General features: G+C 33.3%; 6 protein-coding genes and 1 pseudogene across 8 annotated transcripts; 5 read left to right on the plus strand and 2 right to left on the minus strand.

Moving 5' to 3' along the window:
- The first annotated feature begins 14,857 nt into the window (after positions 1 to 14,857).
- LOC132046759 (phytosulfokines 3) lies at positions 14,858 to 15,875 on the plus strand. The gene is made up of 2 exons (XM_059437499.1): positions 14,858 to 15,317; positions 15,476 to 15,875. The coding sequence occupies exons 1-2, from the start codon at positions 15,195 to 15,197 to the stop codon at positions 15,602 to 15,604; spliced, it is 252 nt and encodes an 83-aa protein (XP_059293482.1). The 5' UTR covers positions 14,858 to 15,194; the 3' UTR covers positions 15,605 to 15,875.
- Positions 15,876 to 16,757: 882 nt separating this feature from the next.
- Positions 16,758 to 16,983, plus strand: LOC132048429 (U2 spliceosomal RNA; annotated as a pseudogene).
- Positions 16,984 to 21,742: 4,759 nt separating this feature from the next.
- LOC132046760 (protein PHLOEM PROTEIN 2-LIKE A10-like) lies at positions 21,743 to 23,647 on the minus strand. Its single transcript, XM_059437500.1, has one exon. It carries the CDS (start codon positions 23,189 to 23,191, stop codon positions 21,920 to 21,922), a length of 1,272 nt encoding a protein of 423 aa, XP_059293483.1. The 5' UTR covers positions 23,192 to 23,647; the 3' UTR covers positions 21,743 to 21,919.
- A 6,474-nt stretch (positions 23,648 to 30,121) lies between these two features.
- LOC132046761 (ACT domain-containing protein ACR1) lies at positions 30,122 to 34,348 on the plus strand. Of its 2 annotated transcripts, XM_059437501.1 has the most exons (8): positions 30,122 to 30,265; positions 30,764 to 30,898; positions 31,249 to 31,294; positions 32,185 to 32,299; positions 32,494 to 32,561; positions 32,777 to 33,424; positions 33,554 to 33,658; positions 33,769 to 34,348. In XM_059437501.1, the coding sequence occupies exons 2-8, from the start codon at positions 30,825 to 30,827 to the stop codon at positions 34,162 to 34,164; spliced, it is 1,452 nt and encodes a 483-aa protein (XP_059293484.1). In that variant the 5' UTR covers positions 30,122 to 30,265; positions 30,764 to 30,824; the 3' UTR covers positions 34,165 to 34,348. The 2 variants fall into 2 exon arrangements, with proteins under 2 accessions (XP_059293484.1, XP_059293485.1); XM_059437502.1 differs by lacking the exon at positions 30,122 to 30,265 and having other exon boundaries at positions 30,283 to 30,898.
- A 413-nt stretch (positions 34,349 to 34,761) lies between these two features.
- On the minus strand, positions 34,762 to 42,532 carry LOC132046762 (uncharacterized). Of its 2 annotated transcripts, none has more exons than XM_059437505.1 (3): positions 41,876 to 42,532; positions 40,236 to 40,423; positions 34,762 to 35,622 (listed from the first exon to the last, which is right to left on the minus strand). In XM_059437505.1, the coding sequence occupies exons 1-3, from the start codon at positions 42,411 to 42,413 to the stop codon at positions 34,948 to 34,950; spliced, it is 1,401 nt and encodes a 466-aa protein (XP_059293488.1). In that variant the 5' UTR covers positions 42,414 to 42,532; the 3' UTR covers positions 34,762 to 34,947. The 2 variants fall into 2 exon arrangements, with proteins under 2 accessions (XP_059293488.1, XP_059293487.1); XM_059437504.1 differs by having other exon boundaries at positions 40,236 to 40,426; positions 41,876 to 42,530.
- Positions 42,533 to 44,191: 1,659 nt separating this feature from the next.
- Positions 44,192 to 45,690, plus strand: LOC132046763 (uncharacterized). The gene has a single exon (XM_059437506.1). It carries the CDS (start codon positions 44,987 to 44,989, stop codon positions 45,449 to 45,451), a length of 465 nt encoding a protein of 154 aa, XP_059293489.1. The 5' UTR covers positions 44,192 to 44,986; the 3' UTR covers positions 45,452 to 45,690.
- An 8,776-nt stretch (positions 45,691 to 54,466) lies between these two features.
- LOC132048314 (uncharacterized) lies at positions 54,467 to 55,325 on the plus strand. Its single transcript, XM_059439221.1, has one exon. The coding sequence runs from the start codon at positions 54,701 to 54,703 to the stop codon at positions 55,142 to 55,144; it is 444 nt and encodes a 147-aa protein (XP_059295204.1). The 5' UTR covers positions 54,467 to 54,700; the 3' UTR covers positions 55,145 to 55,325.
- Positions 55,326 to 66,350: the final 11,025 nt, after the last annotated feature.

Raw genomic sequence — 66,350 nt, forward strand, 5'->3', positions numbered from 1 at the left:
TAGTTATGCCTTATGGAGCACACTTTTAATTGTGCCTTAACTAAAAGTCTGCCCCATAAAGCATAACTAGGAAAAGATTTTTAGTTAAGGCTTAACTAAAAGTTTGTCCATTAACGGTTTGACCATAAGTATGCCAGACCGAGCATAAACTTGTTAAGGAATTACCAAAGTTATGCCGGACCCGGCATACTTATGCCAAGTCTGCCCATAAGGCATGAGTATTCGGTCAGCGTATAACTTTGATAATTCCTTAACAAGTATGCCGGTCCGCATACACGCGACCCAAAGCTTGCTTTGCAATTTTTTTTTTAATTTATGCTTGAGCGGGGGTTCGAACCCAGAACCTCATGATTTCTGCGTGAACGCTCAGGGTTGCAATGCGAAGGGCAATAATTAAATACTAGCAATATGAAGGGTATAATTTAAAGACCACAAATATGAGGAGCAAAATTTAAAGACCACCCCAAAAGAAGGGCAATCCGCGCAAAAAAATGTTTTCCAACACTAGTCCCAGTAAGGCCCAGATACCCTTTTCTAGCATTAGTCTAACTAAGGCCCAATTGTTTTTCTTTTAAATTAAGGCCAAAAGGGCCGTTTTATTAAATTAAATAAAGTAAGTACAAACAAGAAGGAAATAGCGACCCATTCTAGAAGGGAAATTTGCACGATTGTCCTCATTCGGGGGTGGTTTTTAATTTTTTCCCCTCAAATTATTGGTCTTTAATCTTTTCCCTTTGCCTAAAATATCCTGAGGTACTGGGTTCGAATCTCGGCTCAGTAAAAAAAAAAAAACTTGCATGGCAGAGTTTCGTACAAAGTAGGCCTATTCGAGCAAAAGCTAAGCCTAAGGCCCAACTTTTGCCTTGCAAAAAAAAAAAAAAAAAAAGAGCCTGCCTTAAAGCAAATTCTGCATTAAGACATACTTTTACCCGAATAGCCCTACTTTGCTACGAAACTCTGCCTTGCGAAATTCAAGACCCTATCTTGCAATTATTTTATAAAATTTTTAACTGAGCGGGAGTTTAAACCCTTGAACCCATGAATATTTAGGCGAAGAGCAAAAATTAAAGACCACCAATTTGAGGAATAAAGTTAAAAACCAGTGTCTTTGAAGGAAAATTCGCACAAAAAAATGATGCCCAAAGAGAAACACCTCCAAATCCAAAGCCACAATTAGGAAAGTAAACGTGCGAGCTGGAGTTCCAAAACTAAGGCCCAACTACCCAAGTGTATAAGTTGCTCATTTTACCTGGTAGGTATCTTGTAAACAAATGTTTATTTTAATATCATAATTTTGGATTATTTTAGCATATTTAAGGCCCAACTACCCAAGTATATAAGTTGCCCATTTTACATGGTAGGTATCTTGTAAACAAATGTTTATTTTAATATCATAATTTTGGATTATTTTAGCATATTTAAACAAAATAGTAAATCTTATTTTTTCTGTCCCAATTTATATGACATTTTTTTATTTTTAATCAGTCTAGAAACGAATGACACTTTTTATATTTAGAAATAATTTGACTCTAAATTTTTCATTTTCCCCTTAATGAAACGAGCCACAATTTTTTTTATGGCTTGTGTTAGACCACAAAATTTAAAGTCTTTTTTTCTTTCTAATTTAATAAGGTCAAACACCCTCATACAAACTGGGATGGAGGGAGTGTCACCTTTATTCATATATTCTCTACCTTTTCCCGAAAATTAGGTGTTACATTTAGATTCTTATTATTTTTTCCTCTTTCTTTCTCATTTCATAAACCATACTCCCTTTGTCTCAATTTATATGATACACTTTTCTTTTTTGTATGTTCCAAAATGAATGATACATTTCTACAATTAGAAAATAATTTGAATTAAAACTTTCCTTTTATCCTTAATTAACTGATTTACAGCCACACAAATATATATAGCTTGTTTTAGACCATAAGTTTCAAAGTCTTCTTTTCCTTTTTAAACTCAGGGCCTAGTCAAACTATGTCACATAAATTGGGACAGAGGGAGTGTTATTTTCCCCATTAAGCCCTTGACGATTTTCAAAGATAATATATGATTGAAGGGATACTAATTTGAAAAAAAAAAAAAAAAAAAAAAGAAGTTCAATACATAGTAGAAAATTGCAAAGTGAAAGAGAGAGAAAAAACCGCAACAAATTTTAAGTGGACTCGATAAGTTGGGCAAAAGTAGGAAGAAATAGAGCATAGGTTAATTTTGCCTTCGTCCCCCTGCCCTGTTTATCATCCTTTAGTTTTCACGTTTAGTTCTTTATATTTCGAATCCTCTACTGAATATTCTACCTCCGCCACTGATGTAATCTAAAAAATTATAAATATTTGTATGGTTATAAATCATATAAAATTAAAACATAAAAAATTAAACCATTTCTACAAAAAAAAAAAAGGTACTATAACATTCGTTACGAGACAGATGTATGATGCATAGATTACGACAGATGGTGTATTACTTTTCTTCGGACTCAACGAACCTTTCAAGTAGTCAGTCAAACTTTAGACAACTAATTAAGAATTTTGTCTGGTACTATAGTATATTTAGTCGTAAAATCCCAGATATAGTCACACCCAGGTCCAAAATATTATAGAATTATTTCTGATCAGTTACAACTGGCTTGAGAGTCCGGAGCCAAAATGAGTTGTTTTTTGAGCTAATAGCCCAAAATATAAAGTATTTTTTTTATACCAAAATGGGTATTTCGTTGGTTATTCAACGAAATACCCATCACTACTGTTCCGGTCCGGTTGCATTTCGCTACACTTGTAGCGAAATGTAACAAATAATATATATTTTTTTTAATTTCGTTGGTAGTTCAACGAAATAGGATAATTTTTTTTTTTGTATTTCGTTTATTAAAAAACGAAATAAATATATTTTCTTTTTTGTATTTCGTTGGACTACCAACGAAATAGGATAATTTTTTTTTTTGTATTTCGTTTATAAAAAAATGAAATAATTTTTTTTTTCGTTTATATAAAAACGAAATAGAAAAATATAATTTTTTTTTTTTTTGTATTTCGTTGGTATATGAACGAAATAGGATAAAACTTTTTTTGTTGTTGTATTTCGTTTATATAAAAACGAAATAGGAAAATATATATATATATATATATATATATATATATATATATTTTTTTTTGTATTTCATTCATATACCAATGAAATAGGATAAATATTTTTTTTTTATATTTCATTTATATAAAAACGAAATAAGAAAATAATTTTTTAGTCAACTTTATATGTCGAGAAAATTAGTCAGCTTTATTTTCAAAAATTGAAACCGCAGAAGTGAAATTGACATTCACATCTACATTACCCCGGGATTTTTACATTGAAATCTATTGCATATCATCATCTTATAAGTAAATAAAACTGAACTTTGCAACCAACACTTAGTGTTTTTTCCATACTTTGACCAACGATTAGTCGTGTGTCAAGACTCCGAAACGTCAATATTTTATATAGAACACGATATTTTTTTTCGCGTACTATAATGTAGGCTCAATACATCAAGGATACGTAAACGTTCGGATCGTTGTTTTAGGGGTTGAAAGGTACCCAAGTAAGTTTTGTTTAAGGTTTAAGTGTTTTATTTTTTAAGATTTTGATTTAAGCGTGTTATTTTTTAATCAAGACATAACTTTATTTTGAATATAAATCTAATTCTAAAAAATATAAGGTGAAAAACTAGTTGTAAAGTGGTCAAACTTTAGATGGTCATAACTTTGCGCTCGGACGTCCGATTTACGCGATTTTTTTTTTTGATTTTGCGTATTTTTCCGAGATCTATGCTGACAAACCGCCATGGCCGAGCCGATTTTTAAAAAAACACCTTTTATCCCATTCAATTTCAATTTCCCCCCAAATTGGCCTGAAATTTTTAGTTTTATTTACTTATAAGATGATGATATGCAGTAGATTTCAATGTAAAAATCCCGGGGTAATGTAGCTGTGAATCTCAATTTCACTTCTGCAGTTTCAATTTTTGAAAATAAAGCTGACTAATTTTCTCGACATATAAAGTTGACTAAAAAATTATTTTCCTATTTCGTTTTTATATAAATGAAATATATAAAAAAAAAATATTTATCCTATTTCATTGGTATATGAATGAAATACAAAAAAATAAAATAAAAATAAATATATATATATATATATATATATATATATATATATATATATATATATATATATATATATTCCTATTTCGTTTTTATATAAACGAAATACAAAAAAAAATAAAAAAATTTATCCTATTTCGTTCATATACCAACGAAATACAAAAAAATAAATAAATTATATTTTCCTATTTTGTTTTTATATAAACGAGAAAAAAATTATTTATTTTGTTTTTTTATAAACGAAATACAAAAAAAAATTATCCTATTTCGTTGGTAGTCCAATGAAATACAAAAAAAAAAAAAATTATTTCGTTTTTTAATAAACGAAATACAAAAAAAAAAAAAAAATTATCCTATTTCGTTGAACTACCAACGAAATACAAAAAAATAATAATATATATATATTATTTGTTACATTTCGCTACAAGTGTAGCGAAATGAACCTTCGACGTTAAGCTTGATAGTGATGGGTATTTAGTTGGATAACCAACAAAATACCCGTTTTGGTATAAAAAAAAATCGTTATTTTAAATATTAGCTCAAAAAGCAACCCATTTTGGCTCCGGACTCACTAGCTTGAAGCTCACCAATCTATAATGTACAATAGCTTGATGTTCCCTGAATTTCTATAATTTTTAAGTACAAATAAAATACAGAACAAGTATTGAAGTGTTCGAATATTCTCAAAATAAAATTAATGGGATCAAACTTGTACATAGATTACTGATGGTGGGATTAGGATAACAATTCAAAGGTCTCCTTTTAAGTCCACAGTAGTAAATCATCACGTTTTGCGAATAATTACCATCACTCGCCATTCAACGTATGATTTCAAGTGTTCATACATCAAGGACCGCGCACTCCCCTAATTTACTTTAGGCTAATATTTAATGGATCAAAGATCTTACAGTGACATTGGCCTAATAATCCATTTTTCATTTTTTCGTTGGGTTTTTGCATCAGTGTCCATATGCATCTGATTATAGCTTATATTTAGCTTAACAGTAAAGGAGTTTTTGCTTACCAGTTCCATTTGAAAAAAATACTGATAAAAGGTTGCTGTATTTGTAATTTGTAAGCATTAGAAGACTAGAGAGTAGTAATGGATAAACAAAAATTTTGTTAGGTGCTTTAGGACTACTTGTGACAAATACTCTGTATTAAGACGCTAGCTTTTGGGGCTAATTAATTTAGAATTGGAACATTAGTTTAGTCATTGCAAGAACAGCTTAAATTTCACAACTGACCAAATGAAATTTATTGCAGGAATTTGAGGATGCATATGTCTCATTTTAATGTGGAGTCCGACAGTTTGAATAATTAGTTCCAGTGTTGCTAATCATTTGAAAAAACAGCCAATCACAATTAGCTTAAGTAGTCAGTCTTTACCTGACTAACCAGACACATTTTTACATGTGAATTGTGAAGTCCAATCCTGGTATGGGGCACAAATTTCTCCCATAGTACAAGCATTATAGTGGCGTTCATGATAACAATTGACAAGAAATTCATCTCTTTTATTTAATTTTGAACCTTTCCATTCGCTGGTCTCACTTTGAATTTTGGCAGTTTGGCACCAAATGTCAATTGCACATTAATAGATGCAAGACCAATATAGCCAAAGCAAGCAAGTTAATCATTTATTATTGAGCCTATCTGCAGAATTTCAGAAAAAAGATAAGGAAGCTGAACAAAAAGAAACACCTTTACGACAAATTGTTCTAGAAGGAGGAATATAGGATATAGTGGCCTGGATTTTCAAACATCAAATGATTATGAGGAAGATACAATTACTTTTGCTATGCCAATATTTGGTTTGACCGTTAGGAGGCAAACGAGTTGTGTTGAATACATGTTTGGAGTTTCTATAGTAATTTTAACTACTAATTAAGGCTTATTTTCTTCAATAAAAGATACTCCAAACTTCTCCTTTGTATACATTCTTATTTGCTTAATATGAATGAGTTGACTAACCACTTGACCAGATTACTCAATTTTAAGCTATTACCTAACTCATCCCACAAAAGATTACTATTTGGTAATTAAGTGATAAATATTCTCATTTTAATTTGCTACAATTATAGGTCATATTGTTTGTATTAACGTAAACACCTAACGCAAATAGCAGGTATTTTTCCTATTGCAACTTATAAGCAGATAAACAGTACCCTTGAATCAATGCGAAAATTAATGAGCATGACTTGTCTAAATTAGCCATTCTTCACTTGGAGTCTTGGATTCATGCATTTGTTCGAATGCTATAAGTCTAACTTACACATAGGTTTTTAAAGTTGTCAAGGAAACGCTGAATCACAATCTTAGAAGATCTTGGTAAAACCCTTTTTTTCTCTCTTAAATTCCTTTCTTTCTTTTTCATGCGGCATAAAACATACTGTTTGCTTAACCAAGAAAATTAAACAAAAGGGGAGGAAGCAGTTTTTCAGAAGGCATTTTTGCTTTAGCAGCCGAAAGCGCTTAACGGGAGATCTTTTGACTGGTGGAAGATTTGACTTTTTAACAACAAACATTCTTTTCACTTTGGTTTAATGATCTCATTCTCTAAAGTATATATGGAAACATGACTTTTAGCTGGCCTTCCGGTCGGCGTTTCGTCAACTTTGGTAAATAGGTTGTTGCTCAATATTCTTTCCTCCAAATCTCTATTAATAAAGTACGATTTTAGTTATCAATTGATCAGTTAACGTATTGTATTTGAATATTCGAAGCTTTCCATCAAGTTAAGTAACTGGTGATGGTCATCTCATGATCATTAGAATAATGATTTATGTTTTAATTAAGTTAGTTCAACCCATTGCTCAGTCCGCGTTAATGCAACCTTTGTGGTTGGAGATCAAAGACAGTGAATTGGATTGAATTAATTAATTAAACTTATTGAATTAATAAAGGGAACGTGATGGACTTGTATATTTTCTTGTATCCATCACCACCTTTATAAATTGGCTAATCCTAAAGCGTAGCTCCTCTTCCATGCACCCTGCACCCTGCACGTAATCTTTTTTGTATGATAGTATGTCTCTTTGTCAAGTTACTAGTAATATAAACGATGAGAGTTACAAAATAATATTTCTTCATTTGGAATTAGTTTTTTTCCAGTATATGTAATTTTTTGTACTGATTTGATCTCTGTTGATTTGCTTGGTCAAAAGACGAACCCCTTAAATTAGATGGTTATAAGCCAGTTGATGATCGTTTTCATTTTGAAATAGAAGTACCATATCATATGGGCCATGATTATCAAGAGACTGATAAAGAAATTGGCCTAAATCACAATAAATATGTAAGAATTGATTGTTCATTCATTAAGTATGTGAAACAAAATTGTCAAAGCGTACTAGATGTTCTTCAACAATTAAAAGGCGATTCTGCAACCTACGTCTTAGCGTTCTCTGAGCCACAACAAGTTCTTGCAGTTAGTTTGATGAAATAAATTCCCGTATCCCCATGTTTCACTATCCTCCAGATATCCCATAAGACTACGTACAACAAACGGCACCATAAATTAAATAATCATAACAAGAAGACTACACAAAATTTAACTTCCCCATACCTAAAAGGAAAGTAATAACAAGAAGACTGATAATGAAGAAAACCGTTAAAAGTGTATTCCTGGTTGTTCTAGAATGTGGAGTACAATATGTTTTCCTGTCATGGAAAATTCTAAACCCACAGGCTAAGGTAAGAAAATTATATAGTGCCACTAGAAGCTTCAAAATCCTACATTATCATTAAAAATAAAATAAAAAAATCATAGGTATGTTGCTTGACAAAAGTGTAAATCCATCGAATACTCAAGCTTGCATCTCACTCTCGGAATTTTGATTACTGCATTAGTAAGTTTGTCTAGGATCTTTGTGGACTGTCTTTACTGTTCCTACAAATTCTAGTAGGGCCAGAAAGGAAAAAAGGTTTTGCCCGATATTCAAACTTCCCAGCCCAGGCCAAATTTACCATTGCTCTAAGATTTCCTTCGTCCTAGGGCAAAAAACAATAAAAGCTAAATATAAAAAAAAATATTGTTGATGGGAATCGAACCTACGATGCCAGAGATAATTTTGAATACCCTGAACCACGTGAGCCAACTTTTTGCATATGCTTAAGATGTTCAAATCTATTTTATATATACATTGTAATTTTTTGCCGAGGGTGTTCACCTTCACTTAAATCCGCCCTGACAGTAACAAATTCCAAAGTCAATCTCCGTGTTAATGTTATGTTCATTTGGATTTTCCTATTCCTTTTACCTACTCGAAAATAAAAACAATAATTTGCATTTAAGGGACCCCAGAAGGCGGTGATAGCCCAAAACTTAAACTCTTCCGCCGAACATAAACAGCCAGCAAGACAATGCCATTTTGAATTATGAGAAATAAATAGTGGTACTTGCAGTCGGAACACGACTATTTAAACAAATAAAGGTATTATCTATTTATCTACCAGTAAATTTCTCTTTCATTAAATTCCCGTGGTCCGCTTAATTTACTGCCCTTTTGAGGATTCTTGTCCTTTGAATATATGTCCTCCTCTGATCATTTGTTTATTTCTGAAAAGGTTGGTGGTATTTACATACATTCTAGTCCACTTAAGATAAAATTTCCTCATTCCCCTGACATCGATATATATTAAAAGTCACCCTTCCACTCATCCAAGTTCACACTCGAACTTTGGGGTTGTCATTCTTTCCATTTCATTATAAATTGAAGTCACCACACAACACATAGTCCACAAAACTAGAGATAACATTCCCCTACATCTTCCTTAGAGTACTTTAATTAATCGTCTAGCTAAATTACCAGCCATGTCTAAAGCATCTGCAAGTTTTTTCTTCATCATCCTTCTCCTCTGTTTTACCCTGTCCTATGCTGCTCGCCCTCAGCCAATTTTTCACGAGGCTAATCTCAACAAGTTTCAACACCAGGTCTACAATAGTTTGATTGTTTGAACTGTGTAACTACCTCATTTAAATATTGAAGTTGTTAAAACGAACACACTTTTGATCGTTTAATTACATTATGTTTCAACAGTGACGACATTATTACAATGGGCAAACTTTTGTTTTGTCTCATGTTTATTAAATTTGTAACATATATTTATTTATTTATTTTTGAATTAATCTCAGGATGTTGTTGAACCAAAACAAGTTGGCAAGGAAGAGAGCTGCGCAGGCGTAAAGGAAGAAGAATGTTTGGAAAGGAGGACTTTGGTGGCTCATCTTGACTATATCTATACCCAAAATCAAAACCCCTGAAAGTATTCCCACGGACGGAAATCAGTTTGTTTTACAATGATTAATTGACTAAGTTTTCCGTTAATTATTGCCTATATGTTTGGCAAAAGTAGTGATAGGACGAGTGAGTTATCACATAATATTGCTGTCGGTGTGTTTCTTGTTGATTTTCCCTGTACGTTAATCCCATATAAAGTTCCTGGTGTATGTAAGCTGATTACTTACTATATTTATGTATTTGACCTGAGGTATTAACTCTAGTACTACCTTGTTCACTGGTCGTTGCAATGTGATAATTTAATACCGGTTTCTTACTTAAACATCGTATTAATTAGTACGTAAATTTTGGATTAGTTGTACATACCGCAATTAACATACTCTCTTAGTTTTATTTTATGTGAACTTAATTGACTAAATATGTAGTTTTAGAATTAAAGAAAGACTTTTATTGTGGTCTTAAACATGGAAGTACAACATTTGTGTGGCTATTAGAAAAGCTTCTCATCAAATATAATGTGGCAAGTTTAAATTAAATAATTTCTAGAATTTGGATTGAGATCATTTTTGCAGACAAACTAAAAGAAAACAGTTTCATATAATTAAATTGAAACAGAGGGAATAGTAGTTTACAGTTTTACACCGATATCTATGAAGAATTGCACAGTATACTCCTCAGTTGTGCAGTTATTTTTTACTACTACTTGCCAAAAAATAATAGCACCTACTGTTTGTACCAACATATATACTCTCCCGTTCACTTTTAATTGTCCAGTATTTCAAAAATAAATTTTTACTTTTACTTGTCACTTTTAGCATATTAAGAGAGGACAATTCCTTTTTTCTTGTTTTACTCATATTATTAAATGCATACTTCAAATCATTTTTCAAATCCAATAAAAATATCCATCAATTAATGTGGATACATTGATAAATTGTGCATTTTATTTATTATTTTTTAATGAGTGTGTATAGTCAAAAATGGACAAGTAAAAGTGAACGGAGGGAGTATGTCTTTTACGTAAAAGTTACTCAAGATGTCTGTATTAATTATTAATCAAACTCATTGCATTACTCCACGTTAGCAATGAGTCTGCGGCCACAGGAGACAAGAGAAGATCGGTAGTTGAATTAATAAAAGGAGAGCGTTGGACTTCTATTATGTTTGTGTCTATATCCTAATATAGTGATTAATATATTATCATGATATCAAGCAACTACCGATAAGAATGACGACTTAAAGTTTAGCATACTTTTCGTTTTATTCAGATAGTTTTCTGGTAATATTCACGATATCAAATATATCCGTGCACCAACACAACTCTTGGACTAATATTTCAATTGGGGGTCCTCCTACGTATTCATGATGTCGTGATTAATAATTGGCATATAAGAAAACTGGACTACATCACAATAAATATGCATGAATTCTTTGTTCATCGATAAGAATAGAAATCGAAAATGTCAACCTGTACTAAATGTTCTTCGTCCAAAACGACTATTCTATTTCTGTCACCTATACGTAATTGTATGCAGAGGCGAATCTATGTATGAAAAATGGATCACGTGAACTTATGGTCACCCGACTAAACTCAATATATTATGTATATAATCCTTAAAATATATTTAATATTAACTGAAGGAACACATTGCCAAACTAGACAGAGTGGAGCCCTAGTTAAGTGCTGGGTTTAATCTCTTAAGGTTGTGGGATCAAACTCTACTAAATGCACTTTTGCATCTTTTTAATAAAAAAAATAATAATAAATAAATAAATCTAAGGCGAACTCATCCTCTTGAAATCCTAGATTCGCCTCTGATTGTACGAGTTATAACAAATTAGAGATGTTGGAATTTTAGATTTACTTTAATTGATTATAGCTTGAAAAGGATAAATGAATAAAACAAAAGTCCTAGGATTAATTTTATGTGTGACAATGAGCAAGGCGCAATAACTATTGGACTGTAATGAGTAAACACTTTCTGTGAATAAAGGCCAACTTGAATAGGTGGTAACGGTTGAGCTGCTGGTATATTTCTTAATACTGAATTGATCAAAATTATGATTAATCTATACTATGAGCCCGTTTGGATTAGCCAAAAAAAAGTAACTTTTAAGCATAAGAGCTTAAAGTACTTTTAAGTGCTAAAAGTTTGATGCAGTCACAAGTTTGATGACACCAAAAGTACTACCAGGGGAATTATATCTCAAGTCAGTCACTTCTTCAAACTCTACTAAATGCACTTTTGCATATTTTTTCTTCTATTTTTTTTATAAAAAAAAATCTAAGGCGAACTCATCCTCTTGACATCCTAAATTCGCCTCTGATTGTACGAGTTATAACAAATTAGAGATACTAGAATTTTAGATTTACTTTAATTGATTATACCTTGAAAAGGATAAATGAATAAAATAAAAGTCCTAGGATTAATTTTATGTGTGACAATGAGCAAGGCGCAATAACGTAATAAGTAAACAACGTGAATAAAGGCCAACGAATGACCGTAACTACTAAATATAAATAAATTAAAAGTAAACTATCAATAATTATCTCTTAAAGGTAGCTATGCCAAATAAATGGGAAAACCGTATATATACTTGAAAATAGGTGGATAGTTAACTTATTTACAAAACATAATGATATATTACAAAACATGACGGATTTTCATATATTTTTTTTCCTAGAAAATATATTATTTTAAAAAAAAACATTTTAAAATTCTAAGGTGAACTCATCCTCTTGAAATCCTAGATTGGTATACTATCAAATTAGAGATACTAATATTGTTTAATTGATCAAAATTAAAATAGGATTAATTTTATGTGTGACAATGAGCAACGCAATAACTTTGGATTAGCGAATAAAAAGAATGTTGAGCTTTCAGATACTTCTTAATACCGAATTGATCAAAATTATGATTAATCTATACTATGAGCACGATTGATTTGAAAAAAGTGACTTTTAAGCTTAAACTACTAAAAAGTTTGATGCAGTCACAAGTTTGATGACACCAAAAGTACTACCAGGGGAATTATTTCTCAAGTCATTCACTTCTTCAAGATGTTGATCATTGCCCAATACCCTACTATCCAGCTTGAACAGGAATGGATTACAATCTATTATCACATTGAGAATCTCAAACCCAAAATCAACATCAAATGCCTCAGATGGAGTTATCCCAATCCTGGAAGATTCAAACTCAACACAGATGGTTGCAGTAAGGGTAATCCTGGTAATGCAGGTGGAGGGGATATTCTTAGGGACTCTTCTGGCTTCATGATTATGGCTTTTACCCACTACTACGGCCACTGCTCCAATAATATTACCGAAGCCAGGGCTATCCTCCATGGAATTCAATGGTGCATCAACAATGGTTACTGTGAAGTAGAAGTGGAATTTGATTCCCAAGTTATCATCAACATGATCAATGCCTCCACTAACGTCACTTGGCAAGTCAAACATATCATCAATGACATCAACTCCCTGAAGACTCATGGAAATTTCAACTTTAAGCACTGTTACAGGGAAATTAACAACATTGCATATGGACTAGCTAATTTGGGTGAAAGCACAAGGCAGAATACAATCTTCACACATGATTTGAACCTTCCTTTGAGAATAAAAAGCTGGTTGAAGAATGATATTTTCAGATATCCAACCTTCAGAATCCGAGTTCAAAAAGAAGCACTTTACTCTTAATTATGATTAACACTCTATGCTGCCTTTGTAGGATTTGGTCTATGCACAATACTGCTTTCTGCATTTTCTCTTTTGCTATTTCTAGCATAGGAAGACTTTTGTGTAACGATGAACTTTTTATCCTTTTGATATCTCAGGGTGACATGGACAAATGTTCTCACCCCTTTTTTGTAACTGGTGTAACCACTTTTGAAAGCAATAAAATGATTAGGACTGAGGCCTAATCCCACCATTATGGTGGTTGAACCAAAAAAAAAAAAAGTATTAAAAGTTATTTTATAAATAAGCAGTTACGTGTTTAGATAAAAGTGCTTGAAGGATTTTTAGAAATAAGGGTAGTATTGGAATTAACAGAAAATATAAGGGATAAAAGGGTAAAGTTGTTGGTCAAATCAAAATGGCTTTCAAGCAAAAAAAAAATAAAATAAGTTGGGGTTGAACAACTTCTTAGTTTTGGCTTATTTTAAGTACTTTTTAACTTAATTTAAGTTGTTTTTTATTTTTGTCAAATACTCAAATAAGTTTAAAATGGCTTATAAGCTGGTTTGACCAGCTTATGCCCAATCCAAACGGGCTCTATGACTGTTAAAATAATTTCTTACAAGAGATGCATGCATCTCAGCACATTTCGCTTTCCTCCAGAATATGCATAAGACTGTGATGATAACACCAAAATAATACTCTAACGAGAAGACTAGGATTAAATTTTAATTTCTATTTATTCTAGAATGTGGGCCGTTACGTGCTTTACTCATGTGGAAAATACTCAAAAATAGGCCATGTAGAAAAACATAACGCCCGTGTATCAAAAAATTTCTTGACCATGTGTAAACCAAATACAATCTTGCATCTTATTCACGGAATTTTAATTACTTATTGCTCGTTTGGCTAAATTTTTAAAAAGCCTTTTCAAAAAATATTTGGGGAAAAACAATTTGTGTTTGATCAATTGATTTAAAAATGCTTTTGAGCAAAAATTATGTTTTGATCAAGCTTTTAAAAGTGCTTCTAAATGCATTTTCTCAAAAATGCTTTTCAAAAAAGTGTTTTTGGGAAAATTTATTTTTTTATTTAACTTTTGAAAACAACTTCTGCTACTCCCGCAAACACTTATTTTCTCACAAAAGCTTGACCAAACATGTCACTTCTTAGAAAAAAAATAAGCACTTTTAACCTCCCAAAAGTTTGGCCAAACATGCTATTAATTTGTTTGAGATATTATGCTCCTAACTGTTCTAGTGTTCTTTCCTGTTCCTTCAAGCTCTAGAAGTCGGGCAAAGGGAAAAAATTAGAAAGGCTTTTTACCCAGTAACAATAACTAGTGGCGGAGCCATCCTTGTCCGCAGGCCGTCAATTAACACCCTTCGCACGAAAATTATACTGTGTACATATAGGTCAATTTTTTATGTATATGCATTATATATTTAATTCCCTAACTTCTTCAACTTTTTATTTATTTATATTTTGAATTCTCTTAGTGAAAATTTTGACTCCGCCAATTTGATAATAATGCTCGAACTTCGCAGCTTAGACAAAGAAAAAGGCAGTACAGGAAGTCTTGATATACAAACACAATCTTGGCTTCTGGGACAACGCTTTATTTTGCCTTTAATTACGCTCATCACAAAAGAAGTCTCAACCAATTTTGCTAAATATTTACTGTCAGCAAAGCATAAATGCCTTCTTATAATTGGAAAAAGGTGAACAATACTACTTGCAATAGGAACGTAACCCATTCAACAATGGCGTTATATACCTGTAAACTTTTCTTTCATTAAATTCCTGTGGTCGCCATTAGTTAATACCCCTTTGAAGATTCTTTGTTCTTATACGCTTTATTGCTGAAAGACTTACTACATACTTATAAATTCTAGTCCACATTGAGATAAACAATTAATTTCCTGATTCTCCCATTACCAAAATATGTTAAAAGTCGCCCATTAACTCATACTAGTTCACACTCAATCTTTGAGATTGGCCCTCCATTTCGCAGTATAAATACACCCCACCACATAGCATGACATATAATATAGAGCTAGAGTTACATAGCATTCACCCGTAACATCTCTTCCTAATAGTACTCGAAGCATCTAGCAAACATTTAACCAATTGACAATGTCTAAAGCTAGTACCAGTTTTTTCTTCATCATCCTTGTCCTCTGTTTTACCCTGTCATATGCTTCTCGACCCGAGCCAGCTTTTCACGGGGCCACCCTCAACAAGATTGATCAACACCAGGTAATTCTTAAAGCTCAAACTCATGTCAGACCATAGTACAGAAGTCTCAATATAATATGTTTGTGGACAGTTTCTTTTTTTGGGTCCCATTTTTGTTAATCTAGTTAATTTGTGATGCCCACAGAAGTTATATTTAATTTGTTATTATTACGTTTCAGGATGTTGTGGAATCAAAACAAGTTGCAACTGAAGAGAGCTGCAAAGGAGGCCAGGATGAAGAATGCTTAGAAAGAAGGAATTTAGCTGCTCACCTTGATTATATCTACACCCAAAATCAGAACCCCTAGAAGTGTTCCAGACCAAGGGACCTAGCTAGTTTGCCATTGATACATGAAAAGTAGTGAATCTAATGATAGGATGAGACAGCTATATATCACGAATTAGCCTTCACTAGCGCTGTACTTCTGGTTGATTTGCCCTGTACGTTAAAATGTAATTGCACACAAAGCTTCCTCTTCGATACCACATGCTTCATTCTTGCAACTTGGGTCACCGATCTTTGAAACAAAAATATGATATTCTCTTCATTTTGCTCTATATGTATCTTCTACTATTTGACTAGGCACAAGGCTCAAGTAAAAAAAAAAAAACACTTTTTAACAGTAGTGTATATTATAATTAAGTTTGTTAGAACTTGTGACTCTTAAACATATTCTCAGAACATGCCATTAATTGAGAGTAAAATGAAAATTAAATATTAAAGAGTTTTCATATATAAAGAGATACAATATCACTTTTTCTTTTTTGCCCGATTAAAAAGGAAGAGTGTCATGGATTATAACTTAGAAGACTGAATTGGTACCCACGTCGGTCAAACCGAGTCTGATGTAGTCCCCTAACGGTTAAAGTTTTATCTCTAACGGGTCAAACACTAAGGTGGCTATGAAGAAACGAAAAGTAAAAGCAGCAACTACACAGAAATAGCTTAAGCTATATGGGACCTACTAGGAGTAGGAAACTGCAGAAATTAGAACGTTATAGAACTAGCTGATCTGATGACGCGGGTCGTTGACGCTTGACCACAAGGAGCCCGTTTGGATTGGCTTATAAGTTGATAAGCCATTTTTAATTTATTTAGATGTTTAATAAAAATAAAAAATAAATTAAATTAAATTAAAAAGTGCTTTAAATAAGCTAAAATCAAGAAGTTGGTCAACCCCAACTTATTTTTTTGCCCATTTTGATTTGACCAACAACTTTATCCTTTTATCTCTTATATTTTTTTGTTAATTTCAATACTACCCTTACTTCTAAAAACTCTTTAAGCACTTTTATCCAAACACGTAACTGCTTATTTATAAAATAACTTTCAGCACTTAAAAAGTACTTTAAGCACTTATGCTTAAAAGCCACTTTTTTTCAGCTAATCCAAATGGGCTCAAAGTCGCCTCTGTAACTGCTGAAACTAGTTGTGCGTTACATTCATACATCTATTAAGACATACATTTCTCGGTCTTTTAGCTAAGATTAAGTGTCAGTATCTGTTCTTATTAATTTAAAATCTGATATGTGGGTCATCGGAGGCCTGACGCACCCCACCTTAAAAAATACTCCATAATTAAGACTTACCATCTTAAATTGTCAGCTAGTTGAATTGGTTGTATCTCAAGGTGGATTTATTTCCTCTTGGTTTCAGGCTTTCAGCAATAAAATCCGCGTAACAACTGCATAACTTTAACGAGAATGATTTATTTTATTTAAGAATTTTTGTACAATAAAACAGAAGTTAAGCTAATTTTTTTACTACGGTAGCCTAATAAATTCATATATAACAATTCATATATTCATTAAATAATCAATTCATATATTATCATTCATTGCGTTCGCTGCATATCAATCCGTATATGGTGTTCAATATCACTAATCTAACTCATGTAGGAACTCTTTAATTTGGGTGGGGGAACAGGAACTCTTTAATTTGGGTGGGGGGAAAAAGAACTCTTTAATTTGGAATATTTGCAATTAAATGTGTTCAAAATAGCATACAACAATTCATAATTTTACAATTAACACTCCACCAACATGTTCCATTGCAGGACCATCGTCTAACAAATTGAATGACAGAGACTAATATTAGTGGCAATGTTTATAATTTCGAGTTTACGTTTTTACGGATTAAACGAAAAAAACTTGTACAAATAAGTTATGTAAAAACTAGTTGCAGGTAAAATGTTACCAATTGGTAACTAAGCAAACATTGTGAATAAACTTATGGAACAAACCAAATTATTAGATTTTATAAAATTATACCATCTATTGTAAATATTTGTTAGTGGATGTCCACAGGGACTTGGCCAACAAGGAACTTGGACAACAAGTAACGTGGCCACCAAGTTTCCTTCTTAAATGGCTTGGCCATCAAGCATATATTCTTCCTTATAAATAGTGGCTATTCGTAGAATTGAAATATACAATCAGTTCCTCTCTATATACTTCTCTCTAGTGTATTTACTTTATAATCTTTATTTTATAAGACGTTATCAGACTCTGCTATCTCAAGCAAATATTTTGAAAGAGTAGAAGGTATTGACTTTTTTTTTTTCTTAATTAATGGCGAATCTTTCTAAACGTGAATTTGTTGCCTTGGATATATCTGGCAAAAGGTACCTGTCTTGGGTTATTGATGCCTGACCCATCGCATCAAGATGAATTTCGACATCAATAACCCAAGACAGGTAATTTACCAAATATATCTAAGGCAATAAATTCACGTTTAGAAAGATTTGCCATTAATTGAGAAAAAGAAAGTCAATACCTTCTAGGCTTTCAAAGTATTTGCTCGAGATAACAGAGTCTCGTGCTGATAACGTGTTATAAAATAAAGACTATAAAGTAAATACACCAGAGAGAAGTATATAGAGAAGAACTGATTGTATATTTCAATTCTACAAATGACCACTATTTATAACGAAAAATATATGCATGATGGGCAAGAACTGATTGTATATTTTTATGAGGTATCTCTCAAAGCGTATTACTCGATATGTGCACTCTTTTTCTTCATTTGGACTTTTTCCCAAGGGAATTTTTCTAATAAAATTTTAATGAGGCACATCATCTTTTAGTGAACATCCAAGGGGGAGTGTTGTAAATATTTGTTAGTGGATGTGCACAAGGACTTGGCCAACAAGGAACTTGAACCCCAAGTTAAGGTAATTTCCAAAAGTATAAGGGGAAGTTGTGGAATTTTCTTAAGTAATAGAGAGTTGAATGTAATTGATCAAAACATTATCGCTGCGATCTGTTGAGGGAAACTAGTGAACCGAGAAAAAGAGATACAAGCCAAGGAAGATGTTCAGGAGAAGATTTTTATCGTTTCCGCTGGTAATTGGCGCAGTTATGTAAGTTCTTTATTGCCCTTCCTCCATACTAGTGTTCCTTAAGATTAACATGTCATATGCATCACTATGGATTCATATGTCCAGTCTCCCAAAAGCGAAGAGGAAAGCAAGCCCATTATACTGCGGGCTGTTTGGTGTTTGAAGAAATGTCTAAATAAAAATTGCCCTCTTCCCCTCTCCTAAGTCCTAACATCCAAAATTTTGAACTTCCCGTAAACTGCAGATACTACCACTTGATTGGCGCTCACGATCTATCTATTAAAGCAACTAAAGTTTAGAATAAAATCTCAGTGAATTTTTGGGGATCAACATTGATTAACTACCAAATTTTTCCTGGGAACAGTAAGGAGTAGGAGACAATCCACTAGATCTAGCTCCTCCTCCTCTACATACAGATGGCCCCTATTAGTGGATCGATGAATTTCCTTTCACCATTGCCTAAAAATTAGTTGGAGAACAACCTATATATCAAGCTCCCCACCAATAAAAATAGAGAGACAAAAAGAAAATAAGTAAAAGAAAAACCTGCTGTCATTTACCCCTTTGTGCTTCTGTTATATGAACCTTTTTGACATGTTTCTGCTGCTATGGTTATTAGACAATGCGCCAATGTGCTCTTTAATATATTTGGTGTATGGTTTTCCAAGTCTGCAATTTCTGCATCTGTGGTGTATTTACTCCTGTGCGTTTGTCATATTGATATATTAGAGACAGGGTAGGGGTTTATTAAAGAAAAAATAGAAGAATCATTAATAGGGCGCTGCCTGTGCCCTTCACAGGTTGGAGCCCCGCATCCTTAGTACAGTATTGCAAATCTTCGTCTTATACTCAGAGATAAGTAAAAGCGTGTTTTGCCATTGTTCCATCTAATTATTAGATAGAAAATAGGTACGAGTTTCAATATATTTTTGGATGGGGTTATCTACGAGTGTGTGTGTGTGTTGTGGCGCATGCATGCAGGGAAAGAGGGGGAATGGGGGGTCGGATTGCTTAGCTTGGAACCGTGGTTTGTTAGGATTAAAAGGCAGATGGATTCCTCTTATCTTCAAGAAGAGAGGGGGAAAATCTGCTTTCACATAGACACCTAAAGTAAGTGTATAATCCCAGTAGTATTTTAGCTTTTTTCTTTTGAACCTTCAATGAACATTAATCTAAGAAAGCCAAGGTACTCGTATACTCAGCCTGAATAGAGATCCTAAAATTTGTCAAACGTCCTGTTTCATTATCCACTTTTTCTTTGCCAACATTTTAATTTTGAGGGACATTGCTGGAGAGAAGGCTGTCTTATGTTTCTTAAGAGCTATTGCTGCCACTTTTAGCCCTTCAAGATACGTACCCGTGCAGTTGTTAGTACTCTCTTATAGCATTAGCAAATAACTGCTGCATATGCTCTTTCTATTCCTCTTCTTCCAGATAAGTAATTGCTGTACTGGTACTATTTATCATTCTAATCTCTTGAAAATACTGCTAGCCTGGCTTTCTTGAATCATTACCTTCTGATGAATTCGGAACCTCTTTTCAGCTTGGTGTTTGGTGTTTTTGTGGGATTTCACTGGGTATGTTCTTGTTGTTGTGTTTGTGAGGCATGATTAACATCTTTAATAGAATATTACTATGCAGATGAACAGAATGTGTATGCGCCAACTTTGTTGGAACCTAAGTAAAATTTATAATAGAAGTAACAATTATTGGAGATTAGATATAGTGTATTCTTCCAGTATACCAGCTTCATGCCTTTCTTGACCAGAGCAGTTGCTGACACGGCTTTGACATCTTCTTGTTTATTCTCCATAGTTCAGAAGTTACGACGTACATCCTCTAGCCCTGAGTCAATAATTTAGCACCTTTTACTTGCATTGTCTTTTTACTTCCATTAGCTTGATCTTTTACTTTTCCAATCTGTAGAATTGGAGTTGTATCTGGGAAAGCTATATTTGCACAACCACTTGATGAATATTGGAAGAAGAAACTTCAGGAGGAACCAGCAGCAAAAGAAAATGATGTAAGCACCTCATAGTGTTTGATGAGATGCACATCTGAGCTTAATATCATAGTATTTTTCTGTTGGCAGTTACTCTTTAGAAATGCTTTGTGCATCCACATCCTCATCCAATTAGTTAATGACACCATGCATGCAAAAGCAGCCACTGTGGCAATACAGTTCAGGAGAAATATTACATGTCAATTGGGATAAATTTGTGCCTGTGTTACTTTACTGTCTTTTGTCCCCCTTTCCTCTGCTTACTGCATCTGACTGATGCAGCCTAAAACTTGAAGGTCGTCCTCTGTAAGTATTTGGATGAAGAATCCATGTGGTCAAAATCAAAATTGATCATTTAGAAATCATGGTTGTTACTGAATGTAATATCATGAAGCATGATTTTGTCATTTTTAATTTGGAAGTATCTCTATCTGGCACAAGTTCGCGTCCCTTTACTTGGTTCTGTTATGCACTGGTTTGGCGGATACAAATGGAATGAAAAATATAGAAGTATATAACCTCAGCGTGAATGCTTGAACTCCCCACTTGTGGGATTACACTGGTTAGGGGTTGTTGTTTGTTGTGAACCCTTGAACTCACAGTTACGAACTTCCGATGATATTTAATGCTGAAAATGCGTGTCAAAATCACAAATCTTTAGGGGGACCACCAATATGAGGAGTTTGCTTCAAACGGATATCTCAGTCATCAATGGTAATGGTTCTTTTCCTTTTCTTCATTCAGTTGAGGCCAACATGGTTCTGCTATATACAGAAAATATATTAATTTAGTTCACTAACGTGCCGCAACCAATGGGCAGAACATATGTTTGCTTTGAGAAAACGAAGAAATTAACTTTAAACAACTTATAAAAGAGAACTCTCAACCCCTGGACTAGCTTTTCCACTCGTGGAGATATCTGTAAGACTACTCTCTTCTAAAACTTCAGTTCAACAATTGAAGTTCTCGAACACTAGTTAGGTGCTTTTATATAAGAGCACTTGTTGTATGAGGCAGTGCTAAAAAATATGAAGGTAAAAAGGAATACAGAATAGCTTGTGATACTGGCACCTCCTCATTGTCAACAAGATAATTGGCAGAAAAGAGAACAACAGAGGGGCAATTACATTCACTTTGACAAACTTGAATTAAAATACAATCAATCAAGAAGTACAGACCAACTATGTACAGTTATACCATCAAGATTCCCTTGGTAAAAGAATGGAATAGGAAGTTTAACAAATAAAAAAGTATCTTCCCAAGATTCTATACCGAAACTTCTAATTTGGAACCAAGATCCAAGGACCATTAAGTATGTGCAAACACAAAGTGAGGCATACACTGACAGCAGTAGAAGATTTCCCGCTCACATACCTGCAAGCTTCAACACTCCTATCGACCACCTCCTCCTGAATAACATCTACACTTCTTCTCAAAGTAGTCTCAACTTCCTCCTGAACAACATCTATGCTTTTTCTCAGACACTCGCGCAACTTCTCCAGTACAAACTCAAGGAAAGATCTAACACTCTCGAAGGTGACCCTCGCAGTCAAATCAAGAATAAACCTCCTATTTCTTTGCATTGCCAAAGTAGAAGATACTTTCTTCGTCCACCCGGTGTACATGTTCTGATCTTCGTCTAAAAATTTCTTGGCTTTGAAACTAAGTGGCAAAGAAGAGTATATTTTCGAAGTTGTATGCGTATTCATACCGACATCCATGTCACTACTTGTCAAAACTTGATGAGAAGTTTTCACAAGAGTTCCAATTGCACCACTACATATGGCAACAAGCATATCTCTCATTTTGGTTTCATGATTGGGGTTAGTCAACCCAGAAAAGATTTCATTGTAAGCATTGATATTCATTGTCTTGTCAAGATAAACAGCAACTGCAGTACTCACAAACAATTGTACACACTTCCCTATTAGTTCTCTGCTCTTGTCCTGGCATAGAACATCAACCCATCCTGGAACAGAGTATTTAATATCCGAATCAGTACCATTGCCTTTTTTAACCGAATAAAAAGCAAGAACCAAATTCCTCGCGAAGCTCCCAACAATTACAGAAGCAAAACCAGACCCTGCATCAGAAAACAACTTATCTAAAACATTGTCAAAAAGACCAGAATTTGCAGCCCCAGACACACAATTTTTTGCATTTTCTTGCTGGTAACCTCGAACAACTCCCACGGTCATCGCGCTTGTGACCTTAACTATAGATTGTGAAAACTCATCTGATTTAGCAATCTTGGAAATCTGTTTCAAACTTCTTGGAATTTGATCAGTGTCGGAGGAAATAAACTCCTTCAGATCTTTAGAGACAATCCCAATTACATCAGCAGAATCAGACACCATCTCAGCTAAAGAAACAAAAGCACCTATGAGCTTCAAAACTTTCTCCCTTTTTCTAACCATCGAAGGTGAGCAATAAGCTCTATAAGCTCCATAAGTGACACCAAGAGCTCCCAAAGCAACAACCCAGTTCCTTTTTCTCCTAGTATAGTCCAAACTTTTACGTACTAATTTTAAATCCGCATAATTCAAAGCCATATAATCACAACTCCTAAAATCTTGGATTTTGCACTTCAATTCTCAAAAAGGGGTTGGAGGAAATGTTCAATAGATCCAAAATTCAGACAATTTGTTTATAGGTATTGTATAGTTTAAGGTTGAAGAGATGTATACCAACCTGAATATGGGAAGAAAAAAGGCTGACGTAGAAGCAGTTTCTGACTATCTAGATTCTGGTGCAGTGAAAATTGGGAAACAAAAAAAGGAAGCTGATCCACTACAGAAATATAATTATGCATTGTAGTTTTGATAAGAACGACTTAAAATACGACAGCTACTACGACTACTCAGTTCACGCTAGGTCGCTGTCTACATTTATTTCATAGATAAATCTCTATAATATGATTGAATAATGATTGTATGGGTCTGAATGGATGTGGATATAGGACTAGTTTGGAAAATTTCCAGTTAGGTATTCTGTTAAATGCAAGAAAACTGGTGTTATTAGGAGGATATAGATGACGGGCATTATGGTCCCACTATTTATCTTCAAGGCTGGTCCAGTCAAAAAGCGGTGTAGATAATTAGCTAGAAACTTCGTGACCTGGCTTTGTTTTCTGTTGCCACGTGTTGGCAACGAACTGGCTCCTCGTGGCGCGAGTTTCATACTTTCATATACGTCTTTCTTTCTCTCTTTTTCCTTTTTCTTTTTGTCCTCTTCAAGTATATTATTGGATTGGGCTCCTCTCCATTTTCCCCAAGTTCTATCTTAGATTAAGGACACATGGCATGTGTTAGAATTAATGGCTAGAATTTAATTGATTAAAACAAGTCTCTAACCATGGTTTACATAATTAATAACTTATCCATAAATATATTAAAATATTCTCTCTCTTCCTATTTTACGTTTCCCAACTAAAAGATTAACTCAAAAAGGAATTGGAAGATAGAGTGTAAGTTATCAATTCAAAAATTAATATTGAAAAAGGGATTTTCAACCCTGCTATGTAGATAACGAAAAACGAAAGAGATATTGCCAGTTGAATAATGGTGATATCCTGTAGATAAAGAAAAACGAAAGAGATATCACCTATTGAGTAATGGTGATATCCGATATAATTAGTAATATATTTTGTGAATTAGTAATGGAATAATGGAATATATTCTGAATAATGAATTTGTAATATCAGAGAGAATATTTTAGTATATCACCAATGTTGAATAATGAGTCTAGTGCAACGTAGTAAAAAAAGAAGTGGGAAACGTAAAATAGGAAGAGAGAGAATATTTTAATATATTTATGAATAAGTTATTAATTATGTACACCATGGTTAGGGACTTGTTTTAGTCAATTAAATCCTAGCTATTAATTCTAACACATGCCATGTGTCCCTAATCTAAGATAGAACTTGGGGAAAATGGAGAGAAGAGAAACGGAGAGGAGCCCAATCCGAATAAGTTATGAATTATGTAAACCATGGTTAGGGACTTGTCTTAGTCAATTAAATCCTAGCCATTAATTCTAACACATGCCATGTGTCCCTAATCTAAGATAGAACTTGGGGAAAATGGAGAGAAGAGAAATGGAGAGGAGTCCAATCCTATATTATTCATGCAATGCAATTATTCTCGAGATATTTGCATATTTTCATATACGTCTTTCCTCTCTTGTTCATTTTTCTTTTGTCCTCCTTGAATTATTGTTCATGGCATTATTCTAGAGATATTTATTTGCATAGAGTTGGTCGTTTGGTTCACGTAATAGTTATGTGCGCATTGAAGTATAAAAAGTAACTTATATAATGGTTAGGCTTTTGAATTGTTAAACAATAATAATTCACATGGATTGTATCTGATCGAGAATTGCTTGTTCAAAGCTCATATGTCTTACTCCATGTGCTATGTATTGTTAATATTAGCAACTAGCAAGGGGTGTTCAAAGCTTATGTCTTACTCCTTCCGTTTCATAATAAGTGTGTTTTTAGCTTGGATAGATTCCTTAAGAAAACTACTCACTTCGAGAAAGTAAAAAGTATTTTTACCAACTTACCCTTAATCAAATGCCATGAAAAAAAAGTAGTTCTTTAATGGTTTGGCGAATATGTAAAACTCTATTTATTTAAGGGTAAAATTGAAAGAAAAAAATCAATGTCTCCTTGATTTTGTAGAACACCGCTTATTTTGAAAACAAAATGAAAAGATAAAAACAACACGTATTATGAAACGGAGAGAGTATTCAATTGTGATAGCATCTCATCGACAACTTTAAAAATAAACGAAGCATATCATTATTTATGCTTCATATGTTAATCATCGTATGTAAGATAGCACATTGAGTTTGATACCCTATATTGAAGTTTATGTGGATCGGAGTCATATGTTTATCTTTTTAATTGTTAAAACTGAGCTAAGCTCGAAACATATGTTAGTATAAGATCGTTGTTAGATTGATAAAAGTGAAAGTTGCCGAGAAAATTTCTCATATGAGGAGAACAAAGAAAATCTCCGAACAAAAGCGAGCCTGGAGTTATTTGCAAGATTCCGATCCCTATACTTGAAAGTCTGAATGGTCTGTATGAAACTTAAAAAGGATTTCAAGTCTCAATATGTAAACAACCAATATTTGACTTGAACTGGCTGGATAATTTGCCTTGCCGATGCAGGCCTGGGTTACCTAACAGAAATGGACAATTTACATAAATAACTACCTTTTAATGCTTGCTTTTAATCCGTAGCTATCTTTTTGCTATTTACAATTCGTAGCTACATTTAGGTATTTTCACTGTATTTGGTGTATTTCAGTGCATTTGAATACATTGTTCAGTTGTATCCAACCTGATCTGATGTCACATATATTTGGATATGCAACCTTCGCTTTTTTGAATACATATGTATTCAAAATGATGTATTTAAGTGCATTTAAATACAGGACCTATGTATTTTATTGTATCCTTTTGTTTTGGATGTATTTGGATGTATATAAATCATTCAAACAACACATACAGTCAAATACACCTAGTTTCCCAAAAATACAATCAGTCAAATATATTAAACTTATATTTACAATAAAAAAAATGACGAAAATACACTCAGATTATGAGCTACAAGGAGGAGAAGAAGTCATAGATTCCGGTCAAATCTTCGATCAAATATAGAAAAATACACTCAAAAAACGACGAACACACCCAGATATGATATATAAGAAGGAGAAGAAGCCATGAATTCCGGTCCAATCTACTAACAATAAACCTGAGCTTCCATCAATTACATCATCCAAACTAGTCAAGCCTTTACCCTATTCAAATCTTTTCCACAAACCCTTTCGTAAACCACCTCGCCGGGAAATCAAGAACTCCGATGTCGGTGCCGGAGTAATGTTAAACAAAGGTATTAGAGGTGCAACAGGTGACAAAAGGAGCAGACCTAATACACCTTTGCTATGTTGGAAGTATAATGAAGATGTAAATGACCGTGTTTGTTCCTTGAAGGATAAGTCCACGGTGGAGGTTGGTTGGAAATCTGGTCGGCAAGTTAGAAGTTTGATTTCTGCTAGGAAGTTAGCTGCCGGAATATGGAGGCTTCAGTTGCCAAAATTTGCAGCTTTAGGGTTTTTCTAATTTTGGAGGGGAAAGAGAGGGAGGTGAGGGAGAAATACAAGCCATAAATTTAATGTATTTGGTATACCTACGAATGGTAATTTACAAAATCACTGTAACTACTAAATATAAATAAATTAAAAGGTAGTTACTATCAATAATTATCTCTTAAAGGTAGCTATGCCAAATAATAATGGGAAAACTACGTATATATACATGTTTAGGAGAAATATTAACGAAACGTGACGATAGTTTTCCTTATTTACAAAACATAATGATATATTACAAAACATGACGGATTTTCATATATTTTTTTCCTAGAAAATATATTATTTTAAAAAAAAACATTTTAATATTTTTTTTAAAATAATTTTTATATATATTTTTTTTAAAAAAATTAATTTATTTTTTTGCTCAAAGGCTTAAAAAATTACCTCAAATATTTGTGTATGAAATTTGTATGAAAAATGTATGAAATGTGTATGTGTGAGCAAAATTTTTAATATAATTTTCATACACAAAATTGTGAGCAAAACTTTAAGCCTTGAATATTGTATGAAAGTTGTTACAACGTTATTGTAGTTGTATTAATTTTCTAGAAACCTAATGTGAACTTTATATATGAAAAATGTTATTGAAATTCTAAGTCTTGAGTGAGATATACACATTTCATACCATTCTCATGCATAAAAATTTTGAGCGTAATGTTTAAGCCTGGATCGAGATATACACATTTCATATGTTTTCATACATAAAGTTTGAGCGAACTTTTTAAGCCTTGAGCAAGATATACACATTTCATACACAAAAATTTGAGCGATTATTTTAAGTCTTGAATGTTGTATCAAAGTTGTATACAATGTTGTTGTAGTTGTATTAATTTTATAGAAATCTAACATGAACTTTATACACGAAAATGTATTTTAAATTTTAAGACTTCGAGCGAGATACAAATTTCATACTGTTTTCATACACACAATTTCGAGCGAATTTTTTAAGCCTTGAACGAGATATACACATTTCATACATTTTTCATACCGTTTTCATACACTAAATCTTGAGCGAGATATACACAATTCATACAACTTTCATACATAAATTTTTGAGCGAAAAAAATATTTAAAAAAATAAAAAATAAAAAAATATTTTTATTTTATTTTTAAAAGCATGTTTTGAATAGGGTTTGTAATGTTATGTTTTGTACATTTAAAACTATCGTCAGGTTTTGTAAATATTTCTCCTTAATATGTATATATACATAATTGTCCCAATAATTATTCCAATGGATATCGATCACTAGGCCCAAAAAGCATGTGAGTAAGCGTTCCTATGAATCCAATTCACAACTAAAAGGAATTGGTTTAGGTTTGTCAATATCCTTCAAAGTCCGGGTAAATAAGCCCAATAATAATCATATGGTAGAAGAAGTGTTGGTACTATTGAATAAATCAAATGAGTTTTCTTAAAGTTGAAAGATTCTGTCATATAATCACTCCTTCACAATGCATGGAATTTATGGATGAAAAACAGTAAGCTAATGCGGGTTCGATACAAAAAATAGATATCAGTCAAGTAATCAGTCTCCATATACGTGATATACATAAGACGTATCGCGTTTTGATTGGAGATTTAGATCACAAGTCTCGAACCGAACTTCTGTAAGCTAGTATTTTCGTTATTACACGTAGCTTCCATCTATTTCAGATTGATGTGAACACCGTAATTAGGGGAAAGAAGTTTTAGAAATAGAACGCGTTGAGTTGGTTTGTAATGCATTAAGATTAATGTGAAAATTGTAATATTTTCCACTTAGAAACATTTGTGCTGCCTGTAAAGTGAATCTACTGACTAAAGCTATATATGTCGAGCAAGTTTATCAAAAATAAATTTGTAAAATTGGTTGTCATAAAACGCTCGGAGTGCAGAATTAATATTTTTCTTTTGTTGATTCATTTCAAACTTAGCTGAACCCTTTTCTTACTATAGCTACAACATAACTACAAGCTTCTAAAACGAGAGCATTGATTAGCAACTCAATTTTGCCACTTACAGCAAGGTTTTATTTATCAGCTGATTTGATATGCAGACTAGACTAATGTGAATGACGGCTTCCACATATTCTTTAATCAACGTAATCATTGCATAGGAATACTAAAAAAGTTTGACAACTTAATTAGTACGTGACGTGATGCAACAAAACTCGTTATGTTCAATTAACTTAACCTATTAATAAGAGCCGAATAAAAAGGGTCACATGGAAATGCAGGCCCATAACTCTAAAGGGTAAAGAGCACGTGCATTTGCGAATTTTTTTCACGGCCACAAGTTATGCTTGGCTACTACGAATTGACACCTACGACCCGAGCCGCCGCAGTGGATGTGTAAGTCTGCCACGTCATATTTGACCCGACACGTGGCACACCTAATGTGAAGGGTTCACCGCCAACCCAACGCCTAATATGTCTCGCCAGCTTCTAAATTGTTTTTCTTTTTCTCATATACTTCTTTCGTTCTAGTGTTTCCAAAAAAAGAAATTATATTCGAGATAATATAATGGTAATAGCTAGCGGTCACAATTATAGTGATTTGTAATGACAGCAAATAATGATAGCGGTTGACAATCATGTCACGATAATAGTCATTTGTAATGACAGAGAACAATGATAATGGCTGGAGATCACGTCAATTGTGATTATATTGTTCGAGTGATTTTCTTCGAGACGGTGGTTGGTTGGTGATGGTAATGATAGTTGACGGTGAAGATAATAATAATGACAGAAGTCATTTGTGACGATAATAACAATGATGGTTGGTTGTATTAGTGGCGATAATTTTACTGTTGTTGTGATTATGTAAATTATATAATGATAAATGATAGCTATATAAAGAATAATGGTGAAGATCGTTTTTATAAAAATATTTGAATAACTTCTTAAAATATTAAAATTCTGTTCAAGATCCGAATAATTCAGATCTATATAAGCTCATCGGGTGAAAAATACACTTAACTAATGCTCCGATATATAAATAATTAATATTTGGACTCCAGTTAAGTGCAAAAAATGAGCTTACTACCTCAAAACACAATGATTAACCATCTTGTGAGTCGTGACTTGCTAGTACACTCCCTTCAAGCTGCACTGCCAAAAAGAATTAAATAAATACTTCCAATAAATAAAACAGAAAAGTTAGAGAAAAAGAAAAAAGGGTAAAGAAAACGAGAAAAAGGAGTAAATTAAAAGGGGTTTCTTGTGGATGGAGAAAAAGAAAAAGAAACAGTAAGTGCGGATCTCCCCTTACATAGTTAGGAGAGCCACATAATAACACAACATACCAATCTCTCTCTCTCTCTATATATATATATACCTCCAGGTTTTGATCTCTATATTGACTCTTTCTCCTACTCTCCTTTATGTATATATATTTCTCTCTGTGTGTTTCTTTTATCAAATCCCCAGGCAATTAGAATACAAACCAAATCTGAAATTTACATTTACAAACTTTCAGCTTTCTTCAGGTAATAATTTTCTGTATCCATCATACCCTGTTTTTTAATGAAAAAAGATTTTGATCAATTTTTGTAGGACCAATTCTGGTCAAAACCTTCGTTTGCATTCAAACCACAGCTGTTCGGTGCTACGTTCTTTAAATTTCCAATCTTTTTTTTCTTATTCTGTATCAAGAAAGTAATGGGAAAAAGATTAATAGTTTCCTCTTTTTGAGTTATGAATATCCTCTTAGAATTTCGTTATGTGATTAAAGGGTGATTACGACTTCTTGTGAACTACTTGTCATTAATTTGGAAGTGTTTTTCTTGGAAACTTAGAAAGCTTATCTCAATTTTCTACTCTTATCTTTCTGTTAACGTGGCAACCAAGAAATTAAAATAATACCATTTGTTCCTTTTTTATTGTTTTTTCTCCAACTTCTTGATTCAAATACCGGCGGCTGCAAGTCGTATATATAAATGTTGGTTTTCTCACATGTTGTACATTTATCTATTTGCATATCACAGAATTGAATAAAAGCTTCTAGCGAAGTTAAACATCAAATAAGCCTTTGAGGATCAGGGAAATATGGAGATTACTGCTTACAAACCCTATGGTGATACTGAGTTCGAATCACTCATTGAAAGAATTCACCCTCCCAGGTACTCTTTCAATTCATTTTCAATACTAACATGTATCAGTATCAATATGATAACAACAGTTACAAAGCTTTAATCAGTGTTTACACCAGCTCAATGAATGCAAACACGTATTACTGAATGCAGAAGACGTGTTACTGAATGCAGAACACGTGTTAATGAATGCAAAACGCGTGTCTTTATATACACGACAATAGTTAATTAATACACATCTCGCCTCAATTTTGTCACTATATATGTTTAGTGGTTGAAACACTGGGTACATACATGTTTTATCATGCTTTAATTATTGTATAGAAGAGATGCTTATTTACTTCATTAATTAATTTGTTTCTCGTGTTTTGGGTTTTCAGGGTGTGCATTGATAATGATACCTGCCGAGACTGCACTATTGTGAAGGTAAGTGACGATTAAAGAAGAGGAATCTGCTGTTTATTCTATCTGTTTCCATTTTAATTGGAATATATTATATATCTTTCATTGGTTATTCAAAAGGACGATGGTGCTAATCGATATATAAGATAATGGTTTGCGTTGTTTTGGCATGAGTGTGAGTACCTACCAGCTAATGGATTCCATCATAGATTCCAGAACACTAAAGAAGATATATACCACCACCGTACAAGAGGATTAGCCTATAAACCTGCATTAGCATCATTTTAATAGTTAATTAATTTAGTTAGGAGCTAATTTTATATGTTCTTCTTTGTGTTAGTGCTTTAAGATTAATCCCATGTGCGGATATTATAGTTGAACAATTTTTCAGATGTATTTTTATACTAAATTCTCATTCACTATTGAGTATTCATTGTCACAGGAATAATAGGAAGTACTGACCACCCTCTAGATTAATCCCATTGGTTCCTTCTCACAAGGAGAACCAGAGGAAGAGCTAATGATTTGCCTCATTGGTAATTTAAATGCTAATTATATAAGAAAACTTTCTTATTGGGTCCACTATCGTTGAGGATTAGGAATATTTTATGATGTTTATGAACTTATAGGAAATGCTACAATAGTTGATAAAAGACTCAAAAACTTTTTTTGGTACGAGATTCCAAGATAGGATGAAAGAATCTCATCTAGTTCTGGTGTAACCAAAAAGCTGAACAGATAAATGACCTCCCTGATTGAGAAACAGTTTGGTTCTGCTCAGATTTACCTCTGCAACTTCTTATGCTTGATATTGGACCAATATGAGTTTAAATTGAGCAACATGGAGCGCGCATTCATATAATTGATCCCAATTTGTCTGTGATTAAGACGTGGTTGTTATTTTTGGACCACAGGTTGATAGTGCAAACAAACACGGTATATTGCTGGAGATGGTCCAAGTTTTGACGGATCTGGACTTGCTGATTTTAAGATCATACATATGTTCTGACGGTGGCTGGTTAATGGATGGTAATACGTTCTCCTTTTCTCTATGCTTTTCTCATCTCACCAATTGCTTAAGCTTCTTTCCCAGAGCAAATCAAGAATGTATCTACAGCTGGTCTGAATATTATAATCCAATATAAAATGCAAGTAACAACTTTCTGATCTATAACTGAGTCATAAACAATTATATGATTTGTTTTTTCTTGCATCTTTACCAGTTTTCCACGTGACTGACCAACTTGGAAACAAAATCACTGACGAAAGCCTCATCCACTACATCGAACAGGTTAGTCTACGCTTTGTTCACTTGAATTATAGTATTCCAAGAAAACCACTTAGTTGGTTTTAGGATAAGGCCTACAAAGCAGCTAATTTCCTCAAATTCATTTTTGAAAATGATAAAAGAAAGTGTGTTGCCTGCTGTTGTCCAGAAATATAGTAGTATATGTTGTTTTTCATTATCCAAATTTAACACTAACTAAAAAGCTTAGTTTCTGACAGGCAATTTGCGCAAGTAGAAGAGGGTCCAGGGAAGTCCAAGCATGTGTTGGTAGAAACGTGAGGCCCAGGCATGTCTCAATGGAGCACACGGCTATGGAGATGACGGGGACAGATAGACCAGGACTAATGTCTGAGATATCTGCTGTGCTGGCTGAGTTGGGATGCCACGTCTCTGGTGCCGTGGCATGGACACATAACAATCGAGCAGCATGTATCGTTTACATGGAAGATGAACTGAAGCATGGGCCAATGCTGGACTCCTATCGAGTGGCCCAAATACAGGCCCAACTGGAGAATGTTGTTGAGGCTCACCATTATGAAGGGGAGCGACGGAGTGTGAGGTTGGCTGCCCCTGCAGCTAGCCAGACCCATACTGAAAGGCGGCTCCATCAGTTGATGGCAGCTGACAGAGACTATGAACAATGTTGTTCCTGTGGTTATGAAGACGATGTAGTACAGAGGCAGAAGAAGGGACGTGATAGCACAGAAGTGAAGATAGAAAATTGCAAGGAGAAGGGCTACTCCATTGTTACTGTAAAGAGTGTAGACAGACCCAAATTGCTATTTGACACTATATGCACCCTGACAGACTTGCAGTATGTCGTATTCCACGCCTCCATCACCTCTTTTGAATCCATTGCCATTCAGGTAATCTGTTACTTTTGTCTCTTTTATGTAACTGCTCCTGCAAATTCTTATTGGTTCAGGTCCAGACAGTACCAAAAACAGTAAAACTTTGTTTTTAACTCTCTACGTACATATGCATGAAAATCACAGGAATACTATGTGAGACACAAGAATGGATGGACTATGGATTCAGAGAGTGAGAGACGTAGGATGACCCAAAATCTGATGGCTGCCACTGAGAGGAGAGTATCCCATGTACGTTTCGAAAACGATTAAATTAGCACACCCTTAACTGTTATTATCATCATTGACTTCCCTATAACAAAATGCACTCACAATCTGAAGTGACCATATGATCTGTACAGGGATTGAGGCTGGATGTTAGTATTCAAAACAGGCTAGGATTGTTATCAGACATCACGAGAGTGTTTCGGGAGAACGGATTATCCATAAGCAGGGCTGAGGTTGGGGTACAGGGCGAGAAAGCAGTTGGCACATTCTATGTAAAAGATGCATCAGGGCAAGCTGTGAATGCAGAAACCTTGGAGACAGTAAGACGAGAAATTGGAGGCACTGTCCAGGTGGCAAATAAATCCTCAGGGAGGCCATCTTCTCAACAAACTACGTTGTCAAATACAAGCCCTAGCATAAGCACTAGCAGCAGCAGTGGCAAGCAAGACAAGCCTGGTTTCTCATTAGGAAGCATGTTTTGGTCTCAGCTTGAGTGGCTTTCCAGCAACTTCAGACCTATAAAATCCTAAGATTCCAAGTGGTGATCTGAGGACCCTAGTGTGTTTAGGCCATCTTGATTGTAAATAAATAGCAGAATCCGTTTGTAAATAATTAGCAGAACTTGTAAATAACAGTAGATGCATGGTATAATGTACATATCTTTGCAGCGTAAAATCATTGGAAGTTCAAATAGTGGTGTATCTATCAACTATATACTTTCTCCCCCTCTTCTAAAATCGTGTCTGCGAACTTTTGCTAACCATCCAAATTTTCAACAGTATCTGTAAAAGAGAAAGCGACATCCTATAAACTTCATTGACTCTCTATCTTAAGCGTTCGGACAACTCTAATAAGTGGACTTGTTAACTGGCTCTAGCTTAGATGATGCTGAAAGGTCAAGTCTCACTAAGCTGGAGGTGACACCTTAACTAAACAAGTGAAGAAGATCAGACTCGTGAAACTATTTTTTAATGATTTTACGGGTCACAATTTACATTGATTAAGCTTTGACGATTATATTTGGAATTACATCTTCTCTGAGTTATGCTCATATTGTGACACAAGTACGAAGACATCATCAGATCATCAGCTTTTAATATCAAGAACGCTACATTGCAAGCCTTGGATACATCTCCTAACAAGGAGGTAATTGAAACTGCATTAGTATAGTAATAGGAGCAAATATTCATTATGGATTCTATGTACAAACATACAGTTTAGGAATTCTTAGAGCAGACTGGAGGATAGGGAATAGCTATTCACACCAATAAATAAGCGGAACGATAACTTCATAGAAATCTTACATCATAAGCTCATGCCACCTCAATGTCATCAATATCCAGCCAATCATTTGATTCTTTGCTATCAGGATTCTGCACATTTTTGTTTACAGAACCAATCTGGTTGACGGAACTGGTATCTCTAGACAAGTCAGCGGAGCTTTTCCTCAACTGGACCCAATCTTGCGAGTCCTTATCAGAACTGTAAACTACTTTCTTTGATTTTACAGGCACATCTGAATCATCCTCTTCAAGATCACTGAAGGACACATCCTCATCATCCTCGAAGGACATGCTGGTTTTATTGGTACCTGTAATTTCTGTGCCTTCTTCCTTTAACCAATCATCACCATCCTCTTCATCACTCTCCTCTAACTTAGTCACTGATCCAGAATGCAATATTTCATCTTTGCTTTGGGTAATAGGTCCTTCTTCAACCACAAGTTTATCAACTGTTTGATTTTCACTAATGACAGGGTGTACGTCGGTACCAGAGCCGGCAACAGTAGGTGAAGTGGCAACTTCCACACTAGACATGTCTTGACCTACATCTGCAGAGAGAGCAGCGGACGGGACAGCAAGCATCTCCTCATGTTGAGAGCCTTCCCTGTCAGTTGATTCAAAAGTCTCCTCCTTTGAGCAATCTTCTTCTACTGGCTTGGTTCGCTTATGTAACTCCTGCGCCAATGAGGCCCTGGCTTTAACTACCTGCACATAGGATTAGCATTTTCAGCACCAAAGATTAACAACAACTATTCTCAATATGAGGAATCAAGGGTTAGTAAGATGTAGACCACTTTTTAATAAGGGCGCACTCTGTTCATATGCTAACTAAAAGCAATCACTCTGTTTCAGTATTAAGTTTCAGCATTGGATTTGAACTCATTATATAGACTGTACACAGATAGATTATATTTTTCCTCCCTATTCATCCACACGCGCAACTACTGAATAATAAGCGGTACACATTGGGGACGCAGGGGATTAACAAGAAGCCCAAAGCAAATCATAGGATGCTGACCAGAAAAATTGTGAACCAAAAGTAATGCAATAAGAAGCACAACCTTGAAGCTTTCAGTTGCCAAAGAGAGGACAGGATAGAGGAGCAGACGAATTTCCACGCAGCAACATAAGCAGCAAAACAAAAGGAAGGAAAGATTTGTGGTGAAAAGACAGGTAGGAAGATGTTTCGACTAACTCTCCTGAAGACCCAAGCATCGAAATGGCATCAATACAATAAACATGCATAGTAGTGAAGGCCCAATAATAGTAACGCATCAGAATTGGGAAAAAGAATAATCTCTAATGGGTTGTCCAAATGAAGATGCAATTGGGACAGTAAAAGAAGGTACATATGACGCGCTCCAGCAATACTGGCATTGGTTCAACGATTAATAAGCTTAAAAGTCCCACTCAGGAAAAAGTTTTTCTGACCCATATTGTATTAAGAGAACTACTTCCACACACCCAAAAAAAAAAAAAAATCAACTCTGTACAAGAGTTGTTCCCCTAGGATCAAAAGAGGCCGGGCCAATTCTCTAGACCCCATAATTAACTATGATATGTAGTTCTCTCAATCACAGATTAATTTTTCTCGGTGGTTTCACATGGTCCCTGGCGCTGGCGGTGCAAGGGTGAGCTCAAGATCGAGACGCTCGGTACTGGTAGTTGGTGGGTGACTCTTGACCCCACACCCACTGCCGCCGGCAATGAAATCCAGTCTCTTTTTGGCTGCTGGCCAGGTCGCGAGATAGTATCACTCCAACTCTTGTCAAAGTATTTTGGAAAGCAAGAAGCGAAAAAAAAGTGACGAGCGTGTGTATATATATGTCTCTGTGTGTGTGTGTTAAATAGCAAGAAGGCCCTTAGCGAAATGCCGATCGCCTTTTTTACCCTTTAAAATAGATTTCACATTGGACAAAATTGTAGTTAAAGTATGTTTCCTAATATTAGAGCTTTAAAAAATCAACTCAAATTTTGATTATTAAATCTTTGCTTATTGAACTAGGTAGAAAGTCCCAATATTTAGAACTTCAAAATCAATTAAAAAAATTACCTTATATAAACTCCTTCCCCTTTCATACTCAATCAACACTCTTTTATCATTTACTTTAATGGGAGATACGAAATAGATCTGAGCCTATATAACTTCTATTTACTATAATCTTCCTTATTTAAACTATTTAAAACAATTAAAAAAATAACCCATTTGGGGTGAGAATTTTGTAGCACGAATTTCTGAAGCAAACTACAAATATAAAGCTTTTTCTTTTTGGACGAAAGTTTCAATATTTTTTAGGACACTGGTATATATATGTAAGATATATAGGTCCCGCGAGATTAAGTAGGGTTTAGTAAATAAAAGGGCTAATTAAAGAATATTGGTCAAAACTTATGAGGTAATTTTTAAGGCAATTAAGTAACTTCTCACTATGATGGAAAATGGAGAATTAAGTGGCTATTTTATGATCGGAGGTGTCCATGTATGATAAAGTGGCTGAGAAACGTAACGCGTGTCAACATGACTGGTCAGCGTGACACACGCCACGCACGTTGGACACTTGGCACACATGCATGATGATGGTTTGTTGCGCATGTATAAAAGGTGTTAGATTACATGTCTTAGATGTGCCACAGATGCATGGGTCGTCGGTTTGCATGTGTGACAGGTGTCACCCCTGCGTCGTGGCCGCATCACGCTTGCGCAACCGTCCTCCATCTATAAATAGTTCATTAACGCTGGTCTGATTATGGATTATGGAATAAATAAGTATTGAAGGTTACATAGTAGAAGTGGTACTAAGATGTGTGAAACTCTTTCTGTAAAGTAGCTCTTGTGTTGCTATTTATAATACTCCTAATGGATTGTTGAGTCAGTCTTAAAGAGCACAAGGAAAAAAAAAAAAAAAAAAACTTACCTCATTAAAAAAAAAAAAAAAAACCGGGCAGAGGGAAAAGCATCCTTGTGAGAGAATGGATGCAGTGTGGACTCACATGCTCCTTTGCGGTGAAAGGGTGAGCTCAAGATTGAGACGCTCGGCACTGGTGGTTGATGGCTGACTCTGTACCTCACACCCACCGCGCCAATGAAATCTACAGTCTCTTTTTGGCTGCTATTCGGGTCCCGAGATATCACTCCAGCTCTCGTCAAAGCCTCCAAATAGTACTTATCACACGCCATCAGGCAAGACTCACAAAATCTCCGTTAACCGCCGGAAAACAGAGAAACTGATGATTCTGATTTGGCAACAGAAACCGCACCTCCGCCCGGTCTGGAAGATGACCCGGTAACGCCGGTCTGATTGGGGAGGATATGATTGGAATTATTATTATCACTAACGTTCTTAGGATTAAGCTTTGCAAGAAAATCTTAGCATTTTTGAGGTTATCCTCGGTTAGCGGCAGAAAATTTGTTACGGCCCAGTGGATAACCTTGAAAATGCTAATGCTTTTCCACCGTAACTAATTTTCCGCCGACAACTAAGGATAACCACAAAAATGCTAAGGATTTTCTCACAAAGCTTAATAATGAGAATGTTAGTGGTACTAATAATTCCAATCATATCCTCCCCAATCAGACCAACGATATCGCGTCGTCTTCCAGACCCGGCAGAGGTGTTGTTTCCGTTGCCAAATCAGAATCATCAGTTTCTCCGCTTTCCGGCGGTTAACGGAGGTTCCGTTGTCGATGGCGCGTGGTAAGTACTATTTGGAGGCTTTGACAAGGGCTGGAGTCATATCTTTAGGACCCGGACAGCAGCAAAAAAGAGACGGTAGATTTCATGGCGGCGGCGTTAACGGCGGCAGTAAATGTGGGGTACAGAGTCAGCCACCAACCATCAGTGCCAAGAGGGGCGGAGCCAGGGTGGAGGAAGAACCCCCTTCGCCGGAAATTTCCATTGTATATGTAAAGTGAAATTTGATCTTTACGTAAATAGATTCCATATTGAACCCCTTGACACAACTAAGATGCTTAGCGCAGTGGTCAAGGGGTTTCAGGTTTCGTCATGGTCACGAAGGTCGCGAGTTCAACTCTGGCTCATAACAATATTTTTCATGCATAAGCCCAGATAGCCTTTTGCAGCATTAGTCCAAGTAAGGCCCAGATACCATATTCCAGCATTAGTCCAAGTAAGGCCCAACTTCCCAAGTATATAGTTGCTTATTTTACATTGTAGGTCTCTTATAAACAAATGTTTATGTTGACATTATAATTTTTTGATTATTTTAATACTAGCAAATTTTATAACAATTGTAGCATATTTAAACAAAAAAAATGGTAAATATTATCATTTTTATTCATATATTCTCCACCTTTTCCCGAAAATTAGGGATTACATTTAGATACTTATTATTTTTTTCCTCTTTCTCTCTCATTTCATAAATCAAACTATTTTTTTCCTACTCAAGAACCTTGACGATTTTCAAAGATAATATATGATCGAAGAGGTACTAATTCGAAAGAAAAAAATCAATTTAAAATAAAGTAGAAAACAGCAAAGTGAGAGAAAAAAAGCGCAATTTTTTTTTAAGAAGACTCGATGGAACAAGGCAAAAGTAGGAAGAAATATTAAAAAGGGCAATTGTTAAAATTTAGAGGGTTAAGGTTAATTTTGCTTTTGTCGTCCCGCCCCCTTTATCATCCTTTAGTTTTCGCATGTTTACTTTCATATTTTGAACCCCCCTGCTGAAAATCCTGCCTCCGCCACTGAGGGCCGAGCATCTCAATCTTGAGATCACCCTTTGACCACCAAGGAACATGTGAGTCCTAACTGTACCCATTTACTCACAAGGATACTTTTCCCTGTGCTCTTTAAGACTGACAATCATAGTAACACAAGAGCTACTTTACAGTAAGAGTTACGCACATCTTAGTCCCACTTCTACTATATAACCTTCAATACTTATTTACTCATAACCAGCCCATACAAAAGATGATCTTAAATGGGATGGAATGAGTGAACTGCCGACCTTATCAAAGAGAAGAAAAAAAGAATGAAAGATTTAACTATTGACCCTCGAAAAAGAAAGATTTAACTAGTGACCTTCCATTCATTAAACCCTAATCAGCCTTTCTCCAGGTCCAACACCAAATCCATTACACTACATTCTACTCATTAGGAACCATAGTAGATAGTGCCAATTGGTGTCATAAAGCAACAAGTCTAAAACAGTAAGTTATGCATGGAATGTCTTTTACTACCATTGCAGATAAAGCATTCATTTTCTTGATAAAAGAAAGAAAAAGGCATCATCTCAAGTGCTAAATAGATCGTAAATGAGAAATGGAACCATTACTAGCATTCCATGCACTGCCTTACCTGGGGTGTGGATAAAAGTTCCGCATCTTGTTTATCCAGTCTAGGGTGCAGAAGAACAAAGTAAATTTCCCAAAAGCGAGCCTCACTCATGTAACCTGGGCAGAGCTCAATCCTCAAAGCGGCCAGTCTTGGAGCAAGACGCTCGACAGCTAATGCATGCTCTTGTTGTGCATCAGACAAATCAAAATCTACTGTAATAGATAGAGCTAAATGCTTAGATATTCTGTTATTAATTTTTGTCACGCAGATCATACATTACACAATAACTACACTAGGAGTAGTGATATAGACAATATTTTACTACTAAACAAGATGGAACTTCAACCTCTCTGACCCCTATATACAAATTTGAAATACCAAATTAACCGTACCACAGCAATTAGCAATCTCTTATGCTATGCTTGATTTTGCAAAACCAACATATATATCAGAAACAGATCAGAGCAGCAGTGGTAGAAACCCAGTAAATGCAATCCTGCGTTAATCAAATTGGAACATAAATAAAGCTTCCATATTTTCTATCTTTGAAGCTGCTACCTAGTAATTAAAGTGTTTCAGTTTAAGGCCAGTTTGAATTGCTGGGTGATCTTTTGCAAGCTACAAATCTCATAAGAGTAGATTTAACCTTTAAATATGCTTGTTATCCGACAGTTTAGTTGTTCCGAAAATAGTTCTTTATGGAGAATAGAATTTAGCTTAATACGTGTGAATGACACTCTCCTTAAGCATATTTCGCCCACACAGTGAATAATATTATTAGGCTTATCCCCAGGATTCAACAAGCTCATCAAGATATAACTAGGAACAGAAACAACAGAAACTCATGAAAGAAAACTCATAGTACAAGAAGAGATCATAGGAAAAAGAAAAAATAATTTTGAAGAATTCCATATTAAAGTCTCCAAAGTAGTACCTTGCATATACAGGTGTTACTCCAACGGCTAGTTTGACTCCGTTAACGTAAGATAAAATAATTTACTAAATAATTATTAGTTTGTAACAAATAATATTAGAAAAAGATTACAAACCAATGATGGACATTCCTTTTTAAGATAACACTAATTTTTCCAACATTAGTTTCATATAATCTTCGGCTAAGAGAGGAAAGTCCTGCCATCGCCGAGAAATGTTGTAATTGCGCCTAAGCAGTCCAAACTATCATATTTAATCTGTGATGTCTCCCTTGAGTAACACTCAAACGATTGTTGTAGAGCATTCTAATAAGATAAACAGTTTTGCACACAGTAGTGAATACTGATATGAATAAGAAAAAAAAAAACGCAATGAAAAGACACAGTGCAGGCTCAAAATTAGATGAAAACAGAAAAGAGATAATGGTCAAAAACACACCTGAAGTATCACTTTTTTGCGAGTTTCCTACCTGAACTATCACCAACTATTGATCAAAATACACCTTAAGTTGACTATACCAAGTGTTTGAATACAATCGCCAAAAGGCGCGTGACAGCTTAATTTGCCCATAAAATTTCATCCACATCGCAGCTTACTCATTAATTTAGAGGGTGTGTTTTGATAAATAATTGGTGATAGTTCAGTAGAAACGAAAACACCTGATTGAGTGATACTTCAGGTGTGTTATTGACCATTATGTCAATAGAAAAAGAAGAAGAAAAACACACCTTCATCGTCGTCTTCATCGAGCAAAGGGAAATCCAACCAAGTCTCAGGATGCATAGCAATGTCCCTCACAAAAGCCACTACTTCCTCCGTAACACCAACTGCACCTTCCTCCGGTCCCAGTTGTAGTAAATTCGAGGCCATTTTGGTAATTTCCGACACTGGAATATTCTTCGAAAAATTAGATATCCCACTTTTGAATCTGCCCCCAATTTCAGCAATATCGCTCCGAAAACCCGCAATCCCATCCGGGTCGGATTCCTCGTCATCCGAATCTCGACCGGGTCCTGAATTGGGATCCATTAAAGGCTTGTCGGGTTCGGGTTGGGGCGGTGGGGCCAGAAATGAGGCAACTCCCCAAAATTGACGGGTTAGGGTTTTTGTCAGCTCTGAGAAGTCTTCCTTGACGCCACGTGACGGATCATCATCTGTTTGTTGATTCTCTGTGGAGTGATTGTGATTGGCGCTTGGAACGATGTCGTTTTCATCGTCATCGTCGAGTTTGAGAGAGTTGGCAATGGATCGAGCAAACCATGACATTGTAAGATCACGATCTCAGTTTGCCGGCGAAGACTAGTTTGGTTAAGACAGTTGTAGACTTTGGAATAGACAAGCACATACAGATAAGCCAGACAACACTACGTCGTTGTTTTGTGGTGGCCGCCTTATATGTGCTTAGTCACTCGCAACTAACCAAAAATAAATGGTAAATACTTATTCATATTGGGTGTTTATATCAAATTAATTGTTGAGTTACTAAATATTAAGTGATATAATATAATAAAGTAAATATATATACTAATTAATCATGATTAAGTGATAATTTTGTATATTCAATCACATATCATGAATTTATTATTTTTGTATGAACATTGTGGGTAAATTTCTACATGCTTCTAAAATTTTGGAAGAAAACGCCATAGTATGTAGATAATTGCACAAGTAAATATTTACTAGTATTTAAGTTTTATCCAATCTTATTTAAGTTATCATGATTAAGTGATTTAATGAAGTGAAAATGTACATCAATTAATAGTGATTAAGTGATAGCAATATATTTTCAAACACATATCATCTATCTATTTAAGTAGATAGCGGATGTTGATAAGTTTATTGTTCACTTTGCTGGGAAGCATCCCATGAACTGATGTACCTAGGGATTGGGAAAGAAAATTCTAATTCAATGAATGGATGGTTTTGGCAAGTCGATAAGGCTGATAGCACCTTCTTTTTTTTTTTTTGGGTCCAGCCCACAAGTAATTGAAAAAATTTAGTATTTTAAGCTTATTATGTGTTGTCTGCTATAATTCAATTGATCTCACTAGTTCATACCCAGTCCCCACATCTCAAATGAATATACTTTGGAGTTTATCAAGCTTGCAGGAAATTAGAAAACCTTATGGGACATCTTTTAGATAACAAGCTTGTGGGATCTATTCATCAAAAGAACCTTTCAACAAAATTGGGCCAAAATAATCAGCAAGGTATTTCCTTTCAGTAAATTGGTTACACTAAGTTTCTGATAATTTTTATAGTCGATCCCAATTTAATTGAAATTGGGGCATGGTTGATTAACCAACTAATTACTAACGTAATTATCGATGACTCTGATCTTTCCCCATACTAGATTAAACCTTGAAGTCTTGCAACCGTGTCTGGGCCTTGATAATTAGTAGTTGTTTGACAGTGCAGGTATTATTAATTAGTTTTTCCCATAATCATGCCATCTGATACCCCTATTATATATTTATCTGTCTGCGCCATATTGATTATCAATAATGCTTGATGAAAATAAATACGGAATGGTCAGGTTTATGCTTTAACCATATGTCAATTTCATAGATCTTCCCTAGCAATGAACCAGACGCAACATTTTTAATTTAATTTTGATTTAAGGACTCAAACAGTAGACGTCACTCTTAATCTTTTTTGGGCTTTCTGTTTGTAGTACTAAACCTATGAATCGCTTTGAAAAGGACCAATATGAGAAAACAAAAATGTCTAAACTATAGTATATAGTCTGAATCTAATGAGACATCTCATTTGTCCGTCCTCAAACTTACAGAAATTTGTCCTATTAGTTTTAATCGCTTTGAGGATGAGCAAGATGAGAGAAATAACAGTATCTGCGGTAAATTTTCAAAGGTGACTGACTCAAGAAATGACAATTAGTATCTGTTTTTCTTTTGGTTAGAGCAAGAGAGAGAGGAGAGAAAAATGACGTGTAATTTTCTCACTTTGACTACTGAAATTTGATGAATGGAAATGTGTTTTGTGCTTATTCTTCATATACAATTGACAAGACTTCCAATTATGTCCATTTCTTCGTGAAAATTAATACTTACTAGTATATTAGTAAAACAAGAATAATTCAACACCGGTATATAATTTTTCAGTATTTAAATCCAATAAAAATATCACTTGAGAATAGTATAGATTATCATTGTCATCTCGATTACGGCATGTTTCTTTTATAATTATATGTTGAACAGTTAGCTGTATGTGTATGGACATTGTCCACGCCTTCAGCCATAGTATAAGTCTCCTTCTTTCTTTCTCAATTTAAATAACTATTCGGTATTTGAAATTAACTTGCTTGACTAATTTAGATTCTTGTTTCATAGGGCCATGAAGAGCAGGGCGTTCCCTATATGAGGTTACTTCTTTTCCAAGGCTCGAACCCGATGACTCTATTCCGAGTCTCCTTTCTTTTTTGACAATATTAGTGATGTCTTTGGTCATCATCTCGTACATGGACATTTTATTTTGAATGGTTTCACAGCATTTGGGACTTGGAGGAGATACCCTGTGTCAGCCCAATCCTTTTGGAGCCCTTTTTTTATGCCCAATAAAAAATTATAAACACTCCACCAACATTAGTCTCTTCAATATTAAAACTTGGTTGCTTTAACTTCCACTCTTCAGCATCCATGTAATGTAATCTTTAATTAGTTGCTCCCCACTAGCCTATTTCCACTTCCTTTTTGCCATTCTTCTTGAAATCTTCTTATCCACCAGAAGTTGACTTTTAGATTTTGTCTATTTTTCCCCTGATTATATATAGCCTTGTTCATTAGCTTGAGCTCAATTACTATTAGTTGTTGAAGGTGAAAATGAGCACAAAGGAAAAGAAAGAAAGCGGATTTAAGAAGTGCATAAAAGCACCAATGAGAGTTCTAATTAAAGCCAGGGACTGCTATGTTAGGAGCCTGACGGATTGTTCTGGCAGAATTGGGTATGGCAGTGCCATTGGCTCATGTCCTGCCGTTACATATATCTCCTCTCTGCCCAGAAGTTTCAGCGTCAATTCGTCTGTTTCTAGTGGTGATGAAGATCTCAGGGAGCTAACGCGAATTGCTTCAACAAGAAATCTTGTAAACAAGGTGGAATTGGAGCCCCTGAGGCAAAAATCCGTTGTGCCTCGGACTCGTTCTGTTGCCATTGGAAGAATTGATGAAGACGAGCCCTGTGATTTTGGTGACGATGTCATGGCAAGCCCTGTGATTTTAGTGAATACAGATGTTTATCCCAGAAGTAGAAGTTATGCTGTTTCATCCAGAAGGGCGAGGATGATTTGAAGAAGAATCCAAAGAAGAAAATCTAAAAATTGGCTGGCTGTTGAGATATCAGCTAGTCCTTAATTAGTAGTGGCTTTGTTTTCACCTTTTTTATCTTCCTCCGGTTTTTATAGACTGCTTCCTGGATTGTAATTATTGTTTTCTTCCTATGTTGTCATCTACTGTTGCATACACTTGTTCACTTACTTGGCTGTCAACTCTCCATGTAATATACTCCCGCCAAGTAGTGACCTTTTAGGCTTATTATTTTGTTTCAAAATAAGTGGCATTTTAAGATTTCAAGAAGAAATTAATTCTATTCTTCCAAATTTACCTTTATTTATAATCAAGAATCATTAAATAACTTTTCTTTTTTTAAGCATTAATTAGGGGTAAGTTAGTAAAAATACTCATAATGTTCTAGGAGTAAGCAATTTCTTAAAGGGTGTGAATGAGCTAAAAGAGTAACTTATTAGGGAATAGAGAGAGTAACAAATAGTGCATTTTTATTTTCACTCTGGTTGCCTTTCCTCTTAATGTTCCTCTCCTACGTGGGGCTAATTTTGTGATTATAATCTTAGAGAAAATATTAATCAAGTTTCAGACAAATTAATAATGGCCTCATCTGCTTACGATTTAATGTGCTAAGAATGAAGGCTTTAATTTGATGCTCAGGGAATAGCTTTCATTGCACAACCACCACTGTCACCGTTAACCATCTCGATTGTTAGCTATTACCATTAACCACTACCTTACAATCCCCACCGTCAGCCTCCTCCACCAAACACGACTACCAAGCCACCTGCACTCAATTATCATCACTAACCACCATCACACGGTTGTCAGTTGTCATTACCGCTAGCTTTTGGAGTGTGTTTTATCAAATAATTTTCTTAACAGCACCATTAAAATTAACATTTTATTAATATAATATTTGATTATTGTTTTATTTGAATTTTTAAGATTAGTTAATTACTAAATAAAGCTAAATTATACACATAACGTTGAAAAATAAATATATACACATAACGTTGAAAAATAAATAATCTTAATTGTCTGGTATTTAAATTATAAAAATAATATCTTAATAATCTAATCCTAATGTCATCTTATCTTAACAAAAAAAACAAACAAGTCTTTAGAGCACTTTAGGTGTTCGTCCGCATTTAAATCTATATATAATATAAAGCTAGGCATAGACAAGGTGATGTGGCACCTCTCTATGGTCATCATTCCTATTTATCTTTTATCTCCTTTTTCTGACCTTTTTTATATTTTTCCTTCATTTTTTTTAATTAAAGAAATAACTATAATCTATCCTATTTAATGAGTTTCATTAATTCTGCCATATTAATTCATTGGGTTAATTAGTTATTGTTGTATACGATTGGTTTTCTTCAACAGATGGTATGATCGTTAACCCACCCCTCTTCCTATAACACTTTCCTTTCTCCATTCAATTTCATTAGTACCTCATTACTTCTATGTATAATGATCCGTTTCAATTGCTCTTTATTTTCAATATAAAAGAGTTGCTTAGCCTGCTTGGGTGCATTGCCATTACCTTTTGCATTACTGATCAATATGGAGTTTCCTTCTCTTTATTTATCCTAACTAGTGAATTTATTTGCACTTCGCACGGTGTTAAAAATCGTAGTAATAGATATTCAAAATAAACCTTCTCTAATATTTGAATATCAAAAAAAAAAAAAAATCCTTTTTAGTTTCAAATTATAATAGATTAAATTTCAAGTTTTAATTATTATTAAGTTTATAAAATGACCTTTTTGTAAATTTATTCGAGATAGAAGAGATAAAAATTATATTTGATTAAATTACAAATATAAATAATTTCATCAAAATTAGAGTTAAAAATGTGAGTTCATACGATCTTAGTAAATACGGTTGAGGAATAATTGTTTAATAGTTATATATAATTATATATCTTTTAATTTTTATTTTTAGTGGTGTTTTTTTACATCAAAATAATCTTAGATCTTCTTTTGGGAGTATAATTGTTGTGATTTTATCTCTTTTATATTCTCTAACAATAACAATGACTATATCACCTACACCTTGACGAAGCTTCCTTCTAAATTTGAGTACTCTCTCTATCACGTATTTGAACTCTTAATTTCTTGATGATTTATACATAACTCAAAGCATTGTAGACCTTTATTATTTTTGTACTTGTAGGCTGTAGATGTAGTACTACAACACAAGCTATTTAGTTAAGTATAATTTATATAATCTCTATTTATATTGTAGTAGTTAGTTTTAACTTTCAAGTCATATTTGAAGCAAGGTAAACTTAATCAATAACAGTTGAAATAACATTGTAGGAGTGAATTTGTTGTTATTGATTACAATCGTAATTTAAAACAACAAAATAATTTCTTAGTTGATTAACAATCGTTAGGGTGAATGAACAGAGTTTTATTGACGTTGCTGAACTTGAAAAGAAAAACAGTAATAACGTACAACACAAGATCAAAAAGAAAGGGCAAATCTTTATATGAGAAACAATTACATGAAACATTTCATCCCAAAAGATGTTAAAACTGTACATGATAGGCATTTAGAAGACATGAAATCATACAAAGTAAGGTATTAGAAAAACAAAAATATTGAAAAAGCACATAACCAATATGATGCAAACATTAAGAGTAAGGATGCAATAAAAAAAAATTGGCATAGAATAATCTAATGAAAGCTAACAGTACTGTTTGAAGAATACACAAGCACGTTGATCACAAATGGACGTGGATGATGGAATTAAGATGGGGAAATTTTGTAAACTTTATCCTCTTTTCTTTCTTATTTTTCCTCTCTTTCCTCAAAATCATTCTTATTTTTCCTCTCTTTCCTCAAAATCACTCATCACCTCTTAATTTATTTTCGCGCAAGATCAATAAAATTTTATTTTACTACAAAATTTATGCAAAATCACTGTAATTCTTTCTCTTTTTTTTTTTTTTAATCATCTAAATACTTCCATAACCATCCACCTCATTCATTACATATAGTATAACATTAAGGAGGAGAATAGGAAAATAAAAAAAGTGTCCCATGAAATTTTAAATACACTCACATCCGCTACTCTATCAAACTCATCTCTAGCATCCATGGCAGACCTTTTATTTCATCCTTATATTCATCAATTAAAGTTGACGCAACAGGGTGCGAATGTAGGCTTCCGGAAAATAATAGTGAATTCTTTACACGTGATTCGTTCCCTATCAATTCTTGCTAATCTTTGAAGGTGCAGACCCAAAAAAAAAAAAAAATGTGAGACAAAAATCTCATATGCATAAAGCTGGAAACAAAGCTGATTTTGAAGTGGGAGAGAATGTACGTGTGATTGAAATCAAAGTTCTACATGAGGAATATTTATAGGTTAAAGTTGGTTGCAATTAAATTTACATTATCAATAGTCTTAGTAATGGAATTCAACGTTACATAAGCGTTTGTATAGAAAAAGAAGTAAATGAGAAACTCATCAGTCATCAAGGTATGGAACGTGGGTATGAAACTTTAACGTTAATATGAAATTTTAATGTTAAACAATAAATGATAGAAATGTGTATTAATTTTCTTTTACCATCAAATAAGAGAAAAATTCAAACAAATGAGAAAAAAGATAAATAGGAATGGAGGCCATATGAGACATTTTCTAAAGCTTTATAATATATATAGATAGGATTATTAGAAAGAAAAGGAAGGAATTGAGGTGTGATTAAGAGGATTAATGAAGCAACTTTTGAGATTTTTAACATCATTTTTTTGCGCGGGTTGCCCTTCAAAGGGACTAGTCTTTAATTTTTGCCCCTCAAATTGCTAGTATATAATTTTTGCCCTTCGCCTAATATCATGGGGTTTGGGATTCGAACCCGGCTCAGTAAAAAAACGAAAATCGCAAGGCAGAGTTTCGTAGCAAAATTAGGCTTATTGGTGCAAAAATTTAGGTTTCATTTTTGCAAAATTTCACCGAAAAAAAAAGAAGTTTTTTTTTTTTTTTTTTGTTATGCTCGAAGGCAAAAACAAATCCAAATTCTACCTTGCGAATTTAAAAAAAAAAAATTTAGCGATGAAAGTGAATTTGGCGAAAGCAAAATTGGTTGAGAGAAAATTAAAGACCACCCTCGAAGAAAGGCAATCGTGCAAATTTCCCTTTTAACATAACACAAAAATAAAATTGAAAAAAATCTCACAATACCAAAAATTGAGAAAGTAGAAAGGGAGGAAAAAAGCCAAAAAAGATAAATCCTTAGTAAAAGAAATATGCTAGATCATCCTTTTTATAGACCACAATTATTATATATATATATATATATATATATATATATATATATATATATATATATATATATATATATATATATATATATATAGATGAAACAAAATTAAGTGAGAAGGCAAAGAAAGGATTTCAACTTTATGGTTTCTGAATTTTCGAACAATGATTTTAAATGTTAATAACTGGGTTCTAAATCTAATACTTATATATCTGAATTTTGAAATGCTAATACATTGTTTGAGCAAAAGCTTCTCGAAGGCTCATATTCGAACTTCTAGCTCCGCCCCTGATAATAAGTGATAACACAACTTTCAACTTCCTCCAGGCATCGCAGTTCCCTAACTAAACTTGAAAAGAAACATCACGATTTTAGTATATTGTTGTGACATCTATGTAACGGATAAATGTAAATATTAAAAATAAGAGCAGTTTGTTAGAACATGAAAATGTATCATGCCACAAATTAAGTCGCTAAAAGGCCGCCTTCGTCAAAAGATCAATTTCAACCTCTTCGAACATCCCAGCATATGAAAGTTCTCAGAATTTGCATACATTTTCTTCTGCAAGTAACAAATAAAATAGCAAATATGACGTGATCTATGAAAAGTGAAAAGTACTATACGTAGAACTAACCTGGTGAACTAAGTTTATGTATATTGTGGTGTACCCATTCAAATTTCCTAAGCTGGAGCTGTGGAGCATAAGTGCAAGGATATATATGGTGGTGTACCCCTTTCAATTCCATTACTCTATTAATTACGTGATGAAGTTAATTTTCAAATTCTTAATTATCTTTCAGTTTTCAGATTAATGGAGAGTTAATACCGCCAACTTTTCCCCAACTGATAGTGGGCAGTTTCTTATCAGTGCAAAACAACACAACTTTTGAGAGTCTAGCATAATTACAGAAAACATAAATGAAGAATGAATAGAGAGGGAAACTGCAAAATAATACTTAGGTAAAAAGATAAATGGCAATGCTCACTTGAATGTGTCCCATCAACGGTTACGAATGTGAGCAGGTAGTGTTTTTTACAATGAACATTCAGCATTTAATTGCAATAACTAATTTATGCTTGCATTGAAATAGGTTTATATTCCATGAATATATCTAATTTCTTATCAGAAAAATGGTGTAAAAAGCCCAAAAAAACCACAAAAAAGATAAATATGAATGTCAGAAAGTGCACACACACCTCGTTTTAGCTTTTTTATTATATATATATAGATATAGATATAGATTTATCCTAATTATAAATATAATTCGCCCTCGATTTCCTTTTTATATTGACTCCTATTTTTAGGTATGATTCTACATCTTTTTAAATTTTCTTAGTTGTGCATCTATAAATTCACTCAATTATTATTTTTCCTCTCCATTTTTCAAAAATATTTATAGAATTAAGCAAAGTTAATCAAGGAAAAGAAATTTCATGATTTTGCAGAAGAATGACAAATTCTGCAAAAGAGATTCGAGGAGGACAACCGGAAGTTTAGTGTGGAGAAGAAAGTAAGTGTTCTATTAATATTTTTTTTCCATATTTTTATTTGGAGTCTCCACACATATTTGTATCTCTTGGTACTTTTTTTTCATTCAATTGATTCGAAATTGCTGTAGATTTCATTCTTTTTTTGAATTTTATTTTCTTGTGCTTGTGGCAAGGACTTTTAGAAGATGAAAGTGGATGAGAAAAATGATTGAATATATTTATTGAATATATTTTCTTGAAGGATGACAGATATAAGAATATCAATGGAATATTTAAGGAGAATGGAGGAGTGATACATATTGAAGGTTGTTATAATATTATCACTTATTTAAAGAAATTTTTTATTCATTGTTATATGTTCATTTCAATTGGATTATCAAGTGCTTATCAAACAAAACTGTAGATCAGTTTTTTTCATTTTTCCTTTTTTGTGCTTATTTTTCTTTTGGTGCTCCTTTTCTGTGTATTTTGTTCCTTTTCAATTATTTATGCATATTATTACTGTAATATGCTTATTTTTACTTATTGAAAAAAAATCCTTTAAGCTTAATGTAGGGATTAAAGTCTATGTTTCTTATATCCTTATTTAACTTATCAACAATAGAAAAATTATGTATTTTTCCTTTTAACTTTTTCCACTAAACCAATTTATTTTGAAACAAATAAAATTTATTTATTTGAAACTACAACAAAAAAAGGAAAAAATGAAACCAAGAGGACGAGGAATTAAAATATTATAGTTATAACAAAAGATGGAGTTTCAAAAATTATGCAAAATATTGACTTCAAAGGAAACAATGTTTTTGTATTTTCTCAAAATAAAATAAAATGTCGATGGTATACATTTATAACTAAGGGTCTCAATTATTTTGTTAAACATTTGAATACTTCAAAACTACATAATGTGAAGAGAACGCGATTGACAAAATTTTAGGTTTATTTATTTATTGAATTTCTCTTTGTATTTAGATATTCAAAAAAAAGATTCATTTCATAATTTAATAAGATTTTAATAACCGCGCGAATTGCGGACCAAATTACTAGTTCTCTATTATATCTAGCTAGGAACGACAATAAATACTCACTGATCATATTCATATTATATGTCTTTTAAGGTTTTTGTATAACTCTTAAGAAAGATAATTACATCCTTAATCAAAAGAATATTTGTTTATAGTACTCTTTATCTCCCCTCAAAAGTCACACTTAATTAATTAGCCCTACACTGAGTGAAATTGTAAATTTGAAAATGAAAACGTAATAAATGTACGTATTTTTGTACTTCTTAAACGTCAAATATTTTAAATTAATTTCAGTTTGTTAAACAAAAAATATGCAATCGAAAGGAGTACTGAAGTTATATACATTTTCTCATGAAAAGACGAAAATAAACTTTTTCTTTTAAACCTCAAGCCTTAGGAGATGACAAAGTGGAGGGCAGTTAAAAATGTAACCTCAATGATGGAGGTAAGAATTTTATTACTGAACTTCTACTCAATCTTCATGGGAAAGAAGATGAAACTCATATTCAATAAATTCTTTAATCTATCTATATCTCATGATTCATGTTCTTCGTAGTTCATACTTAATTGTTCAATGGCCACCAACGATTAATTTGAAAAGAATAAATTATTCAACTTTAATTTCAGAGAGTGCTGAATTTACATTTGCGCTGCTGATCAAGTTGAGATCTAGCAGAGCTGCTTTAAATTACCCTCTAAAATACCGTGGTGGCTCAATTAGCTTTCCTTTGACACTTTATATTACTTTCCTAAATAATTAAACAACGAATAGGAAGTGATCCCGTCAACCTTTTTTATTGGTCCTTTTTCTATAAAATAACTCTCGAGTTGGCCAAGCCAACTTCAATCATTTCGCATATTTTTGTGCAAATTTATTTTTTAGAAATGATACAAATCGATACTCCAATTGACTTAGTAATGCATTCATAGAAAATCATGAAAATATTATAACAACACATATTGAGACGCATACATCATACAAGACCAAAAAAAAAAACACACAACATTACTTTCAACGACAATTGACATACATGGATATTACAAGTTGTCTCCAAACGTCTAACTTTTTTACACATTATATAATTAGTTGCTTTCATATATAATCACACGTAAATAGCACACCAATAGTATTTATCTGGCTGTGCCATCTCGATATATAATCAATTAAGGATGAAAACAAAGGTGATTATACTTTCACCATATGTCAATTGCATGGATCTTCCATCAGCAAAGTACCAAAATCATCCACATTTTATATATGGATTTATTTGTAGTAACTAGTTCGCCATTACATATATCAAGCTGTATTTGCCACATGGAAGTACTCGGCCTAAATAATCTAATACTAGGAAATCTCGTCTGTCCGTCCTAGAGGCAACTTACAAGAATTTCTCCAAAACTGTTACAAATAGCATATGTTGGCATACAATATGATCAACATGAGAAAACAAAAATGACGATACTAAATTTTAAACGACGACTGACTCAGAAATGGTTATTATTATCTTCTTTTTATCTCACATTGACTAGGGAAGTCTGAAATTTGGAAATTTGTTTTGTATTTTCCTTTTCCAAATGCAACTCCAAGTCTTCTAAATTGTGTTCCTTTCTCCCTTGTCATTAACATAATAGTAATGCGATAATTCAACTTTAGCGTACTGTTTAACAAAAAATATACTTAAGTGGGTCATCATTGTCATCTGGATTGCGGCGTGTATCTTTTTTAAATAGTAACTATATTGAACATTAAGCTGTATTTGGACATGGTCCACTCCTTCAGCCATAATTTTTGTCTTCCTTTCTGTTCAGACATTATGAATTCTTCGCTCATGACGTCCCACATAAACCTGTTTAGAGTTAAAACTTTTAAACACTTGACAGTATAATTAAATTTTAAACGATCAGATCACCTCAATGATGATTATAATTAAGAAAATATATATATTATTTTTTTAAATAAGATTAGTAACTTGGAAAATATGGCATGTTATCTGCTACATTTACATTATTAGTGTATAAAGAGATTTAAGTGACACATTTTCATTTATTTTTTATTTATTCAAAAAGGAATGACAATTTTCTATTATTCGAATATAATTTCATTTTATCGTTAATGATAAGTTTTTCTTGATCATGCCACATGCGAACCTTCATCTTTATATCAATTCTGTCTGCCCAATCCTTTTCGAACCCCTTTTTATATTTCTATTATTTCTCCATCAAAGGCCACTCACGATATTCATATTTCATGCCAATCTGTCCCAACGAACAGATTATAAATACTCCACCAATATAGTGTCTTCAATCATTAAAACTTAAGTTGCTTTTTCCACTCTCCAAAGCTGTGCTGTTATCTTGCCTTTTTTTTTTTTTTTTTGCTCCTATCCTTCTTTGTTCTTGCATATTATACATTGTATATATCCACCAATATTATCAACATTTCTTCTTGATCAAAGTGAAAATGAGCACAAAGGGCAGCAAAGAAAGCAGAATCAAGAAGTGCATAAAAGCACCAATCAGAGTTTTAGTTAAAGCAAGGGATTATTATGTCCATAGCCTGATGGAATGTTCTGGAAGAATTGGATATGGTAGCGTTATGGGGGTTCCACAAATCTCAGCTTTGCCTAGAAGTTTCAGTGTTAATTCGACTGTGTCAAGTAGCCGTGATGAAGATTTCAGGGAACTTATGCGAATTGCTTCGAGAAAGAGTCTTTTACACAGGCAAAAATCACTTGCTAAAAATGCAGTGAATATTAATGTGGTGCCTCGTAGTCGATCTGTTGCAATTGGAAGAATCGATGAAGACAAGCCTTGTGATTTTGGTGAGGATGTAATGGTGAATACAGATGTATTTTCAAGAAGTAGAAGCTATGCTGTTTCTTCTAGAAGAACAGGGATGTTCTGAAACAGAGTAAAATATTTGGAAGAAGGAAACAAGGCTAGCTGTTGCAAAATTATCTGCTTAACTGTTTCTTGGTTTGTTTTTGTTATGGTTTCTTTTTCCCTGTTGTCATATACTTTTGCATATACATGTTCACTTTTGCTGTCAATTCTCTATGTAATGAACTCAACATCTTGCTTTCTCAGGTTGCCCCGCTTCTTCCTGTTCTTATGTTCTCTTAACCTAAAAGATAGTATTCAATACGTTTTATAATAAGTGGTGTTTTTAGAGCTTTTGACCGAATATATCCCTATTATTTTATCACAACTTTCATTACATCCTTAAAATATTTCATTTAACCAAGAACATCCTTCAAGTTTAAAAAAATGACCAAAAACATCCTTCCATCAACTTTTCCATCTTCTCTAACGGAATAACCAGCATAGAGACTCAACATGGCCAAACTATTACTGTGGTCCAAGTCTGCCGGCATCATATAATTTTAGCTAACTCCTGATATGAATATATACTCACAACATCAAAGAATTGGATGGAGCTCCTTCAAATATTTGAATATAAAAAGACAAAATATTGTTACTATCTTTTTTTGTAAGACAGGTAACATACATGAAAAAATTTAAACGAGGCAGCAAAAGGATTGCTATAATATTTATATACAAGATGCATGTTGTTACATGGATGATGAAGTTCTTCTGTCTGATATTTGATCTTTCCTTTCTTTACCTTTTCATTATTTCGTTATGTCAGAACATCAATTTTTGATGATGAATTGTCTCTACCAATTCATTTTTATAGGTTCTTGTTGTACCCAGAATTGGATTTGGTATTCGTTTTGAACTACGGCTTGACTTACTCTAAATTGCGATTGATCAAGTTAGAAGCTGAAATTGAAATCTTCATTTAAGAATGACAAATCAACGCAGAACTTAAGAAGAAGAAAAAAACAGACTAAGTCAGTTTTACGGTGTCTTCCTGTGGATACGCTTTTACATTTTTCTCAAAACAGAGGAGAAGAGGGAAGACTATTACATGATCTAATTCATAATAGGCACAGTGACATTTCTACATTTCTTTCTCAAGCTTCAGCAGATTCTGTTTTTGATGAACTTCCTATACCAATTCCATTTTCTAGAATCTTTCTGAATTTAGAATTGGGTTCTTTTTGAGATGTGATGTGCTCTTCTACTAGATTGCAGCTGATAAATCTAAAAATTGAAATTTGAAGTATATGTATTGTCAGCAAGAAAAAAGATCATTCAGTTAGAGAAGATGGAAAAGTTGACGGAAGGATGTTTTTGGTCACTTTTTTTAAACTTCAAGGATGTTCTTGGTTAAGTGGAATATTTTAAGGATGTAATGAAAGTTGTGATAAAATAATCGGGATGTATTTGGTCAAATTCTCGGTGTTATTACCTTTTTATTTTGTTTCAAAATAAAAATTAAGAAGACATTGATTTTTCCTTCCATTTTTACCCTTATTTAGATAAGTGGAGTTTTATTGTTTCCTTTTTCAAGTCATTTGATTAAGGATAAGTTAATAACACTTTTTACTTCTAGGGTGAGTAATTTTCTTTAAGGGATGTGCCCAAGCTAAATGTTATGAAATGGACGGAGAAATTCATTGCCTTTTTTTTTTTTTTTTTTTTTTTTTGGCTGAAAGTATTCCTTTGTCCTTTAAACTACAACTAAACTACTATAATTGCTTGAGAAAAGTAAATACTCCTATATTTAACTAGTAGACTTTTTTTGTTAAGCTATTTCTAATAGTTGAGTGACCACATAATCAATCACGCGTCTTTCAGTAATATTTTAGCTTTAGCCTAATCTAAGTGACACTTTGTGCTATTCTAACATACACTGTTGATTTAATCTATGTTTCAAGTTTTTCTGAGAAACTCAATATTGATTAAACTAACAAAGTTGTTTATAAGGTTGAAATGAAATTACTAAGTGTCACAAAATTTAATATTTGGAATCGAAAGCTTATCATTATCCTACTTTAAGTCACTGTAACTCTTGTCTTGTTTCTGCCATTAGAGTCCATCAATTAGCACTCATGGGTGAACACTCTTCACACTCTCAGTACTCTTTCTTCTCCTTAAACCCTGTTTCCGTTACACTTTTAATCCATGCATAAATTTCCCCATCTCTTACTAACTCTTATCGCCACACCATCCAACCTCCATTTAATTTACTTAACAAATAAATATTTGGGAGGTGGTATGACATAAAGAATGGTAAAGAGATTTGAAATAACAACAAACCCCCTCAAAAATGTTTGTTGGGCTACTTTTCCTCATTTATTACTGTAATATAGTTAAATAAGATATTCAAAGTCGGTCTTAACTGATGTTGACAAAAACCTCGCAGGCAATGAAGTTTTTCATAGATATTAAGATAATATATAAGGATAATAAATGTCGACATTTAAAAGTTTTAACTTAGTTAAGCCACTTGTTACTAGAGGAGGTAAGCATAAATTTTGACAAGTATAAGCGAGACACCTTGCTTTATATTAATTGCAGAGGATAGGTCAGAAACTGATCCTCGAATCCAATTTGTGAAAATAACGTGCCTTAAATTACAGTAATGATTTTCAGTTGTCTACTTCCATTGTCAAGCGTAATCCAACCATTACAATTTTAAATAAAAAATCAACTGATAAGGGTAAAATAATTATCCCACGTATGGCAAGGTTGATGTATTGGGTTAAAAGTTCTTGCCTAACTCTTTTTAGGTGTCATAATTCTATTTTTAATATATTGATCGAAGTTGACGAGATCTTCTAACTTTCATCATAATTTTTTTATAATAGGTAATTTTATGACTATAATCTATGAGAAAACAACAAAGATTCAGACAAGTTCACAGTGATGGCCTAATCGTGATAGGAGCAATAATTAAGAATTAATGGCTTTGATGATCCTTGTTTAATTTGTCAATTGCTCAGCCGCCATGCTGGGGGCGCAAGCATTCTTTTAGAGTATTTGGATAGTTTAATAAAAGGCACTTTGCATCCACATATAATCATGACAGGTTCCATTTAATTGCTATATTAACTGCAGCATTAGCTAATTCAGCAAATCATAATGACTTGCACCTTTCGTTTATGCCCCCGACTACCCAAGGTGCTGAAAGGGACATCATACAAATAATGGGAGCTGGATGTACATCAATACAGAAATTTAGAAAAATAAAATTGATTTAATTTACATATATTGACAGTATTATAAGAATTTTACACATACTATTAAACAGGTCATTCGTCTTATGTTTTCAAATTATTAATTTCACTTATTATGAATAATTATGTTATATTTTTAGGCGATGCTAAACTTACGCTATCTATCTATATATAATAGCGAGTATAAGCCAGGTGACATAAGCCTTATTCGTAATAACCATTCAATTTTGTCCTCCTTTATTAATTTATTTCTTGGGATTCTAAATTTATTGACGAGTTAAGTATTTTATTTTCACTACTATTTCTACTACTATTAATATCATTATTTTCATTTTTCATTATTCTACTATCAACATTATTAGCATTACTTTACCACAAATTTTAAATGGTTCGTCATCATTTCATTTTAGGATTTGTATGCGCTAAATTAATTTTACTTTATACATACTAATTACTATTTATCTTCACATAGTATACATTGTACTAGTTATTAAATTAGAAGCCCAAAGAATAATTAAAATAGAGGAGAAAATAACAATATTTTTTTAACTCTACCAGCCCACACTTTAATCGGTCCAGCCCAACCAAATACCCGGACCCGACCCGGTCCATTCAAAATATTGAAACATAGGGTTTCATCACTTTTCTTTCCTAACCAGCGGCACAAGCCTCTCCTCATCTCTCTCTTTCATCCATTTCAAGCAAAACATAGATCCTCTTTCAACCATGGCAGATGCCAAAAATACCATTTTCGTGCAATACACAGTCCCTCTCTCTCCTCCCTCTCTCACTTTAAACGAAAATGGAAAATCTCAGAAATCCTTTTGTGTTCTTACAGACCTTGCATGGCTTAAATCGGGAGGGATAATTTATAGGTTGTCACGGGTTCGACATTGAAAGAGCGTTTTCCTCCTCTTTTTCGTTTTCTTGTGTTTGTTTCGATCCAAGTTTTAATGAGTTTCTTGTCTATGTGTAGGGTAGAATCTTGCTTTATCAGCCTTTCAGATCTTTTTGAGTACAAGTTTTAAAGGGTTTTTGTCCATTTCCCTTTGGGTCTGATCAATGTCACAACAAGAACCCTAACGTTCGGATTTGGTTTTTGAATTCAAGCTCAAAACCCCGCCCAAATCGAAACCCTAACACTTTTTTCCACCTATAAAATACATCCTTGAGTCATAGCCGAAGGGGGGTTTTTTTTTTTTTGAGGAACGGGGGGAATTCTCTAAAAATACCAAAAAACAACAGTCTTGAGTTTTCTTTTTTTAATCTGGTTTTGAACTTTAAAAATCAGAAAAACACTTTTTGTTGGAATATGGGAATTGTGACAAAAGATTAAGTTCTTGACGATTCATTAACTCTCGCCGCTATTCGGCAAAAGCATTTCAACTACTTCAGACATACTTTAATTTTGACTCGAGTTTCGAATCTGACCATACGAGAGAGTAGATTCGAGGCCTTGACGCCCCTTTCACTGTACCACAAAAAGGTAATCTCTTCTTCGTCTTAGCTTATTTTCATTCTAGTAGTTTAGTTTGTTTATGAGTTTTGTGTGAATTGATTCAGTAGTAGTTTCGTTAATTTAGACAGCCTACTGTGTTAGTGTAATCGGAGATACGTTGCCAATATTTAAATAATGTTCATGCATTGCTAGTTTAATTTAATTTTCGAGATGTGTTAGTTATGAGATATTCTGTCTTGTTGAATTCTGTTAGTCGAAATTCTGTTAGCATATAGAAACCATGTCTTAATGCCTCGTTATTACTATTTATGATTCGAGAAAATATGTCTGTGTCTTCTTATTTCGTGTGGCTGCTATAGCTGAAGAATTGCGAATAGACATTATGTTCCATGTCAAGTTTCATGTAAAACTCATGTTTCCGAAACCTCGGCTATTTCTTATTTTGTTAAATGTAAGAATGGATATAGGAATTGGCTTAATTGTTTTCTTATCTGGTTGAGCGTGCTGGAGTGTATCGAATAGAGATCATGTTTTTTTAGGATCCTCAAACGATGTGTCATTTGAGCCAAAGCAATCCTCCCATTTCCCTCATTCCTTTTGGTTCTGTTCAATATAGTGCTTAATACTTTAACTTGCTTCAGTTTGTTGGCTGCTTCACTATTCTTTTTTTTATTTTTTTATTTTTTTCTTATATGTTGTGCCGCCTCTTATTCCCTTTTCTTTCTTTTTCATCTAAGTCCGGCTGCTGCCTTCTTATTTTTGTGTTTGAAGTGTAGGCCTCATGAATCCTCAATATACTAATTCTTTTCCTTTTCATTTTCTTCTTTGCTTGAACTGGGAATTTCGAATCCCAAACATCCTCGAGTTGCTTCGACAACCTTGCTGCCACATTCATAAGACAATGATTGCGCATCGCTGCTATTCCTTTGTGACAAATTGCCATGACGTTTTAGGCAAACAATTGCCGTTTTAAAGTCAAATCTACTGCTTGTCATAAGCAGTTGTTGTGCCTCTGTTTTTCCTTTCATGTTCGAGCTGAACAGGAAACATTATAGCTCGGCAGAACATCCCATTGATTTGTCCCGTTTGTCGATTTGTTTGCTTCCATTTTGCTTATGTGATATTCGTTGAATGTTAAGACTAACAATCAATTTTATTTAGTCATACTAATTTCATCTATAACTAGTAATATCAGGGAGCCTAAGTTTAATAGGATATGAACAAAGAGGATGCAGAAGTGTTAAAAAAAAAAAAACAAATAGACGCCGCCATTTTTAAAACAAAAGAAGAAAAGATTGTTAAGAAGATGAAAGAAATTGAAAGCTAAGTCCAGTCTCGGTTAGGGTGTATTGAAAGGTTTCAACGTTTTGGTTATTTGATTGGGAGAATTTAGAAGGATTTTCATACTTAAGGAAATTTTGTCAACAAAGAGCTAAGACACCACAAGACATTTTAGTTCCTGCCTTCACTTTTTAAACACTAATTCTAACTCCTCTTAGTTTAAATCAATTACCTTATAGGTTAATACATAATTTTTACAACTTGCATTCTTAGCCTAACTAATGCACCTAAGTCCGGTCGGTTAACCATTATTAATGGAACTTAGAGGATGCCTAATACCTTCCCTCTAGGTTAGTTGAACCCGTACCTAGAATTATTTGGTTTCGTATACTTTAACATAAAATCAACTTTAGGTAATTACTTTAGGTGTCCTAATTCACCGTAAATAATTAGGTGGCGACCCTTAACTTTAAATAATCTCGGAATTACCCGGATGTTATAAACTATTTTGACCCCGGTTAAAATAGGGCACGACACTCACAAGCTAGAATTGCTATTTATCTTTTTTTCTCTTTTTTTTTGCTTTTTTCTTACATTTTCCACTTAAATATCCATTTTTCCATTAAAAAATAAAGGCTGAACAGTTGCATCACTTCAACAATTGATACGAATGGTTACCAATAGTAATGGCCTTCGATTAAAATCCGTTTGGATTAAAAATTTCAGTTACAGTTCCACATTAATTCCCTTATCCTATTAAGTTCAATTTTCAGTTGCATAACAACTTCTCTCAATTTCAGTTTAAAATCTTCTTTTTAGTTCCTTATCTTATGTCAAATTCTTTGCCAACCAAATCTTTCTTCCAAAATCCCGCACCAAACATTGGCGACCCTAATTCTGGAGCAAAACAGATCTTTCTTCTAAACTTCCACTGCAAAAAGAGCGGTGGCGATTCCGGTCGTGCAAAACAGACTATCTTCCTGGCACTGGTGTTTGCTTTGGTGGCGGTGGTGACAATTGTGAGCAACTACTTTGCGTTGCCCTCATTTTTTATGAGCAAAAAAATTGTTTATATATCAATGAAAAATTTAATTTTGTGGGTCATTCCATTAGTGATAACAAAATGCTTATATTTCAATAACTTCCGAGAATGATAGTGACAAAGAAGAAAGTACTTATTTTTCAAGGGGTTAAGAAAAAAACTTATCCCAATGGGGTTTGGAAGAACAAGTTTGATAGGATGGATTTCAATGAAATCAAGGAGCTTTATTATGGTGGGAAGCCGGAGATCGATACGAATAAGATAACGAAGCAGACAACAACAAAGACTTTATGAGGTAGTTACAATATTACATAGAAGTTGCAAAATTCGACAGACTTATCTTATTAAATTATCACTTTCACCTCACTATTTGTTACCATCTCAATCCATAATCTCATTTTCTTATGCCAAATTGGTGTGAATAATTACACAGATTATGAAAGAGCTAGGCATCACTAGAAAGTTCAAAGTTTAAAAATTCTTCTGCTACAAATTAATTATTTTTTCTATGAAATTAAAATATCTATTTCGTTGTGATTATTTTAGTTAATTCACTAAATTTGAAGATATGATGTCTGTTAGTTGACTTAGTTTTGGAGTATGCAATATTGTTATGGAGAAATAATTGATAAAAGTTTGAGTATTTGTTAGTAATATTTTAAAGTTTGCTTTGACTTTGTAAAAAGATGTTTCATCGATGTTGAAGTTTATTAGTGACAATTTTGCCAATCGAGTTTATTTGCATTCATTCATCATTTACCAAAATGCCAAGCAACTTTTTTAAAACTCCTTCCAGGGATTTAAGTACTTAAGTTTTGTGCATTTTTGGTTGATTGTTGTCTTTTCGATGTCTAGAAATATTGACAACTTTTGTTTAATTTTTGTTTAAAAACCTGATTGTTGTGAGAAAAATGAATCGAATGCTTTTGACAGTTTTGCTCTTGATTTTTTATTGTCTCATCGTAATCACTTTTGGAAATTTTAATTTCATTTAATGTTATGGCTTGATTTGCCTTTTTTTAGTTATTGAAAATTTAAGTTTCGCAAGTACATTTATAATAATGTTATAAATTTGTATGTTTCCATTATTTTCTAGGAAAAAAATGAAAGGTATTTTAATTTTACTAAAACATGTTCTTTTGTTATTTTAAATTAGAATATTAGAAAATATCATTTCATAAATTAAATTTTTGAAATTATTAAATTGGTATCAGTATGTTGTTATTTCAAATATCCTTTTGGTATCATTATGTTGTTGAGGAAATGTTGTAATCTTTTTGTGACATTGTTCCCTTCAAATTCTATCAAATGTGTATGCCTCTTTTGTAAGATATTTAATTTTTTGTTGTTTACTAAAATATTTTATTTGAAGAAATGTAATAACTATAATTAGCTACTAGCCTGTCAAACAATACAATGCAAGGAAATCAAAGATGCTGTAAGATTTTATAATCTCATATCTTCTTCTTAATGACCCATGCTTCAAAAGAGAAGAATTCAATGAAGCATGGTGCAAGGATATGAACAAGAAATTGTTCAGTTCATGCGTTAATATAACCATTATCTTCTAAAGATATTAAGTAAAGAGAGTTTCACAACTTTGTTTGCATAATCTCGTTACAAGATTGATAACAATATTTCTAAATAGCATTTAAATAGAAAGGAAAGGCGTAGAGTTTAAAATTACATAATTTTATCTATGAAATAAGAGTTAGCTTCCCTATACAGTAGGAAATTTTATATATTTAAATTTGTTATTTTATTTTATTTGTTGCATATGTATTTTTCCCCTATACATTTGATTTATTATCTTATTTGTGTTTGTCTAAATTAAGTTTACAAAGTGTCATTTTAACCGCGTGAAGCGCGGGTCAATTAATTATTTAATGTATAGAAGTTAAAGTTATGCGAGTTAGGAGTCCTTTGGGGTGGGGGGAAGGGGGAGTTCAGAGTCCTACTTTCAAATGAAAAATAAAGAATAAACTCATATTCCTTTCGTATAATTTTATGTGTCATTGTTTGGTGTGGCCGGACATTAAAAAAAATCTTTAAAATTCTTCCTGGAATAGGCTATTACCTTCCAACTTATTGTGCCAAGAAAGAAAAGATTACACTTAGCTTTATACCAACATTGGCTATGTTTATAATCTTTAGCCCTTAACTTTACTAATCGAACACGCAGTGGCGGAGTCAGGATTTTCATGCAGGGGGTTCAAAAATTTCAAAAGGTAAATATACGAAGAAGTCAGGGGGTTCAACATCTACTATATATATATAATAAAATAATTTTAACTTTGAAAATATCTGTTTGTAATTTTTCGCGATGTTTGGATAACCCCTGACATAAGTCGGCTCCGCCCCTGCGAACACGCTGATTTACTTTCATTTTTGGGAAAGTCAATCTTATGGTTATACTCCTCAACAAATCTGTGCAAAGAAATTCGTCGGTGTTTGACGCTTCTTCGTTGGACACTTAAATTTTTGTAAAATTTTCTCAAATAGCTACCTTTTTCGCTTCTAACAAGCTATAACTATAAGTTCATTATTTACAATTCGTATTTCGGTTTTTCCTATATTTAGGTCCTGGACGCGTCGCATAAATATAGCCAAAATACGTACTAAATTCACGGAAGCATTGAGCAAATAATGCCTCTATTTAAGGAAAAAAATCTTTTGCAAACTAAACGAAACCGTGTTTAATGTTCCATAAATCAGATCTCATTCTCTTCCATATCTAATCACATATCTCATTCAACATCTAATCATTCACATAAAATTTGAATTCAAAAACTCTCTTCATATTTTTCCCCAAAATATAACTAAAAAAAAAAAAAAAATCTCTTTTTAATGTTCCATAAATCATGCAAAGCTTGATTTGTTCATCAACTGAATTGCATAGTGACAAGTTGAAATTGTCTCCTGATGCTATGACCATCGGTTTTGTGTTCGTTATTAAAAATATTCAATGAAATTACATTATTAAAAATCAAAATGTTCGTTACAAAAAATATTAGTTATTGAGTGCAATAAGCTGATATTGAATATTATTTAGTAACTTTAATAAGATGGGAAAACTTGACTCCATAAAAAAAATTTAATCCCTAAGGGTGGCTTTTGATTCACTGTATTTTATCGTATTATGATTGTATTTTTGAGTGTATTCTAATTTATCCGTAAGATTTGAATCGTAATGAATATATTTACAATATATTTCACTTGTATTTTGTGTGTATTTTAGGAGTATTAAAATTGTTCTTTAATTTTTTAAGTATATTGTACGAGAAAAATGGATTTTATGGTTCAATAATGAATTCAAGTGTCCATGAATATATAGAAAATGCATAGAACTCTTCTGGTTCATCAATAAAATATAGTGAAAACATGTAGGAAATACAAACTTGATATTGAAATGCACTTTGTAATTTTTTATAAAAGTAACTATACAAGAAAAATATAAATGTAATAAAAGCGAAATTCAAATCTATGATTAGACTATACAACAAGCGGGATCATTACCAAAATACATAAAACTTCTTCTAAAATCTTCATAAAAATAATGACATAATGTGATGTTATACATCAAAAAAAAAAAAGTTGGAGAAAAAAAAAATAACTTAAAACATAAAAGCTCATTCGTCTACAAATCTACTCCCGAACATCTACTAAAATCAACTGCATCATAATCAACGGTAGCCTTGACGGGGTATTGGTGGTTGCTCGTTATCAATAAATGCATTCGAGGTTGCCTTGTCGATTTGCGTCGTATCTCATACGGAGAAAATTTGCATCAATTTAATTTGGAAATGCGTCGAGATATCTTGAAACTTTACATTAACAAAACATGAAAAAATAACAACATAACAAATTAACCACAATAAATAACAACACATTCAAGATATCTGAAAATATACTATAAATATAATGCAAATATATCAATGTCAAATGCTTTTGTGGTTATCACTACAACAGTGTGTATTTGTCTTGTAAAAATACACTTTAAATACACTGAATATATACTACAAAATATACTTTGATAAAAAGTAAACACAAATTCAAAATCGCATAAATTTACAAGTAACAAATTAGGTAGAAAAAATATATAACAGACAATTAAAAACACCAACTAATTGAAATAATAAAAAAATACGACAAAAATATACTTAAAATGTACGCAAAATACAGATCTGTTAAATTGAAAAAACGAAAAATTAACTGAAGTTCATCAGAAAATACGATAAAAAAA

Source organism: Lycium ferocissimum, chromosome 2 (assembly GCF_029784015.1).
Source record: "Lycium ferocissimum isolate CSIRO_LF1 chromosome 2, AGI_CSIRO_Lferr_CH_V1, whole genome shotgun sequence".
Classification (NCBI taxonomy): Eukaryota; Viridiplantae; Streptophyta; class Magnoliopsida; order Solanales; family Solanaceae; genus Lycium; species Lycium ferocissimum.

Excerpts from the sequence above, each read along its gene's own strand:
- LOC132048314 (XM_059439221.1), top strand. The coding sequence starts at position 54,701 with ATGAGCACAAAGGGCAGCAAAGAAAGCAGAATCAAGAAGTGCATAAAA.
- LOC132046762 (XM_059437504.1), bottom strand. The coding sequence starts at position 42,413 with ATGTCATGGTTTGCTCGATCCATTGCCAACTCTCTCAAACTCGACGAT. Across the intron at positions 40,427-41,875 it reads CGATGAAGACGACGATGAAG|TAGATTTTGATTTGTCTGAT; the intron begins GTGTGTTTTTCT and ends TATCTATTACAG. Across the intron at positions 35,623-40,235 it reads AACTTTTATCCACACCCCAG|GTAGTTAAAGCCAGGGCCTC; the intron begins GTAAGGCAGTGC and ends TCCTATGTGCAG.
- LOC132046760 (XM_059437500.1), bottom strand. The coding sequence starts at position 23,191 with ATGGCTTTGAATTATGCGGATTTAAAATTAGTACGTAAAAGTTTGGAC.
- LOC132046759 (XM_059437499.1), top strand. The coding sequence starts at position 15,195 with ATGTCTAAAGCTAGTACCAGTTTTTTCTTCATCATCCTTGTCCTCTGT. Across the intron at positions 15,318-15,475 it reads ACAAGATTGATCAACACCAG|GATGTTGTGGAATCAAAACA; the intron begins GTAATTCTTAAA and ends ATTACGTTTCAG.
- LOC132046763 (XM_059437506.1), top strand. The coding sequence starts at position 44,987 with ATGAGCACAAAGGAAAAGAAAGAAAGCGGATTTAAGAAGTGCATAAAA.
- LOC132046761 (XM_059437501.1), top strand. The coding sequence starts at position 30,825 with ATGGAGATTACTGCTTACAAACCCTATGGTGATACTGAGTTCGAATCA. Across the intron at positions 32,300-32,493 it reads CGGTGGCTGGTTAATGGATG|TTTTCCACGTGACTGACCAA; the intron begins GTAATACGTTCT and ends CATCTTTACCAG. Across the intron at positions 32,562-32,776 it reads TCATCCACTACATCGAACAG|GCAATTTGCGCAAGTAGAAG; the intron begins GTTAGTCTACGC and ends AGTTTCTGACAG.